The 55,367-nt window shown below is 37.2% G+C and overlaps 1 protein-coding gene across 4 annotated transcripts; it reads left to right on the top strand.

The window, feature by feature from the left end:
* The first annotated feature begins 7,715 nt into the window (after positions 1 to 7,715).
* On the top strand, positions 7,716 to 41,262 carry LOC102806185 (uncharacterized). Of its 4 annotated transcripts, XM_085494470.1 has the most exons (15): positions 7,716 to 7,903; positions 8,465 to 8,717; positions 11,476 to 11,577; positions 16,296 to 16,355; positions 20,217 to 20,308; positions 20,577 to 20,790; positions 21,496 to 21,558; positions 22,455 to 22,546; positions 22,817 to 22,986; positions 25,788 to 25,820; positions 30,547 to 30,722; positions 31,232 to 31,298; positions 33,469 to 34,164; positions 35,291 to 35,343; positions 37,593 to 41,262. In XM_085494470.1, exons 2-15 carry the CDS (start codon positions 8,637 to 8,639, stop codon positions 37,725 to 37,727), a joined length of 2,034 nt encoding a protein of 677 aa, XP_085350596.1. In that variant the 5' UTR covers positions 7,716 to 7,903; positions 8,465 to 8,636; the 3' UTR covers positions 37,728 to 41,262. The 4 variants fall into 4 exon arrangements, with proteins under 4 accessions (XP_085350596.1, XP_085350606.1, XP_085350601.1 ...); XM_085494480.1 differs by lacking the exon at positions 21,496 to 21,558; XM_085494475.1 differs by lacking the exon at positions 25,788 to 25,820.
* Positions 41,263 to 55,367: the final 14,105 nt, after the last annotated feature.

Raw genomic sequence — 55,367 nt, 5'->3', positions numbered from 1 at the left:
CACCTGCACTATACCAATTACGGTAATATTACATTGCGTGTGACAGCCCTCTTTCCCAATTCACACAAATATAATGCTAGAATGACCTCGACTGATACTCTCAAAGATTATACAACTTTAAAAAATCTGCTACTTTATTTTAAAAATTCTAACATTATATAGAAAGCACTTAGTACGGCGAGCGACTTTAACCGTAGTTGATGTGTACGTTGAACTGACGTTTATTTTATGTTATTGATTTTATTGATTCAACACGTTACAAATATACATATTCTACCATTAATTTAATAACCTTCCATTTCAGTCAACTATGTTTATTTCCATTTCGATATCGTCGCGTTTTTTCTTCGGTGCGAGAAAAAACAAAACGATTGATGAGCACAACCAATGGTGGCAGTAGTGCACTACATACCATGTAACTTTAACCGTGGGTAAATAATATAATTAGAAAGTCGCGTGTGGTTAGATTTTTTAGTTTTTCGCGCACGCACACTGAGTCAATAGTTGTCAGTAAAATGAATCACAATCAGGTAAGGCTGTGAATGTGAAATAATACAACGCACTGCTTAATTGCATGCGAATAAGTCCTCTAAAGAATATGGTACCAATATTTTTTAAGATCTATTTTACAAGGTAAACAATGCCCCAATAAAAGATGAGTGTTATTCGGGCACTGACATCAGTGATTTCAGTACGAACTCAAAAGTTACAAATTTATCATCCAGACCCCAACTGCCATGATGCACGTTCTGATATCATTAGAACGACCGGAGGTAATTATATTGTAATAAATTCTCGATTCAATCAAATGTTGTCCTAGACTTTCGCTGATATAGATGAAAAGGGCAATACTAGTACAATGTAGTATTAAACATATTGACACGTGCCATGGCGGCTAACGAATCCTCGCTATTCGAGTTACCTCTCACAGAACTTGACATGACCAGCAGCGAAGTCAAAACTTAACGTCATTCAAATGTAATGATGATTAAAACTGAAAATGTTATTTATTAGCATTCATTACAATAAATTACAAGCTAGGGGGCAATACACGCCACCTAACATAGCAGTATAACTTCGAGCGGAGGAAGGGGGTGGCGGGTTCACAAAAGACGCCGACCTCTAAAAACACTCAGGCTACTGATATAGGTAAAAATGGCAGCCTAGGATAAGTGTGATACGGCCCTTCTGGTTGGCTAGTGTTTCACCCACTCTAAAACCCTTACCCAACGTCTGTACTCTCATTAGCATATTACCTGGAAATTAAAGCACTTTCCCCAGTCAAAATAAATAGACCACCATTGCTAGTTCTACCATACATAGGATAAAGGCACAGTCAGCTGGCGCACACGTGATAATAAAATAAATACGATATTTACTATATGGGGAGCCGCCATCTTGAAAGACGCATAAAACTAAATAAGAGACAAGTTGTGAAACGCGTTTTTCAGATTCCTACAAATCAGGACAAAAATACCAATCTTTCACAAAAATACGATCCGTTGGGGTTATATTAAGCCAACCGATAACAAAATTCGGCCGAATTCGTCGTTTTTGTGTGGAAAAATCCCTTGCATACAAACACCTAATTACGCGAAGAACATAGAACATTAAGTCGGGGTATTTGAAACTAAAAATTGGCATTCCAGCACAGCAGCCAATCAGCGACGGCCTAACGCTTAGATGACAATTTCGGTTTCGGTCTCTTATTTAGTTTTATGCGTCATTCAAAATGGCGGCCCCCATATATTAAATATCGTATTTATTTTATTATCACGTGTGCTATCATGATTTATATTTCAGTCAGTTTGACAGTGGTTGCCATGACATATACTGATAAAGGTTAATGACAAGATCAGATGGCGAGCTGGTCGAAATCAACCAAAAACATCTTATGACTCTGCAGTTTTTAAGATACAAGACAGTAGCTGTAATTCTAAACCAATGTTGTTTGCGATTTTAAACTAAGGTAGTATCTTGGTGGAATGTTAGTGCGAGATTATTACCCCATCAATATTAGTTAGCGTTGACAATGTATAGAAATGTTTTCTCTAGACAGCTTGACGAGTAATTAATTGATTATGATGTGTAAAACTTTCATGTGATTGGTTGTTTGTTGGAAGGCAAGGCCTTGGAGTCTCTTATACTGATTGTAATTGGTTAAGGGGTGACAAGAAATAAAGATGGATTTAATGCTGTCTCGGGTGAAAACCAGGGACTTGGCAGAGAATCGTTTTGGGAACATGAACGAAGCTTGTGTGTGTCTTTTGTCAGCCTAGCGTGGAAACGACCGAATCCCGGTTACCTAAGTGAAAGGTTTTTAACCATCAAAAATACCTATCACAGTGCGCCAGCTGACTGTGGATAAAGGGCGGTAGACGTCGCGCCACGCATGGGCGAGATATATGGGTCTCATATAAACAAAGATGATGACTTTGACTGTTGCGCAGACCAATGAGTACAAACTAAGACGTTACCAAGCTTTAATTAGATATTTTTTAGATGATTGGAACGTATCAAAGGAGTCACTGGCGGTAATTAGTGCAAGTCGCGCCCAGGCCAAATCTCTTGGCTTTGTTGAAACTTTAACATTTTGGACGTTTAGATTTTTTGAAAGTAAACTTTGGGCTGGGGAAGCCTTCATGTTTGGTAATTGGACACATATTGACCATTTTTGAAACTTTTTCAGTCTTTGAAATGTACGTTTGGTATTGTTTAAATTTTAGAAATGTATCACGGGGAGGAATACTTCTCCTCTGGGGTTCTCCACGCGTGTCAGGGGGAATCTCGTCTCGTCTCTCTATAGCGTCCCCTTGAGGTACGGGATCGGGAAAGTCACTTAAACTTTACAGTCAAATAGATGCACACAACGAAATACGTTTCAACTCTTGTCTTTAGTCGGTCAGTCGAGCACTCTATAAGACACAGCGCCCTGGGGAAAAGTCCCCAAGACTATTGCAAGGCTGACCCAAGACTCGCCCAAGACTGCGTCAAGAATCGCCCCAAGACTCTCCAGGACTCTCCGTCTCTCGTGGTGTTCTCGCCAAGACCAACTAAAACAACTTTATTCACTTTCAAAACCTTAACCAATTACAAAGCAGTAAAAAGACTCTAGGGCGTAACCTTCACACATTCAACCAATCACACTAAGTACTGAACACGTCATATCTTTTGATTAATCGTTCACTACATAAATAATTGCGAATACAAACTGTCAGAAATAGTAGTCCGAATAGCGACGGTTATCTCGTAATTACTTCCAAATGACTGAGTCGAGTTCCGTTCAGAACCTCGCCTAAACGATGACAGACATAACACATCCATTCACTCGTAATCAGCTAATTAAGTCGATTAACAAATACGCGTAAACAAATTCATCACACATCCCTTCACTCAAACTGAGCCATGCCTCCTGGCATAACACGTTCATAAATCAAAGATACCGTCATCTACTCATCACTCGTCATACGGGTTAAATACAATACTAATTAAAGGTATAAATCAAAAAAGTAAAACACACTGATTAAGTACAATGATTATAATGTCTCAAATACAATGGTTATAATAATAAAAACAAGGGAAAGGCTACCAATAGGCCCGCTTTTCTCAAAACGGTCCGCTGAGGTAACCCTTCGCTGCACTGTCTCTCGTTACTAAGGTTAAAATCTCTATGTCAAAAGGTCAAAAAAACTAAGGCGCTGCGGTGTAACCAAGGGATCAGCCAATCGCTGCAGTCGACAGCATAATCACGTAATTACCAGGGATGCGTCTCTCGGTTAAATCATTGCAAAGCGGTAATTAATAAACAATGAATAAAAAAGCTATTAATCAAACTCCTGTCATATACGCTTATAAACTTCACAAACTGAACTCACAAGTTGTTAATCTAATCCTCTGGCAAAAAGACGGGAAAGGCTAAAACGATAGACACTACTAAGTTACATATAATCCTGTCAATCATGAACAAAAGCTTGCGCTATCAAACAATACGTATATAAGCGTACCACACTCTCATCTCGAAATGACATTAAAAAACGTTACAAAGGTGCTCTCAACTCAAATCAACTCAAAAAGCGTCAGAATTATTCCGGAAACAACACGTAAACAAAAACAACTCTTAAAACGTCGATATCTCTGTACATCGACAAATCTCAAAACTCTTAAAACTCTTTGGAGCATTACTCTCCCCATCATAATCCGTACTCATAAACTCATTATAACACCATAAAACTTCACAAAATTCAAAACACTGTGTTGCAAATACTTGTCCACTGAAACGCGCTTAAATCGTTATAAAGGACCTCGAACGTCACTAAATATCATTTCAAAACAAAGATCTGGGCGCTTACATAACATACAATTGAATATCACTGTCACACGCAACGTAATATTACCGTAATTGGTATAGTACAGGTGTGATGGTTCAAATACCAAAATGGCAACAGTAACAGAAAGACTTCCCTGGCGGCGATGATAAAATACGAACACAGAGCCAACAGATGAGGTTTCAACTGGTACTGGTATTATTATACTCTGCAAACATCAAGTACAATAACGCGGTAAAACTCCACTACTCCAATAACTAGATACTTAAACTCCAATACAATTCAACGAGATCTCCGATCTGATCTCAGTGCTGAACAACTCCCCTATATATACCCACACTGTCTATAAATAGACCATTACATCAGCATACATAATGAGTCTGGAACTTACTACAAATTTCTAGAATGTTCCATTACCTTCTATTGCCTCCTACAGTGTTCTATTACCTATTCAACCAGTTTCTAAAAATTCCACCCAGACACAGTACGGTTCTAGAACATTCTCCGTCACACAGAAGTGGAAAACAAGTCGTATGCGACAATCACAAAAAAAAAAACGGTAAAAAGCAAGCAATACATTACATACTGAACAATGGTGTTGGGATTCTGAAAAAAAGAGTTCAACGTCTTGAGTTACAGTGTTCATTACAGTGTTCAGTGAGCGGTTCTCTACACATGACAATACACAAATAGCTAAAGTACTAATCCAAGTCTCTATAGCGTCTCTTCTCTTTTCGTTGCGTTAGTCCAGGTCGTTCTTTATCATCATGTCATTAATGTCGCTCAATTCTTGATTATTCAGTCCTAGTCGATACTCGTCCTTCCGAAGGGGCTCCGAAGTCTTCATCTCTTCAGTGTTGTTCATCGGTGCCATACTGGTAAAGTCGTTAGTCGTCAAGCGCAGTTTCCGAGTCGTCTTTGCCATCGAGCTGCTAGTTCTGTTCGCAAGAAAGACACCTCTTCACCATTTCACTTTTCTTCACAGGATGTCAATATGTGTTAAACACCTGCCAGGGTTCTCCACCACTCTCATTAGCATATTACCTGGAAATTAAAGCACTTTCCCCAGTCAAAATAAATAGACCACCGTTGCTAGTTCTACCATACATAGGATAAAGGGCGGTAATCGTCGCGCCACGCATAGGCGAGATATATGGGTCTCATATAAACAAAGATGACGACTTTGACTGTTGCGCAGACCAATGAGTACAAACTAAGACGTTACCAAGCTTTAATTAGATATTTTTTAGTTGATTGGAAGGTATCGAAGGAGTCACTGGCGGTAATTAGTGCAAGTCGCGCTCAGGCCAAATCTCTTGGCTTTGTTGAAACTTTAACATTTTGGACGTTTAGATTTTTTGAAAGTAAACTTTGGGCTGGGGAAGCCTTCATGTTTGGTAATTGGACACGTTGACCATTTTTGAAACTTTTTCAGTCTTTGAAATGTACGTTTGGTATTGTTGTTTAGAATGTCAAAATATGTTCTCTTTTATTTTAATTTTGAAAGTTTTACTCAGACGATGATGAAATAAAACAGTGTAGTGACGTACCTAGTAACCTGCTAAATAACGAGATAATTCCGACGTCAAATTCTATTTTGTGCAGCGACTGTGTACAAACGTGCGCCGTTGTTGACGATCACGGTGACCAGCCTCACCAGAGCGGACATATTTCGCATCTAACTCAACCCCATGCAACAAAAATTGATATTATGTGTTCATTATGGTACATTCCTTCTTGACGAACAAGTACGTAAGTGAAAATTTAGTCAAAGATTAGAAAACTGCAGAAGAAATTTGCCTTACTTACATGTATCTGCAATGCAAGCTGCCATGCGACTTCCCCTTCTGACGTCACAAGGAGAATTTCTGTATGCAAATAAGAAGCTAATGAGGAGCCTCGTTTTTAAATACACAAAAATAAGGTTGTAGATTGAGTTTAAAACACATTTTTTCACTTTTAAAAAATAATTCATGCTTAGAAACATAAAAATTAATAATATATATGTATCAATGGATAATTTTAGGCGTGAAAATAGCAGCCATTTCACAGGCACTTTAAGTCGATTAACAAATACGCGTAAACAAATTCATCACAAATGGACGTTTAATAATTTTGAAATCCGACATTTTGCTAGGAATTACTTGCACATTTGATATGTTAAGTGTCTTAAAGACGTTTACATTTTTTGAAATGCACATTTTGCAGTGATAAAACTGTTAAACTTTTAGATGCATGTTTAGCATTAATGAAAGTTTAGCATTTTTGAAATCCGACTTTGTGCTGGGAAAGACTTGCATGTTTGGACTTTATGTACGTTAGGAATTTTCGAAACGTTTACATTTGTAAAATGCACGTGACGTTTAGCATTTTTGAACTTCCTGCATTTTTGAAATGTATTCTTGGTTGGCATTTTTGAAACTCTACTATAAAAAATTGCATGTTTTGTATTTTACGCACGCTAGATTGTTTTGAAAATGTGAAAGGCACGTTTGCCCATTTCGAAATTCCTTTTAAAAGTCGAATATCAAAAAGTTTTTTTTTTTAGTTTAGTATATTTGGAACCCATTTTCAGTCATATAGAGTCTCAACAATGACAAACGTGTATTTCAAAAAATGTATATCGTGCCTAAAATGCCACACATATGACAAATCGTGTACTCTTAACAAATTTCAAACGTGCATTTCAAAATGAAAAATGTAAAATCGTCTTGTCTTTTCCACGAATGTTCAAAATTATTGAACAGAAATGTAAATAATATCATCGTCAAATGAAAGTAAATCGTCGTTAAAAATTAAGTCCTTCAGTACTTAATCATTTTGATAAACATTGAATTATTGTAGCGACAAAACTGTCTGTAATCCAGTAGTATTATTAAATCAAAACAGGCCAGTCTTAAATGGAAATGGAACGAACACATTTCCCAGAAGAGGTTGGGTTAAGAAATATGAGTTTGGGAAGTTACTTCAGTTGCTTTGCTATGAATTTATTCATTTGCAAATTTAGCCTAGGTGATCACAATTTTGAGAATGAATTTGGTCGTACAAAAAATATTCAACTTTGGATATTTAACTTGAGATATGTTATGAATAATATGCATCGATTTTTCAAATTTACTTTCATTTCTATTTTCAAAACAATCATGGCACTATCAGTTTCCTTGGGTCGGGATTAGTCGCACTAATGCATCTACGTATAGGAAATGTACCAAACGTGAATCCGGATTTTGATTGTGGCAATGCGACTAATAATTCATTCCCGGGACACCAAATAGACCCACTGATCGACACCAAAGACGGGGTTACCCGGTTGCATGCAGCATTCTTCTTGTTGCTATATGACGTCACCCGCTCTCTTGTATAGGCTCACATCGAGGCTATACGTGCTGTCATGGCGGAGATGATCGTAATATTATTTGCTTGTCCACTGTTTTGTTAAACTTTGTGAAATCCGTTTCGTGCTTCTTTCCGTTGATCAAGGCCGATCTGATTCCATTCAGTGGGGTTACTGTGTGGCGGTACTTGTAAAAGTTCTTCGTCGTCTGTCGACCGTTGACTGAACTTTATAAACGGTTCCGGTAAGTTGGCGAAGTTGTCATTATGGCGTGTGCGAATCAATGCGTCGCTGGTTGACTTTGTTTAGCTGGCTTCTTCCATGCTTTGTCCTCGGTGAAATTTTACGGCGTTTGATTTGTGGTCGAGATTTATTTCTCGCCATGCATGGCTAGACTCTTTTCAGACACCCCCAGCAACAAAACAAATCCTTGGCTGTTGTATCATTATTCGGCGGAAACATTCGTAAAATTGCTTTTTCACAGTTTCACCATTTCATTGGAAACTTCACGCTTTCTTTACGCCTGAGCAACAAGTTTTTTCATTGAAGTCACGGTCTCGGTAAATTAGCTATAATTATACTCTTTGTGTAATGTGTACGTTGCCACTTCACACCTATTTTAGGCAGTCTGTCTTCCTACCGAGCCATGCTGGGGAGAAAATTTGAATTTGATTTCGGGTGATCGTACTCCGGTGTGTCATATGTTTTGTCACGCCACGATCGCTTGTTCTTTCAATGTATTTTAGTGTTTGGTGTACGTGAACACATAACAAACACAAACTCGTGTGTTTTCTTACTTTCTAAGGATCGGTGTATATTTACAAGTGTTATACTCAACCGAACATGACCTGGATATCGTACTTAGTGCCAAAATTGCACACAGTGCAGTGAACGCCATCCGGCAAGTTGCCGGAACCAGATTTGCCGGTCGTGGCAAACTTGTTGATCTACATTTGCTGCTATAAAACACCACAGAGATGGACAGTGTAACAACTCCGCGCACGACTTCCCAACCGAGGCCGAGTACCAGAAATATGACAGGCCTGTATCTTGGTGCGGTAAGTAGTATATGCCTTGTGGTGGGTCGATCGCGATTCTCCAAACTTCTTTGTTATGATGGATTTTTGTTTATATTTGAACAACTGTTCACAAGACAAAACAAATCCGTTGTCCTAATTGTAAAACGTCACCGTTCTTCATTTTGGCTTTTTTCTTCTTCACAAAACTAGTAATGGCTATCATAAAATCGAAAGCTTATATATACCGGTAATACAGTGAGGCAAAATAGAGAATATCTCAAAATCGCAAGCCCACTCCCTCTCTGCTTCGTTTTTTGTGAGTGAGTGAATATAAGGAAAAAACCGCAAAAACGTACTCCTGATTGTTTAAATTAAACTAGTTTCTATGCAAGACATATTAATTTATTAAATGGAACATTTCTTGATTTTGAAGAAATTCACCATTTTGCGTAGATGTATTTGTAATACCTCCTTCAAGTTTGCAACACTAAGCAGCAGACAAAGAACATTGCAAGTTGTGCTCTAGGGTTAAATATATTACACTGCGAGGGAAACACCTGTTTGGGTCTTTGGGGGGTGGGCTGTGCAGTTTGTGTCTCCTGTATGCGGCAACAAATCCATTTGTAGGTCACATCTCTCTAGTGAATTCGCCCTGAAGCAAGATATTTGCATTTGAAACGATTGATTTGCCATGGAAGAGTATTGTTGTAACATTGTGTTTATATTGAGTTGTTCATTAGTTGTATAGTGTAGTAGTACAGCCGACCACATCTCAGGATCAGTTTTGCATGGTTCTGAATGGGAAATATTGAATCAATAAACGACACAACATAATTTTCAAATGGCTAATAAACTGTACCACATACACTGTAGGTAGGGGGGAGGGCATATATATATATATATATATATATATATATCACGACTCAAATTGACTTTTACTGTATTTAGTAACAGCGTACATGTATGTACATTGGCTATATTTCATTATTCAATTATACTATGAAATTTAATATTATCGAAGCAATATTTACAATATTTTGTATTTGGTCTATGTTTATTTTAGGTATGCCTAGCTGAAAAGATTGCAATTACATTTATAACATAGTGATATTTAATCCTTGGCTTCAGCTTCATTTGTAACCATAATACAATTCTTTAACTCTAAAATCTATAATTCGCAGCTGAGAAATAATAGAGAAATTAAAACCACACTTAAAACTAGAAGAAATATTTTTGTTTAGCAATCGGTTACACCACACACATGGACAGAAGGGGAAAAAAATGGGGGGGGGGGGGTTATGAGCTTGTTGTCATGGTTACACTGCTGTTTCGATTATGCCTTTAAGCCTGTCAGTGGCAGCCATTTTGATTCAGAAAATGACAAATATTTTTTTTTGAATTTTCAAAGAGTACTATAGAAAAATTAGCAAAAAATTGTATTAGAACATTTTGCTTCATTCAGCCTTTCCCAGCGTTGAAGCGGTTCACCATTTCTAGTTGACTATCTGTGTGGTAAGATAGTTTACATTAAGACAGCACCTCACATGGCTTCAATCAAGATTTCTATTCACTTTCTTATTTATAGCCTGGCATACCTTAGCGTCCCTTTTTTTTTTTCAAAAGTAGATCAGTGTTATTGTATACGACCTACTTTTAGAATTGTGTTTCTGTTATAATCCTGCTCCCTGTATGCACACATCATGGTATTTTATGTTGCACTGGTCAATGTTTACGTTTTGGTGGGCAAGTTTCAATATGCAAATGTTGTTTATCTAAAATCTTGAAAAATGAGACATATTTTTTTTTATTAATGGTATGGTTGATCAGATTCAGTTTTATTTCCCAATAAATCATAAATATGTGTTTTCATGTTGTGATACATAAAGAGTAAAATGCAAAGAGATTAGAAATTTATTCTGTAGAAATCTTCATCATAAACATGTCACGTTCTCACGTTTATGTCTCAAAATGAGCTTTTCACTTTTCTTTGATATATATTTTGTGGGACTAAATACAAAAATATGAACATATAATACGTTCGATTTTTCCCTCTGCCTCACCTCGATTCCTTTTACTCTAGGGATTTAATAAAATTTATTTTTGTTTGATGCCATCCATCAGTATATAGTGACACACAGTTATACACATGGAGATTGCAGAATAAATTGATGACTACCCCATGCAAAGCCTACAGTGTCTGTAACAAGACCTTGGTGACATTGCTCTGATCCTGTGACATGATACCAATACCCAGGCATGAGGTCAGCCGTGCATGTCACAGAACGGATGACCATATGAAATCAGGTTTTTAGGTGCTGTGTGCCAAACAAAAAGGGTGGCCATCTGTCTGCATGTTCGCCTGTCTCCGTGTTCTTGTCCCACCAGCAGTTGAGGTTATGCACACTTAGGATGAAGGTTAACCCAACCTATGCTGTTAACTTTAGAAGTCATTTTTTTCTCTTTGAATTAATTTTTTTTTTTTTACATAAAATTCTTCGACTTTTGTTTTTATTAGTTATATGAAGCTTTTTCCAAATTGTTGCCTGTACATGTCTAGTGCTTTTGCTCACTCATTTTCTGACAGTGATATTGCAAAGTTTTATTCCTATTTTCCAAATCAAAATTGTTGACTTCCAATTATTTGTTAGAGATGATTGATCAGTGTTTTTGTTAATTGTTGAACGTGTGGACAAATTACTTGAAAACTTCTTGTTATGTGATTGTACATTTTATTCTCAGACAGAGGGTCATCTTGTATTGGGGAAAAATAAAAATAACTGTATACTTCTGCACACAGGAGGGGACTGTACCTATAGCCAAACCACGTACACACATCCCACCTTTGGTCCGTAGACGAACCCCGCTGAGACCTCGATCTCCAACGGAGACCCTCAGATATGTGAGTAAGATCTCCTTTTTTGATAAGAAACAACATGGAATGTGTAATTATGGTATGGTAGCTGTGTGTTGACAGATAAGTGGGATTGTCTGCATATCTATGCTGCCTGCCAAGTGTGGAGTGGATGTCACTCTTGGCCCTGATCAATAGCTTTTCAATGAACATCGTAGAAACTTGATAAAGTCTCTTGACTGCCGTATTCAAATATTTGTGGTTACTATGTGTGTTTGTTATCTAGTTGGGTGTGTACTTGTACATTGATCATTATGATCAGCCCAGCAAATTATGTACATGATTACGGTAGGCAGTATTGATCAAGTTTAATCATTTACACCAGGCAGGCTTGTATTTTAAGTAAATAAAATTGTTTCAGACAATTAATGTTTAAAAACGAAAAGCGTTGTATTGTATGTAAAATTCTCGCAACAAATAATGAATCGCATAATGCACTCACTCCCACGCACACAGTTATTAACTCAATATATTGCAATAACTGCAGTTCTGAAATTGACATTTCCTTGTTAGTGAATAGTACAATTGCGTGTGCGGTCTTTTCACAACCAATAGTCAATCCGTTCTTCCTCACGTATATTCCCATTCAACGTTAATCTATGGCTGTGAAAAATCTTTAAAATATATCTTAAGCAATTCTGTTGATCCAAAATCAAATATTAAATGTGAAGAACTTCATGCAAAAAAGCACAAAATTTAACACTTTAATTTTAGCGTGGGTTGTGAGTAAGTCGTGACTATAAAAATGGTAATCGACAAGAGATTGCATGACTGAAGAACCTGTAAGAAGCAGTTAATTTGCTACACGTTAGTGACGGCAAAGGCCGCTTGACAGGCTGATAGCACCCACACTGTCTTGTTGTTATCCTTTTTTTTATTGCCGGAGTTACAAATGAATTTATTGCCAACAAATTGAGTCTGTGTAGTGTTTATAAAAATGTCAATTGTGCGAAAGCTGTAGACTGTGTAATGACGCTACTGTTAGCCGGCCTTGCATGTGTACATACAGCTCCTACTCAATTTTACTAGCGGGGAAGTGACTGCATTCTCTATAAATTAATTATAATTACAGACCAACATTTTTTGTTATTACCCCCCCCCCCCCTCCTCCAAGTTGTTAGTTTATTTTGACTTGCCGCAATTTGATTTTTTTAACTGGATGTAGAATGCAAACAGAAGTTGATGTGTATCCTTAGTAACCTCAGTTATTGGCCTTGGCATTGCCTAGAGACTGGTACCTTGTCTAACAAAGTGTAAAACCATGTTCTGACTTTAATTCATCGATACCCTACTCCAGCTGAGTGTGTCCGTTCATGTGGTGATCACTGTGCCCAAACTTTGCAATGAGTGGTAGTGGCCTTGTATGTGTGTATGCGCATACGTGTGGGTTTAAATTTGTTCTGTTATGCAATTGATTACTTGTAAGTAATGTGAGTTTCTTTTGTAGTGATCAGTCAAACTGTTTACGACTTTGCTAATGTGTGTGTTGCGATAGGTGGTGGGATGAGTTTCTGTGTGTCCTTGTGTTTGCAGTGTTGGTGTTTTGTACGGTATGCACTGTGTATTAAATGACAAGTGTTGTTAACATTGTTGTAGAGCTGGAATTTAAAATACAATTTCTGTAAATGTTTAAAATCAAAATATTTATCCAGGCCTTTCACCTGGGTATTTATACAGTTGAAAGTAGTTCCCGTATTATTTGCTCGATTCGTGATCTGTATTATTCACTAAGAAAACCTTTTTGAACAGTGAACGTAAAATTAATTTGAAAAAGTTCATATGTGTAATCATTTTACAATTGTACGGTCTTCAATAGGTATAACTCAATATTCTGTGGTTTTGTTTTCCAACTGAGTATGTTAATTTATTGTTGTTGCTATGACAACACTGTCTTTCATTTGTTTCTATTCCTTCCTATACGTGAAGCATGAGGTGGGGCTGGGGGAGTGAAACATTGACCCAAATGTTCTAAGAACAAAAATTGAGTCAACAACATAAGTTTGAATCATTAATATATAGTAAGTGCTGTATTAAATTATTAACTGTATTAAGTCTTCAGTGCCTGAACATGTATGCATATTTTATGTATTAAAAAGAAGGGGGGGAGACACAGTTTATTTTGAATATAGGCTGTTGGCTATGTTTAAGAACCATCAGGGGAAAACAACTTTTTATGAAACTCCTTAAGGGTGTGCTTTATTGAATGCTGTTGCCATGACATCCATCGTTATTAGGGTTATATAAACATTTAATGTTAATTATGTCACAAGGCATTTTGTTATTTTGAAAAAAACTAAATTGTCTTTGGTTTTTATACATGTACATAATAATATAATACATTTTGCATTCCGTCTCAATTGCACCATGTAATCGTAATTGAACAGTCATCTATGCCCAAGTATGCTGCCTACGAGGGGAGGGTCTACTGTTCCAATAACCATTGTTATTGTACCTCGTACATATGATGTCTGTAGCCCCTGAATTGAAATATCCATGTGAGGGAACACTTCAAAAAAAAAGCGATGGTCGTTAATCCCTAACCTTCTTGTTAAAGCCTACCATTGATTTTGTGATTCCATGGTTAAGGAGTTGATGATTGTAAAACTGTCTTTGTACACGTTTTTGAATGCTATTCTGTTTGAAAAAAGTCGTATAAAGTGATAAACTTCTAATTCAATTGTGGGTGCTGTATGGTTACCTGAGAAGAGTCACCTATTGCGCTAAAAATACACATTTTGACGGTAAATGAACGTGTCTTGCATGGCTTATTCTATTCTGTGGGAATGAATACATCTGTCTTTTGTAGTCTACAGAGACTTTGGCACTCCTTCGGAACTTGGCAATGAAAACATTGGCCATGGTCGTGACGGGATCAACCAAACCTTTATTATTAAACATTTGGCATGTAATTCTTTTGTTAATTTTGAACCAAATGGAGATAATTTCCAATTGGGTACAGCTCTTGATGGATTTTTTAAAAAATCTGAAAAAAAATTTAGGTTTTATTTTGTGAAAGGTGCAGTAGACTTTGGCAATTTAAAGGGTTAACAAAAAAAAAATCAAATCCAGTGTTGGTAGGTACATCAGAATGTTATTGATCTAATCAAGATGGTGTGAATGACGCACACTTAGGGTTGGAGTATTTTTTTTTTTTTTTTTTTCCAACTAATAGTGCAGACTACTCAAAAGAACATGTTAGTAAGTACAGCTAGTGTTTCCACAAGAATTTGTTTCAGTGACCTATTGAAAAGGTGGTTGACCTGGTTTGCCAAAGAGTTTTATTAGCAATCTATGCGGTTCAGAACTCTATTTTGTGTTACCTAGGTAACAGTTTTATGTTTTATTAATGGTTTTCAATTTCATTGCCTGTATGCAATCTCGCCCACGCAAATTCTATTTCTTTGTCACTAAATTTCCTTGCTTTGTATTTGTAAGGTTTTTTGTGTTTTTTGGGGGGGGGGAAAGATGTTTTCCTCACAGCATCAACAACTTTTTGATCATCAAATGCGAACCATACAAATTATTGAAATTGTAGGAAACAATGAATTTTGAACGCAAATATTCTTTCCTGCGACTGACAGTTGTACAGAGTAAATCCATCTACAATGTATGTATGCATCACCCCGAATAAAATTATTGTGAACAAAGACAAAATGACCTGTCACCTCTACTCTGCTTTTAACAACACTACACTACTCATTTCGTGAGACAATGTTTTGCAAATTACGCGAGTTGTTAAAATGGCAACATTTTTGTTTTAGCAATGTCCACTATGACGCAGGTCCTTAAGACACGAGGTGAATTTCATGAAATATTTTTTTTGTGATTGTCAGCAATTCCTCAAGTTCCAAATGAGACTGTGCGCCAATATCGTTGACGAAATCTGAACTCATCCATAGAGTTAGCTTTCAATATGTGTTGTCATGGCAACAGATGATCCATCAATGTCTTTTCTGTTTGTTATCTATGTAGATTGGGTAGCGCCCACTTTGAAATTGTTAGGCTGTGCATACAATCTGTCTTACGTCTGTTAAAGACATCAAGTAGTAGAAAGTTCCAATTTGTCTGAGAACTAGCTGTTTACCTTTCTCGAGTCTGTTTGTTTTTTAATGTGCAACAACAACCACCACGACTGCCTTCAACAAATATTGAGGGTTTAAGCGTGATAGATGTCTAGAAAAAAATATTTATCATTTAGGGATTTGTATGGAAGTAATAAAAGTCTCCAGTTGTTATGGCTATTAGCTATTAGCTATCACTTAATGCTGTATTCCCTCTATTTGAATCACACATCTACTGGGAGCTCTTGTTTTGTTCCTTCTGATTGCTATGTTATCATTGTCACTTAAACTGTCGGCATTATTTAAATTGGAGTTTTGGTTTTAGGTAATTTTAGGTGCTTCCAGTGTAACATACATGTAATCTGGGATATTTATTTGTTTGCCTTGATTGTGTGTCATGTTGATATGATGAACATGTATACGCTTGGCAGCAAGACTGAGTGAGTGAGTGAGTGAATGAATGAATGAATGAATGAATGTGCATGTATTTTTTGTGTGTGAATTTCTAGTATAATTTTGCCTCAACTCACAAGTCGTCTGCTTTTATTTGTGCTCTCCACCGACGTCAACCATCGCCATCATTGAATCTGCCGTTACCGCTGCTCTTGCCACGTTTGCCCTTAAAACCAATAATGGGGAAAACAGAAAGCAGATCTGCTGAAGTCGCGGGAAGAGCCCAGAGGATTCAACCCTTTGCCAATGAAGGTAAGTGCAGCTCTTAGTCGTATTGTTGTCAATGGTAACAAGTGATGGAGACTGCTTGGATTACATGTAGATAGTAATGTTAGTGGAATGCAGACCATTTGTGTTTATCTCATGTCCCCATCTGACTTCCCTAGTCTGACTTCTTGTGGATTATGTATACATGTATAAAACAATTGATATGTAACTTGGCACAAAGACAGGATGTTACTTGACCTGTATGGCTCAAGGATTATTTCTCAGACTGGCAGTTAATCCAAATTGCTACTTGCTTGAATCACCATGGGGCCTCCTGTGCTTATCACTTTGGTTCACTCCTGCAGGATGTTGGTTCTCTTGAAATGAACAATACATCTGTCTGTGCTGTTGGCGCTGACAACAATTTTGGTTATATTAACTTTTAATTAAGATCAAAAACAATTTTTTATCTGATCTTCATCAATGGAAGATATTATTAATAACTACCAAATCTTGGCCATCTTTGATATAGATGCGTAATTTTAGATCTTTGATCAAAAGACATCAATATTAAAAGCAGTATCATAGCAGATCTGTTCCAACATTTATTACGGATAATATTTTAATATCGGAAAATGTGACAAGGAAAGGGTCATTGAAAGTGCAATTTGCTGCCATGGTTACCTAACTGTTTTCTGAAAAAAATGACGTATTGATCATATTGATCGTTTACAAAAAGTTTAAAGTTCATGATGAAACTCATTTCTGCTGCCAACCAAATTGACTGCATGCTTTCTATATGGTGCTAAATTCAGACTGAAAATTAACTGAAATTGTAAGAATTGTGTATCTGATGTTTTTTCTTCATTCTAGTGTAAGAACTGAGATAAAAAAAAATTCCAACGAAAATATTGTTGATTTGGGAAAAAGGTCCATCTTTCCTGTTTTTTATTTTATTATTTTTTTATTATTTATAACAATCATTTCATTTCAAGCAATGTTTCTGGTGTTCTCCCCATGCTCTGTTTTATAAACACATGGCTATTTTTCCATGTTTGGCAAATGAAATGCCATTATTTGAACTGTCAACAAAATAGTAGTATATTACCCAACCCTGTTGTAATCAAATTACACTCAAGTATTGATATACAACTAGCATTCAACTGAGAAGACATTCTCTGTTCTTTTGGTGAAAAGTAAAAGTTTACGTAACATTGGAATTTTGTTGATTCCATAAATGTCCTGGCAATATCTTAAACTTATCCAAATAAATAATATTTTGTTTGGACCAAACTTTGCTCTCAATTTCAGAGTATATTTTGGTCTTTGATCCCAGTCATCTGGTAATAGTCGTAGTCATAGAGAATGTTCTTTTTAATTTATATCTGCACTTGACCCTGTCACCTCTGAGCACATTGCCAGAAATCGTTTTGTCTTCTCTAAAGATGTCATAAGCATGAATCATAGCTCACAATTTTATGTATTTTTTTGTTTGCCTCTTTTCTTTGATAGTTGACATTCAGTTGACATTTGATTAAATTAAATTTAATTAATTAATTGCCTGTCGCTGTTGATATCTAGTTGAAAACTCAGTTGTATGTATAAACTATATGATGCCATTAGCGGATGATGTCATAGTCCGTGTCTCTGCAACTGTGTTTGACAGAATGTGATTTGTGAATTGAGGGACACCGCTGAGTTTGAAACAGACTTCCCATTGTGTGAGTTGCGCAGAGTAAATACACACATGTGGTTGTCATAGAATAATTTTTGCCTGGAATAGAATAGAACAGCATTTTTTTTTCAAAACATCAGTGACTTTGCATGTTTTCCTGCTTTTGAAAATTGGACAACAACAGAGCAGGGAAAGCAGTGCTAAAATATAATACTAGGTATCTACTTGTATTGAATGTCAGGCCACAGTACTAGATTACAGTGTTTCTTAGACTTGCATTCATGCTAAATTGAAAATTTATGTAAAAATCCTTTTAATGCTATTTAAATTGACGTTTGATGATTATTAAAGCGAGGGAGTCGTCACTTGAGCATGCGTCAGATGGCCATAGCGTGTCATTATTTACAAACAAGCGTCTACCCATGAGCCTTTGCATTTTTAGCGTGTGTTATCGTCGCTTGGGACCCGATTTCCACGCGTGCAATCCATAACAATCCATATTGACCTTTGACCCCACTACATCAAATTAGTGACCCCATATAAAGGTCACCCTCCTTATTGCAGTTTAGACTGCTCTATTCTATTAATGTCAGACCGCTGAAAACAATTCTTAAATTAATAACCATTAATTAATTTTGACTCTGGCTTCTCCTTGGAAAATTAGGCAGACAATTCTGTACTGTATGATATATCGGGTAATTTATGTATAGCCGTTTTTTAGCGAAATAAAATGTAATATTTTTTTTTTTTTATTTTGATCCAGACATGTAGTTCATAAAAAATACCGGGTATGCCCATTCTGTTCAAAATGTTCAAAAAAATTATAGAAAAATACTTTAAAATAAACAAAATGTAGCATCAAAAATTTGGCAGGAAACGTTATGGTGCTCAAAGTGTCGTGCATAGAAGTAATATGCATGCACCATATTGGAAAACCAAAAAAACAAACAAGAATGTTGCTTTACAATGTTTTTGTCACTTAGTAATTTCTCATTTCAAAATGTGGTTTTGTAAAACTAGGATTTGAAAGAAACAAAATTCAATATACGATGAACAATGAATTGATTGATGGCGGCCACACCATTATCAATAAATGACTTTTTTATAAGCTAAACACATATTGTTGTCGTTCTATGATTCTGTAATGTATTTCCCACAGTTGATTTCTGTAATTTATTCATAGCTGCATGAATACATTTCTGCACAATCTTTGGTGGCTTAATCAATCAATGGCTTTGCATGAATTTTTTTTTTTTTTTTTAAACTAGAAATAATGGGCAAAACATATTGAGCATGGCTATTTTTGTGAATTGAATTTTGTAAACGCTTTTTACTTTGTTGTTCCGTTCTTTTTGTCGTGAATTTAAACATTATACCCAATTTATTTCGATGAAGTGCACATGTTATAAAATAAAAAATAAAACTGCTATAAAGCAGAAATATATTTATATGCTATTTACATGCAGTTTAATTTTCTAATTTTTTTCGGCCTTTACCTAAACTGACTGCATAGAATTTCATGGAATGCTAGTCATGATTAATAATTATTCAATAAATGTCACCATTTTTTTTCAAATTTGCAGCTGCAAGTTTTATATATATATGTGATATTTCGCTGGTGGCCTAATTCTATTTCCAAAAATTTATTTCATTTTTCGATGAATGCATTGTTGAATTCAATTTTTTACCTTAAACTTGGAATAAATCCACATTTTAATTGTCACGCTAATTATTAATTTGTAAAAAATATATCAGGATAATGTCTAATACTTTATATTCATACACATTTTCAAAGAAGAATTTCCTTTATTGCTGTTAATGACAGTGCACCCTCATACAAGTACATCCAAGTGCCGAGAGACTGTATATGCAGATATGAACTATAGAGGGCAGTCATGCAAATTATTTCTGTAACCTTTTCACCACCTGACTTACTTACCCAAATTTCTGCATTTTTTCTTTATATTCTTCAATATTTCTGGAACTGAACCTTAATTTTGGAGCAGACAAAATTTGAGTCAATTTTCAGTTTTTACTCAAACAATTTGGCTATTTTTGTCCCAATATTTTGAAGGAAAGTGCAGACTATAAACAGGACTACTTTGTAATGAAAAGAGACCGGAGAAAAGGTTAATCGTATTACTACATCACCAGCGATTCTTCTCCTCTGTGAACTATATGTATATCACCTGTAAAATTATATTTACTACTGTTTAAATATTTTTTTTTAGCGTTCTAAACCGAAGACGGCAAAAGGGAGGGAAGAACCAGACCCTATGAGTCCTAGGAATACTATATCTCCCAACTACAGGCAGTTGACAAAGTTAGTACATTTTGCTTCTTTATTTACGTTCACCAGCAACTAAATGGTACCATTGCTGACCATTATTAACTTTTTGGGGTGCCAAGGTTGACTTGTCACTGATCACAAAATAAAACTTGAATAGTTTTTTTTAATAACAAAGAAATTAATATATGTAAAAATGTGCTCCTCTTCTTTGACGGGAAAACTTTGGTATGCCTGTTTTTTTCATGTTTTGTGCAATTATCTACTGGTATCAGTATTAACTCTTCTTATTTACTGCTTGCAGGAAAAATTCCCGTACTTTCACTGTGGTACGAAACAACGGTATAAGTCACGTGGAGTACCTGACTGAAAAGGAGCGAGTAAAAAGCAGCAAGTCTGAGAACGGTTTCCAGAATGGCATTCAAGATCATGAACATGTCATCGAGGAGATCCAGCGAGTTGCATCGAATTCTCATAACTGTATCGGGTTAGACGTGGTCTATAATAATGTCTGTAAGGTAAAGAATGCTTGAAAAAAAATCATTTTTCCTATGGCCTGACTACCAGATGTTCATTGCACGGCATTGATTAGATATTGTGACCCTCCTCCCCCTCCACATCACCAGTTTACTGCTATCGAATAAGTCCACTTCCCGAGGCGTGCGTTAATGCGTAAATTTAATTCTCCCACATCAGCTGTCATCACAATGCAAACTAAACTTTTTTTAAAAAAAATTTTAAAAACAACAAATAAAATGCTTATTCACAAATACAAAATATGTAACGTACTAATTCGCATTAATGATGCTACCATTACAAATTCTTGAAAGCTTACTGTATTTGTATTATCGGTTTACATTACAGTTTTCTTTACAGTTTATTTCTGGCTGTTAACTTACTTCAATATTTCACATGTACCCACATTTTGGGCCTGACACAAACAATTAGCAGACTGACTACATAACAACACACGTTGAGTAACGTCAGCAAGGTATCAATTTACATTGTACCTTCAAATTTACTAACATTAATTCATTCTCTCCACTTAGCAAAAATCACAAAAAAAATTACAAAAAAAACATCTACATTTACATTCAGGATTATCCAAAAGTTGTTGTAAGCACTACTACATTTCTACAATCGCTTTGTGTCCCACTGAACCACAGAAAGGTTCTATTTTCTTTGCAAATATATCATTCTGTTATATATTTTTTTAAATTCAGACATCTAAATACAGCAGGGCTGAGCACAGGTGCTCTGATGATGACAGTCAACTATACCCACACGTAAGCTTTGGTTTTCCTATACCCCCCACCACACACTTCATAAAAATCATGAAATATGTAAAAATGCACATATTTTCTTTAAATATTAGTATGCACCAATGCTGCTTCCAACCCCTCTTTCAGATAAAGATCATCAGTAATATTGTCTTCAAAAAATGTAGAATCACGTTTCTCAGCTACCTTCCGTAGAGACTCGCTTATGCCTGCTAACGCTCGGTATTTCCCTCGCAATAACGAACACTGCGACCTTTTCCCCCTCCCCCACTTTGACCTCTATAAATAAAAAAGATTTGGTTCATTCAATTCACTTGAGTAGGTTGGATTAATTTGATGGGGAACTGGATGTTTGTATTTTTTTTTTTCTTTCATCAGGTTAATTGAGGTTCTAGCTCATTATCAATTCTGCTTTTCTGACCATTAATGTACCTATACTGAATTATCATATGTTCACATTGCAGTGAGTGTTTCTCATCAATAACCATCAACAGAATAATATGCCATGGAGTCTGCTTTAAATCTTCGAGAATTAATAAAACCATCTTCAAATTACCTTGCTCTCCCACAAAAAAAAAAAAAAAAAACATTTGTGGCTAGCCCTTTGGGTAGCTAGCTAGGGTACTTTAGATGCACATTAAATACTAAATTCTTAACGTATCTGCAATAACCCCCTGCCAATCTGCTTTGCAATGGCTCGAAGGTCTTGTATGCCGACAAGGAGGTTACTCTCTTGGGACTAGAATGCACATTTTATTTTCTTTCTTTTTTTTTATGTTGAGAAATTTACTACTCTTTAGAAGGTTAAGTTTGTAAATTTTAATAATATTAATCATCACCAGATTAATCAGCATGAAACTATATTGTGTCAAGATTTGGATGATTTTTTTTTTTTTACATAGGGTAATACAGCTATGCTGCGAAGCTTACTTCCACAGCGACGAGTTCCCATGGGAACACGAAATCGTTCTATTATGGCACCGCTTATGGTGAAGTAAGTGTCGAGAATACTAACGAACCTGTGTTATATTACCACTAAATTTCACACCTCATCGGTTTTATCATTCACACTGATCGGTTTACTTTATTGGCCCAGACCCTGTTGGCTTAATAAAGTTAAAAACAGTGATTTACATTAACATTACCTCTATAAATTTAAATCAAAAATTTCTTTACCATTTCAAACCATGTTGGATTACTAAATATAAATATAATATAAGTTCTGCATATCTAACAATTTTTTTCTTCTTTTCTTTTTTATCAGGAGTCTACGAAATCCCCAGCAGCCTCACACTGTAGTACAGTACAGTGAAATTGACCGCCCCAAATCAACTAAAGGTCACTATAGGCCATCAGTGCCAGCACCGTATTTTTACGATAGCCGTAAAATGCTGAAGCCCGGCGAGAGTAAAGTCAAACTGGTTGAATTGCCAAGTAAGTTACTAAAATATAAATCAGATAATAATTTTGTTTTCAATATTATTTTTTATAGTGAAAATTATTGAATGATTTTATTATTAATAAAAAATAATTGACATAAAATTAGATTCGTAAATTAATCAAACCAGTGCTTAAAATTTCAGAAAATATAGAAAACTTTGCTGCTGTATGCATTTTTTTAATTTGCATATTAATATTGTTTCATTATGTGGAATCATTTGTGTGATTTAAATACAGCAATCAGGGTTCTATTTATAAATTATCTGAAAATCATTTTTGACTCCCGTGTGCGAAGCACAAAAAGGGAGTCTTTGCAGTTAGTGTGTCTGTCTGTGTGTCTGTGTTTGTGTGTGTGTCTGTTCCACTGATACCTCAAGAACCATACATTGATTTTTGATGAAACTTGGTGCATAGATGCTCTGGGCCAATGCGCAGATTTGATTAGGTTTTGGTAAAAATCCATGAATATTAATTACCTAATTTGCATGATAATAAGCTGATTTTTAGCTGTTCTATGACTGTTCCATTGATATCTAAAGAACCACTCGTTGGATTTTGATGAAACTTGGCACATAGATGCTCCAAGCTAATGCGTAGATTTGATTAGTTTTGGGTAAAAATCTGTGCAATATTAATTACCTAATTTGCATAATGATTAATCAATTTTCGGCTTTTCCACTGATATCTCAATTACTAATCATCACATTTCAATAAAACTTGGTAGATGTCATAGGACACTGCACAAACCTGATAGTTTTTAGGGTAATATCAGTACATATTAATTACCTAATTTGCATAATTAATTAATTTTCAGCTTTTGATATTTCAAGTAGTAATTGTCACATTTCAATGAAACTTGGTACATAGATGTCATAGGACACTGCACAGACCTGATAGTTTTTAGGGTAATATCAGTAGATATTAATTACCTAATTTGCATAATTAATTAATTTTCAGCTTTTGATATTTCAAGTAGTAATTGTCACATTTCAATGAAACTTGGTACATAGATGTCATAGGACACTGCACAGACCTGATAGTTTTTAAGGTAATACGAGTACATATTAATTACCTAATTTGCATAATTAATTAATTTTCAGCTTTTGATATTTCAAGTAGTAATCATCACATTTCAATGACACTTGGTACATAGATGTCTTAGGACATTGCACAGACATGATAGTTTTTAGGTAATATGAGTACATATTAATTACCTAATTTGCATAATTAATTAATTTTCAGCTTTTGATATTTCAAGTAGTAATTGTCACATTTCAATGAAACTTGGTACATAGATGTCTTAGGACATTGCACAGACATGATAGTTTTTAGGTAATATGAGTACATATTAATTACCTAATTTGCATAATTAATTAATTTTCAGCTTTTGATATTTTAAGTAGTAATTGTCACATTTCAATGAAACTTGGTACATAGATGTCATAGGACACTGCACAGACCTGATAGTTTTTAGGGTAATATCAGTAGATATTAATTACCTAATTTGCATAATTAATTAATTTTCAGCTTTTGATATTTCAAGTAGTAATCATCACATTTCAATGACACTTGGTACATAGATGTCATAGGACATTGCACAGACATGATAGTTTTTAGGGTAATATGAGTACATATTAATTACCTAATTTGCATAATTAATTAATTTTCAGCTTTTGATATATCAAGTAGTAATCATCATATTTCAATGAGACTTGCTACATAGATCTTCTAGGATTATGCAGAGACCTGATTAGTTTTAATTGGATATTAATTACCTAATTTTCATAATGTTCCACTGATATATAAAGAACTACAAATTGGATTTTAATGAAACTTTTAAAGAGAACTATGCAGAAACCCAATTAGTTTTTGGTAAATATTTATGCTTATTAATCACCTAATTAACATAATTAATTAACACTGATATCTCAATTACTGATCATCACATTTGAATAAAATTAGGTACATAAATGTTCTAGGACAATAGACAGGCCTGATTAATTTTGGGTTAAAATTTGTTCATATTAATTCTCTAATTAGCATAATAATTCATAATTTCTTTTGTTCTGTTCTGTTCATATTAGTTACCTGTTTTACATAATTAGTTTTCAGCTTTTCCATCAATATCTCATGTACAAGTAATTTTGAATTAATTTTTAATGTGTCTTCAATACTCTCAGCACATGGGAGTTCTTTCTAAGCTTTCTTTGATTGGTAGCTTAAGGGTGTGTAAAAAACAATTAATCGGTTTAATAATCTGATTTAACTTACTTTTTAGAAGGCACGAATTTTTGTTACAGTTGGCTGCAATCTGATTCAAACTCGGTCACATCTAATCCATTCTTTGGGCTAATCTGCACTGGCTCGGAAGGTTGTAAATGATTAGCTAGTTTGAATTTGCATAACAATACTGACAATGAACGTGCATTCAACGCCACAAGTTTTTTTGTTTTTTTAGCCAATCAGAATTCATCTTCCGAGCCAGTGCAGATCAGCCGCATTCTTTGGGAGCTCTCCTGTGATTGGCACTTGTCAGTCAATCTAATTGCTAATAAAAAATGCTTTAGTATTATGTGCATAGTGTTTGTAACACAAGTCCTGACTGGTAAACTGAATTAAACAAAAATGATGTAATTATTATTATTATGATTACATACATGCATATCAAATTAACAGAGAAAAAATAAACCAAATTCTATCACAATCATTATTAGAAACTATTAATATACTGCCTTAATGCTAATTCTTATTGAATGATGATGTCATACTCTTTTCTTTGTTTACTAATTTTCAAGATGGATGGGAGAATGTAATAACGCACAGGCATGGTAAGAACGTTAGAAAAAAGTGTGACTTGATAATTTTAATAAATCTCTCTTCACTACTTTTCCATTGCCTTAGTGTGTTCAATGTTATAGCTTTGGTGTTGTTTTTTTTCTGCTTTCATTGCCTTGATCATATCATACGTAATGCTTATTTTGGTGTTCATCAGGTGTACAGACGAAAAGGTTTGAATGTGACTCTTTCTTTTGAATCTCGTACCTGACACTCTGTGTGGTTTATAGAAATTATTCTTGAAATTGAATGTTTTTTGAGATGGCTGGAGATTACGACAAAACCATGTAGTTTTATCAGCCTATTTTTGTTAAGAGCAAGTAAAGGCAAGTTATTGTCTTGGCTGTAAGTCGGGACCAGTGGGCTCTTTAACAGGACTAATTTTGTAGAAATCCTGAGTCAAAATAAAATCCCCTAAATCATACAGAATATGGAAACCACAGGTTTTGGAAAATGTTCTCCAAGGCAAGGCTCCATTAGTTTTGCTATGTTTGTGGTATTGTGCATGTATGTTTGTTTGTTTGTTGTTGTGGTATAATGGTTTAAACTTATCACCATGCATGTATAAAATCTAGTTTAATAGCGCTGTGTATCCACTCAACTATTCATGTTCATGTACATCTTGTCACATCCAGATAGACCTGAGGAGAAAATGCAAATCAGTACTTGTATTGACTTCTGTTAAGGTAGCGAGAAGGTTTTGTGGCGTTTTTAAATAAAACATTCTGTCTGTTGTCTCGTTCAGAACAGTAAGTTAGGTTATATATATCAAAAGACTAAGTATAGAGGTGCAAGTTCGCACAAACTGGACAGACATTGTTTACATAATTATCACGTGACATCAAAAATGGCGAACCTTGTAAAAATGACTAAGTACGCGATTGCGAGAGCACACTGCGGAATTTCCTGGTGAAATTTAAGTTATGCATTGTCCGTAATCAAGTCCATTGAAATGCGTCTCCGATAATCAAAAGACCTATTATTCCGATTTCTACGCAGGTTTGTTTTTTTTGTCCCCAAATTATTTCATACTTGGCACCTTTAACAGACTATTATTCTGTGACAAAGCATTTTCTTTAAAAACCCAGACATATTTCGCACCATCATTATCTTTTGAACGATAACTGCGAGTTTGAATGTCCTAGTCCGAACGCACTTAATTTGGCGGCGGTCCCAATGAGTCGTTCTCGATCAAAACTTCAACTCGAGAAAAACGCGAAAAACAGTTTTGGTTAATAAAACACTGTAGATTTGCTGCATTATTATAAATATACACTAAAAATGGCCAAACATATTAACCACTGATATCATAGAACTCATAAAGAGTGTCAGATAATGAATAATTTCAAGCTCGAGCGTGAAAAATGAAGAAAACTGCTGGCATTTGAGTCCGTACTCCAGGAACGTTCGGGTTTTCCATTGTTATGCAAACGAACAACGAGGGATAATCCTCTGACAAACATTACTGTCCCACTGTACACGCTGACAGTTTACAAACAAGCTAATCCTTCAAGTGTCTCAGATAAGACATCTAATAAAACAGTTTTCATGGTGAAACAAAATGGCCGATGTTTGAAAAAAAATTGCTGTGTCAGAGTGCGACACTGAGTGGCAGATTTTTCTTTGCCTCGTCTGTCAACGCTTTCTTTCTTTTCTTCGCCATTGTGTTAGAAAAAAAATGTATTAGTAAAATAGAATATTGACTTGGAAAATAAAACGATTTAAAAGAAAGTTGTGCAAAGTTACAGTACTCCTTTCGCACAACCTCCCGCCCGCTTCCGCTTTCCAATCACCTTTTTCTCTCGCTTTTGCGACCGCTTGTTGAATTCAACCGGACAATTTCCGCTTTTTTTTCGACCGCGCAAACCCCGAAATATCACCGCCCACCTGCTCGCTCGCGCGCATTTAAAATTTGGACTAACAGAATAATTTCCGAGATTCACATTGTCTTATAATTGTCTTTCTGGTTTTTATAGATGTTGAACAGCTGACAAAAGTTCAAATACTTTTTGTTTTAACTATATATAATTATATGCATGCAACCTGACCCTTTGACCTCGATTTGGCGTGGACTGAATATTTTATTTTAAACAATATTCTGACGTGAAATACTGTATTTTCAACACAAGTACGACATGGTTGTCTGGGGTTTCTTTCCTGATTGTTGAGTCTTCGCAATGTGTTTTGTATAATTATTGTTGTTTTCCCCCCGATGCTGAAGGACCGTAAAGCTAAATGGCAGTTACATGCATGGGCTGAGTGAAAGAAAATATTTCTAAGCCTAAAATAAAACCTAATATTACACCTCTTTGTGTATTTGTTAATTTTACATATGTTTGTCATGACAGTATGTTTGTAAATATCTAGAAAAATCTCGTCTTTCGTTGATAATTTCAATTATTTGTTTGGAATGTCGATCCCCATTGGTTTCTCCATACTGAGTTTAGGAAGCGTCGATCAACACCGTGACAATCAGCCGAGAGAAGACAAACATTGACTGTAATTCATGGAGATCATGTCCGTAATTTGTGGGCTGAAACCCCAAATAATTAATCAAGTATTATTATTTTAATATATATTTTATTTTACATCGCAAAACTAAACCATGCCCAAAACAGAGCTAGAGTTGTTCGCGGTGAAACAACCGCATTGAAGACGATGCAACTTCAACTAGCCTTTTCTTACCTTGAAATAAAAAAAATAAAAATTCGAAGAGCATCGGGGAAAATATTAATAATCATCCTTATCAATCGCTTGCTTTATTTTATTCGAATCCATGAAATTCACGATTTTTTTTACATTTGTTGGCAACTTCTGCGCTAAAAAAGATTGAAAATGTGGGTGTGGTTATTTTGCAAAGTCCTGTTGATAATACGGACAAATATGGTTCTGTGACCCAGTTCGTGCTCCGATCAGGTGACTCTCAGCCAATCAATGATGTTGTAACAAAGCATATTTGACGCTAATTGAAGGGTCGTCGTACAATCCAATCACCGGCGTCGATTCACATAGTTGTTTGTGCTGTGACAGGCTTCAAAATTATTCGCTGAAAAACATATATTTTGACAAACTGATGGAATTTGACCTTAGTTCAAAAAAAAAAATACTAGGCTAAGATACATTAGAGCTCACTCGAATCAGTTTTCTCTGCAAGTTGTGAAATAAAGTAAACCAGAGTAGCGTCGATGATTTTCAGCCCTGAAGGACATTGAATTGTTCATCGACTGGCCACCAAATAGTTATGGCTATAACTAAATTTGACACGTTTTTCTTTTAAGCCCAATAAATTATTCATACATGTCAAGCTCTGTTCGATTTTTTCAGGGCATGTGGCCGTTTTTAGTGGAAAATATTGTTTGTGGGAACACTTTTGCGGTACGTATACGGTATAGACCGAACTCATTCAATGATCGTGACTTAATTTTAAAAATTGAATGTCAAATTTTACCAGACGTGGACCGATGTGGATTCGATATCGTTATTTTTGGAATTAATCACTAACATTTCCTCGTTTCTCTGCTCTGTCAAAAGGAGTTACCTAGGCTTTTTTCACGTAACTGTCTCATTAAAATAAAAATAAAAATATTACATCTAGAACAAGCACCCAAAACACGTAACAAGAGGTCCCAGTTCAGTTGCTTTCACGATACAAGTGTAATACAGCTATTAGATTTGAAGTGTCGTTCAGAATGTAATAATAGTTAATACGTGTTGTATGTTCACACTTCACTATCAAAACCACCATTTCGACCACCCATGTGCCAGTTTTCAGTGTTTGGGCGAGCGGTCAATGTTTTCAATAAGCGAGCGAGCGAAAAAAAAAAAAACGCGATTAAAATGCGGTCGGTTTCCGGTCGGACAAGACTGCGTGGTCGGAAATTAAGCGATAAGCGGTCGATGTAAAAGCGGAAGATTGGGCGAAATGAGTACTGTATGACCATGTTTCTCCGACGAAGTCTCGACTGACAATAATGCTGACAATGGACGTTAGATAAACAAGCATTGTTTGCAACTGGAAGCTTATCACCCGTTATATCAGAATCGTCAACAGAGTATACAGATAAGATTTTATCATTTAATTCCTTCCAAAGATAAACACTATGCAAATATCCACGAAACGGCAGTTGTAGTCTTTTCTGCTAGTGTTTTAAAACACTAATTTGAGCAACGTTATTTCGCAATTTCGATCTTTTGTAAACCTGGGGTGATGTATCAAGGTCTAAAGTAACCGTTTTATCAATTTTTGAAAAAAGAAAAAAGTGAAAATTTCCCTTCTCGCTACCTTAATGCAATAATAATTTTTTTAACTTTGCTGTTCATTTGTTTGTGATTTTTTTTCTTTCAGCTACATATATTTCAAATGAGCACGTAATTGAATCAGCACAGTCGTCTTTGTTTCTGAATACTGCAATGACTGTGATGCTTTAATAATTTTTTGTTACTGAAATGTACATAAATTCCTTTCAATGCCATTATGAACTTTCGCACCATCTAAAAAAACTGCCAATCATGATTTTTTTTACTAAAGTCCATGAGGCAGTATCATATTATTTCTTAGTTTCAAAATCAATGCTGCTATTACCCAGTAAAAAGAATATTTTTGTAAAAAATTAAAGTATTTGCACCAACATTATGATGTTCAAAGGTGATTGATTTCAATTAGTTTCTAACCTACGTTGGTACATGCATCATGATGCAATTCTTTTCCGGTTCTTCCAGACTCTCTAAACGGTAACGCTAAGGTACTGGCTGCACCTGGCGTTGGGTTCATCTCAAGACAAACGTCATCAAAACAATTGCGAAAACATCACGGTGCCAACCCAGAAGAAGATCAATTACCAGAGACAACGACGATTACTAATGTGGACAATTTACAGGGCAGAGCTGAATCTACGGTAACATTTTTTTCTTTCATGTGCATTCATTTAAATTATATTATCTTTGAGACCAATATTTTCCGTCTTCTTGCCTTGCCTGTAACATAACGGAACGCGAGTTATATAAGTTTTCTCTACTGCATCCACAGTTCTGTTGACACGTGTAACCATGGCAAAAGTACATCCCGAGGCTTTCATGGTCTCAATGCGATCTCGGCAGCCATTTGGGACCTTTTTGTGATAAACATACACAAAATAAATTGTCAACTCCTCCGCATTTTCTTATCAAGACTCACTGCATGCTAATTCAACTCAATCGATGCATATTATGTTATCTGAATCCAGCTGAGTAACCCACTGATGTCATACCAATCAAAGACGATGATCACTCAAACGATTTTTGCTCGAAGATTAAACACCGCTGTGGGATGTTAGATATTTTATGATTCAGTAAATCTTGATTTCCTGTCACCATTAATAAAATTCTGTAAAAAAAAATGATGAATATACCGATAATTTCTTCATAGGAGACGTCACGACTCGACCCCCCGGTGCCGTCAGCGACGCCGTCTATTGCCGAATCAGTAATACCAGGTAATTAGCATGTAATAATATTATATTAGGATTGTGAATCTAGTGCTCAGTTTATATGAATATTCATTACATTTATATCTCTTCCCGTGATCCGAGACACGAGACAAGTCTGGGATTTTAAATAAGCGCTGCTCCTTCCACATTTAGGAATAAATAAAATTCCGGCTCCATGGAAACAATGTAATGGGCATCCCATCACTCATACCATAAGAAGAAATTTGTGAATTCTCCATTTCGAAAAATGTATTGATTGTATTTCATAGATGTGTAGATCACACACAGCTATGTCAATATTTGCCTTGTAGGTTACACTCTGAGAAGCTTGTTACCGTGCTACGACTGGTTATACCAGTCTGTTTAAAAAGTTGTATGTAATTCATTGCTGTGTACATTTTAGATGTGTTTGTCTGTTGTGTGTGTACTAATTAACTAATTATACAGCCTCACTGTTTAACAATTAATAACCTTAATTAGCTTGATTCTTTTCGTGCGCCCCCCCCACCCAACTGCACATCGTGTTATGTCTTCATTGTTGGTTGCTTGGCTACACTGTATGTAGTTGTTCGTGTACACGTATTATAAATGGAAATACCAGCACTCATACTGTATGTTGTAGAATATTCTCACTGGAAATGTTAGCCATTTGATAACTTGTGAACACTTTTTCTTGACTCGTGAAGTACCGGAAAATGCATCTTCACAGTATTTATGTACCGTGGTTTGACTATTGTACCTCACATGCCAATTTCAAAGGTTCTTGCACCTCACTGCAACAGTGTATCACCAGTGACTGCTATATACCGTAATCAACTGCAATTTGATCACCCTTCCTCCCTTTTTTTTTTCTTCCTTCTTTAAAGTGTTACATGTGTCTCGTTTGTTGTCTGGGTAAGTTGCCGAATTCTGCACGAGTGCTGTTAAAATATTCTTGGCAGTAGTAAAATTATGTTTATTGTGCTGCATTAATTTAAGATGTGTTGGTTAATATGTAGTGTGTTTTTCGTGTGTTTTTTTTTTAAAGTGTTCACTGCTTTATTCTATGAAAGTGGGTGGGGGACCTACGCCCTGTTTGAATAATGACCAATCTCCATCTTTGTGTCATTGAATCACTGAATGTAGTCATTGCCTTATAACATATTTCCTAAATTTTTATTCATTTTAACGTCCCTAAATGATCTCAGTTTGAAAAAAACATCATTCGTCATACATTCGTCAGTGTCCTTGATGAATGTAAATATCTCTGTGTGAAGGCGCTTATTCAAGATAAAAATGACACATTACTCCAGTATTCCTATCCATGCTTGCTTACAGAGATATATCAAAGCTGCATCTCACTCTGTCTTATATCACACATACTGTCAAATAGTTGATTTCTATATCATATTTTTTTTATCGAATCCCCCATCCACCCACCTCTTAGATGTAGTTTTTTTTTTGGCAGAATAATCTAATTCCTCAGTTTGAGAGAGTGATTATATGCTTAACCTTTACACCACCACTTCCTTATTTTTCATCAAAAAATCAATAATAGTCCCATTATACATGTAGTTATATTTTCCTTCAGAATATTGGGACAAAAATAGCCAAATTTGTTTTGAGTAAACACTCAAAATTGACTCAAATTTTGTCTGTTGGCTCCAAAATGAGGGTTCACTTTCAGAAATCTTAAAGAATATAAGAAAAAAGTCTGGTGGTAAAAAGGTTGATATATAATCTCCATTATTGTAATATTTAAGTGTAATAAATCATGGAGGTGCTGCTTGGAGCAAGTACTCTGTTGAAGTGCTGTGTAATTTTTAGGGATGGTACTAGTGAATTGTGGGTAGAATATTAACTCTATTAGGAATGCACATTAACTAAAAATTGCATTTATTCTATGTTAGATCATTAAAATACAACTTATTGGTCGTAAACACGCCTGTGTCATTTCCGCGAGTGTATGCTGTACTGTAATTCTAGAGCAAATACTGTACTTGGGAAAGGTTACCCAGACATTCGGCTGATTGAATTTGACAGGACTACCTGGCTGGGGGGCTTAAGTTTTCGTTATTCCCATTTCTCATAATTGACTGGTTCATTCCCTTTATTGTGTAATCTAAAGAGTAAAGGTGTGTTGCTACATGACAAATTGTCTTGCTTTTAAATTTTTTTGTTTTTTTTATTCATGTAGGAGACTCCTCTGTTAACCTTACCAAAGTCCCAGAGGATTCCATTACTGTGGAGGGGGAGGAACCAGACACAGCACGTTGCGCTAGCAGTAGCATCAGTGTGTCGTTGCCGCATGTTGATAATACCGCAGTTGATTCTCGGTGTCCCTCTCCACAGCAAGAGGATGGGGATACAGCAGTGGTGGATACAAATAGTGTAGATGATAAAACGGACTCGCAAAAACTCACAGAAAACAATAATCAAGACTTAGAAATAAACATGGAGCAAAATATCAAATCTAGCAATATTGGGGATGATGAGCGATTGCCTGAAGAAATTTTACCCCCGGACAATGGCATTGCAGAAACGCAAACACTCGACACTGAGCCAAACGAGGGTCAGAGATCAAATGACCAAGAAGTGAAAACAAGTTTGGAACAAATTCAGGAAGTCCAAAATGATTCAAAACCGGTTAATCGTCAAATACCAAAGGTTAGAAGTCGGTCTGCAGAGCTACAAAGAACTGTTGATGTGATAGACGACACAAATAACAATGTTAAGAACAGTCAGGGTCAAAGTCGACCCGCTCTGAACAATAATGAAAAAGAGGTGGTGCCTGTTAACATCCCATCAGCACCCGTGATTACAATTGCAGTGGACGATGAGGATGGACAAGGACAGCCGCTTATGATAGATGATTTTGAACAGATTACAGCAGGTATGTATGGGCAATGATTTGTTTGTTTGTTAACCCTTTCCTCAACTATATTCTTATAAATTCTGACCGTGACAACTAGTAACATGTCACCAAGCGTCTAGCGTTAACATAGAAATGACACAACATTTAAACAAATCCATATATAGATGTAATATATTTCTTAATATCAACACTGAACCGCAACTTTTTTGAAAAAAAACTTAATAAAAATTCAAAAGGCCATGCTTATTTTTGTAAACAATAAATTGTTCCAATATATCGCAGTGAATTCTTATCTCGTACAGGAAGTACTGTTCTATTAATAGGATTCATTGATTAACTCAATTTTAGAATAAATTCGAACTTCCTTTGTTGTGTAATAAGAGGTTTATGTTTTGTCTACGTCATCGGATGATGAATGTACTATAGGCAGTTGATTTGCATAAAATATTGGTTCTATTAGAAGCATATGCAGACTGTAAAGCCGCTTAATTCTTCACTGCTAAGAATTGTCATCATTTTCTGATTTTATGTCATTCATGAAATTTGGTGAAAATCACTAATGTCACATGACCTGCAGTGAAATTTTCACAGCTACAAAATGTCTTGATTTGCACTGACTTGTGAAAAACATAAAAAAATTGAAAGCAGATGACAATATGTTAAAAAGAACATAAATGTATCAGTGCTAGTTTGTTGTCTTAAAAATTTCTTAAAAACATTTTAATCTACATGTGGTCTTTAAACAATAGCGAAACAGGTTTATGTGACAAAGCTCTGAGCCAGAAAAAAAATATCCATGAGACAAAAATTATAATAAAAATAAACTCCATGCATCTAGTTTAAAACATGTTATTTATTGGGTTTTATATTTTGGTACTGATCTCTGTAAAATGGAGATGAAGCTTCAAGAAAACAGAATTGTTCCTAAAATACGCTGTTCTAGTTATTTTTTCTAACATTTTAATATGCTTTAACAACCTGCTCTAATTCTGGTGCCAATACGACTCAATGAAACTTCTTTGATGCTGACTGACCAACCACAGCTCTTTATGACTTCTTGATGTGTTTGTTGTTTTGTTTGTTTTCTCCCCGCTAACCTGTTTCCTCATCTCTATCCATTTTTCTAACGACATGCTCTCAACAGATCCCATTGAGGAGACAGCTATTCCTCATGGTAAAGACACAGCCGAGTATATCGTAAGTTCATCTCCCAGCAAATAGCTTTTTTTCCCCCCCGGGATAAGCTTTCCATTGTTTTTTAGCAGGAATGAGAATAGATCAGAAGTGATATAAATCCTCTGTATGGTTTTATTTTAAAACCTGATCTCTTGTAATCACTGTGCACCACGTACGTGTCTCAGATGATTACGACAGTCTTGTATAAATCCATATAGCTGGAAGTGTATTCGCCCCCTCGCTGTTACATAATTTATATTTACCTTGTTCTTGTTCTATTCTCATTTCTGCTTGACTGACTGTTTGCCCTCTAATCACTCCTGTCTTGTGAGAGAGACTATTTAAGTCTTCCCCTGAAGCAACCTGACTTAAGCTGTAGATTAAAGTCATTTAAATACTAAGTATATGGGCACTTTATAATGTATCTCAGATTTGTGTACACAATACTATATATGTAGAATTTTAGAATTAGAATTAGTTTAATGTTAGTAATTTTCTATAGAGCTTGGGCCATCGCACTGTGATGTCAAATGTTCACATATATGCCAGGCTGCATGAGACTGTCTTGAAAGAAATGTCACTCAGTGAACAGCACTCCCTCACAAGTTGTTGTCCACAAGCTGTTTCATTGTCAACAGGGACATATACATGTATATTTAAATACGACAGCAGCAGCGAACAACGCCATTATTTTATCTTCAGTGCGAATGACCGCTTTCTACCAACCAGTCACTGTGCACGTGTGCGAAACATGTGCGATGTCCTATATTAGTACACATGTAATGTTCCTTTCACTTTTTCTTTTCATCTGGTTGAAGCAAATATATCAAATGTACGTTAGAGGAAGCAAGGGAGGGGGAGATTTATTAGTTTAGTAGTGATATCTGTCTACAATTTTGTCATTTAAGTTATCACCAATAATTGAAGTCATATCCGCTAGTGTAAACTTTCATGTTGTCTCAGTATTTGATGTTCTAGGCAGTTAATGTTACGTTCCCACTCTGTATCATGTACACCTCCCACTGAGTATTGTGTTCAGTTTGTACAGCCACACCTAGCCTGCACTGTAGGCTTTGGTGTCTATTCACCGTATCGAACATAATCTGTATTGTTGTAATTACTCAAAGCTACTTTATTTAGGATTTGATTTGATTTCATAACTCTGTTGGATAAGCTTTCTTGTGAACTGTACAAAACACAAAGCCATTAGGTTGCTCGTAGGGTGTCAGTGGAAGGTTTTCTGTAGATTATACAAAATGGGAATGGTATAATGTTGCACACTGAGACAGATTGTAAACAATGTAACACATATACACGTATAATGATTTCATATGTATGTTGTGAACAAACAGTCTAAACATCATTTTTATAGAAACCTAATTTTTTTTTTACCATCAACTTTTGCCCATTTGGATTTATTTTACTAGTTAATTTATTTTGTAATTTTGGACGAAATGGATTTTCTACTCGCTACAGGTATCGATCAAAATTGTTGAAAATACAGCAATAAATGTATACAGGTTAATTTTGTAAAAGGCGATAAATAAAAGCTGACTATTTTCAACAAAAAATGTTAGGTCAAGGTACTTAATGTAGAAGCCTACTCATAAATGCAAACACCTAGAATTTATTGATTTTCCAATAATTTGTACTCCCGGGAAAAATAAGGATATTGACTTGAAAAAAAGTTGAGGGTCACCTGCCTATTTTTGAAGAAAATTATGGTTGTATTTTAGCGACCATTTTATTCCTATAGCAGAAATATTATGCCATATTTCAAATTGTAGGCTGGTGACATAGGCTGGAAATTGTATATAATTATTTATTTGAATTTTGTGAATGATAGGGTACTGCTGTACTAAATTGTATGAAAAATCTTGGTTTACAAAAGTGTAAAAAAATGTCCGTTTTTCTTTCACATTGTGTTCTATGGAATTGTTCTAAATATAAATTTCTCAAAATACATCACTGTAACACACAAAAAAAATTCTATTTCATGGTGTCATTAAATAAATGCTTCATGATTGTACATAATAAACCAATGAACATTGTCATGTCATTTATGACCAACTTAATCATAAATTATGAGTAGACTTCTACCATAAGACCTGTAGGCAATGGGAAATGTCCATTTCATTCAAAATTATGTAAAAAAAAATACCTAAGAAAAATTTCTCCCTGGCTTTCAAAATATAAAAACTTACAGATTTGTCTGGATAATTCATGTGTAAGCAAAATAATCACAAATGATTCCCTTTTTCAATATGTAGGTCGCTGCCTCTAATAAACAAAGTGAACTGCAACAACTTTTACAAGAACATTCACAGCTGGTGTCTCAAATTGACGACATGGAAAAGTTGAAAGGTCAAACTGACGTAAATGAAGAGAGTGAAACCGGGGAGTAACAAAGAAGATTCATTTCTGGATATCACAGTATTATGATGAACACTTCTGAACCTATTTCAATCACTTATAGCTATGCAATGTTGAGAAAAAATACAGATTTGTTAAGTAATGTATGTCTTTGTTGCATGTCTTCAGCAGCGTTAATTAATAAGCCCGATATTTTTTTATATTATGATAGACCAAAAAAATCTGCTGAGCAAATTTTTTATTTTTGAAACAAAAGGGCAAAGGTTTTCTACTTAAAATAGAACAAAACTGTAGTTTGTATTGCTTCTGAATTACTTTCTACTAAACATCAGAGCCAATTTTTAAAAATAAAAAATTATACCTGATCCAAAAGTTTTTATTGTCTGGAAAAACTTTGCCATCTGGATTAATTTTGATATTGCGTTCTTTGGATATTGCAAAACTTTCACAAATAACTGAGCATATTTTCTATCACCCTTCCAACACCTACCACCAACATATTAGAAATTTTATTATAAGTGTCGATTCCAGGGAGCAAGTAATTTTTTCGGGCCTGGAATCTTCCGTTGAAAAAACAAACAAAACAGTTTGAAATGAGAGGGAATAAAACATGTGGCATTTATTACACCTACAATTTATAATATTTTGTTACAATGCTCACTGATGCTTATGTTGTATCAAACCCCATGACATTATTCATTAATTCTTGTCAGTGGAATCAATGCCGGCAGGATGCTCGGCAGTAATCAATGCTTATTCTTAAAAATCATTTAAACTGAAAACAGACCTGGAGTCTGTGATTCAGTATGCTAATGGATGTTGCCATGGGAACTAAGAGGATGTTTCACTCATCAAATGAAACGTTGATTGATTTTCTCATTTTCTTTTCCAATTTCATCGTTTAACGCCTTATTGATTCTTAAAAAACAAGAGGAATTAGTGCTTGTTTTTTAAGAGTTTGTTTTTTGAAAAACATGGAAGTAACACTGTTTTAAAATTTATTTATATTGGGAGCGATACAGTAAATTCGATGTCCATGAGCAATAAAACCTGCATGTTTTTTATTTTTGCATATATTCACAAAGGTCAATGATGCAAATAACAAAAATAATAATTTCACTTTATTATCTTACAACATATGTCTAGCTCATAACTGAAATAATTTTTTTTGTCTGGCGAGTTACATGATATTAGAGACCTAGTTCCTCTAAACCTAATAATGTACGTTTCAAAGGTAGGGCTGACTGAACTCTACTGCTAAGTAAACCATTGCTAGGGTTTTTCAGTAGTGTAATATGCTAATATATGCTAATATTCATCAGTGCTCATTGACTGAATTAATTTCTGGCTCATGTCATGATCTCTTTCTGTGTGTCCACACAAACAATGTTTCACTGCTACCGGTATCTCACGAACCTGATTCTAATTAATTTTAACACTTGTATATGCATAGTCAGTCTATCAATCAATTCCAAGCATATTATTTACCTACTTTTTAAAATGTCCAAATTGTTATTCGTATTTCACATGATTTGTAATTGAAGGTGACATTGTATAAAGGACAAAATCTAATTTTATTTTATTTTCCTTGCATACATAAACTTGATTACTAGTAAAACTAGCTTTTTTGTGTATTGCGAGAATAGTCGCAAGATCAACATGAATTTCTTTCTCATTTCAGTTTGCTGTTGTCTAATTAGTTTTTAATACAAATTTGTGTAACCGTATTAGAAGTGCATCTTCTATAGAAGTATGTATAAAACGATCAATTGTATTAATTGTACACTGATTCATACAAATATTACCTCACAGACACACTGACATTTACGTATTCACTATGAATTAGGTTATGTCTATTTAAGATAGCTCACTTTGCATGCTAATTTGTTAAGGGAAACACTTGATAAAAGCTTTAGTTTTATAATTTTTATTTTGAAGATTTGTTTTTAAAGAACCAAAAAATGTATTCCCAGAATTTCACTTGGAATTGAGTCAAACATTTATATTCATTATTTATTTATGTAGTTGTATTTATCTCCCATATTCTGATTTTTATCAGCTTTTATAAAGAAATTTTGTAATTTTGGGTCAAGTACAAATACAGTTTTGAGTACTATGTAAATTGTTGGTCTTTCATCAGCAACTATTACCAGAGTAACATTTCTCTGATTCTTCAAATTTGCAAAATTCAGTCACCTTTGAATTGAAAGTGGAATGGACTAAAGTGTATTTAAAAAGTTCCTTGTCCTTGATTTTATTAGTTGATCCATCAGCACCCCACCAATTGAACTTCTCCATCCCCCAAAACAACAGGACAGATGTCATGTTTTCAACTTGACCAGTTCTTTCATTATTCAAGTCGCTCCAGAGAGACACCATTTTTAAGTATGGTTTTTTTTATCAACGAATCTAGTTACATAATGGGCCTGCCTTTGCAGGGTAAATCAGAACAAAAGCCATGCAGTGACTGCTACTGTGATTAAAAATTATTTCAACAATGTACAATACCATGTCGTTGCCTGTAAATACGTGATTGTCACGCCTGTAGGTCTTGAATCTATCTGAAATTCACTCAGTCGCTCAGGTCCACATACGGAGAACATCTGCTTAGCAACCCAGTAAATTTCAATAAAATAAGTCAATGAATCGGTATAATGGATTAAAACTTTTTTTTTAAATCAATACAAGACAGATGTTTTCTGTTCACTGCGAGATCCCACGTTAAGCATGAAATCAAATTAAATAATAGGACAAGCAAGGGTTACAACATCGTATTTTGGGGTATTTCCACGCTTAATATTTGCTGATGATCAATTTTGATAAAGTAAGTGTATCTCAACACCATATTCTCCTCTGCAAGATCAGCATTTTGAAATCAAGCTTTTTAAGAACAAAAATTAAAGTTTGAAATTAAATCATTAAATTTTCCCGACAAACGTTCAAACTTTTTTTTTTTGCTGCTCCATATCAAGTATTATCTGTTGTACATAACATTTTATTAAAATCATAACCACTAGGCCAATGTATTATTGACCCACCCTACCCTGGAGGCCATGAATAACATCAGCTAAAAGTAAATACCTTTTTATATCTAGCTAAATCAAATTTAATTTATAATTGTCAGTACGTACTGCTTGCAGACCACAACTGTATACATCCTACAATTTTGTTGCACGAGAACAATGGTTTGATTAATTATACACTATATTCATATTATTTACCTCTAATATTCATTATCAAATTTTGCATCTTGTCCCTTAACTTGCCTTAAATGTATCCGTCCACTTATGCTTATATTTATAGAATATTTGTATTTATGTTCACCAAAAAAAAATACGATACATGGCTGTTGACATGTAACATGATTTTTTTCAGTATGTTTGGAAACCCCAGAAAGTGAGAATTTTTATTAAAAGAAATAGATTCTATCAACCGCTTCTGTGTGATTACTTTTGTTTTCGTTCATTTTAATATTCGTGTATGGAAATTCATTTCAATGTTTTTTTTTTATAAGTATCTGGTCATTATGCAAATTATTTGATTAAAATACACAATCTGATCATCACATGTGATGTTTATGGTTTAGTTCTTATTTCTAAGTAACTCATTAATATTCATTATATAAGTAATTGTCACCTGCAAATGCCACAACCTGAAAAGAATGCAACGAGCCATGTGTAATATGTGCATGGTATGTACATCTGTAACCATTCTCCTGCTCTCATGGTCTGTTCAATTACACTCTTGGTACGAAGGAATATGGCAAATCACACACTTGGTACAAAGAAATAATACAAATGACACACTTAGTACAAAGGAATTATATAAATGACACTTAGTACAAAGGAATTATATAAATGACACTTAGTACAAAAAAATAATATAAATGACACACTTAATACAAAGAAATAATATAAATGACACACTTAGTACAAAGAAATAATACAAATGACACACTTAGTACAAAGAAATATACAAATGACACACTTAGTACAAAGAAATAATATACATGACACACTTAGTACAAAGAAATAATACAAATGATACACTTAGTACAAAGAAATATTACAAATGACACACTTAGTACAAAGAAATAATACAAATGACACACTTAGTACAAAAATAATATAAATGACACACTTAGTACAAAGAAATAATACAAATGACACACTTAGTACAAAGAAATAATATAAATGACACACTTAGTACAAAGAAATAATACAAATGACACACTTAGTACAAAGAAATAATACAAATGACACACAGTACAAAGAAATAATATAAATGACACACTTAGTACAAAGAAATAATATAAATGAAACACTTAGTACAAAGAAATAATACAAATGACACACTTAGTACAAAGAAATATTACAAATGACACACTTAGTACAAAGAAATAATATAAATGACACTTAGTACAAAGAAATAGTATAAATGACACTTGGTACAAAGAAATAATATAAATGACACTTAGTACAAAGAAATAATATAAATGACACTTAGTACAAAGAAATAATATAAATGACACTTAGTACAAAGAAATAATACAAATGACACACTTAGTACAAAGAAATAATATAAATGACACACTTAGTACAAAGAAATAATACAAATGACACACTTAGTACAAAGAAATAATATAAATGACACTTAGTACAAAGAAATAATACAAATGACACTTAGTACAAAGAAATAATACAAATGACACACTTAGTACAAAGAAATAATACAAATGACACACTTAGTACAAAGAAATAATATAAATGACACACAGTACAAAGAAATAATATAAATGACAGCGCACTGGGAATGGTAGAGCTGCTGGACAGCACACTTGGAATGAGAGAGTTGCTAGACGGCGCAATGGGAATGATAGAGCTGCTAGACAATGCACTTGGAATGGCAGAGTTGCTAAACAGTGCACTGGGAATAATAGAGTTGCTAGACTGCGCATTTTGGAATGATAGAACTGCTAGACAGTTCACTGGGAATGATAGAGCTTCTAGACAGCGCACTGGGACTGGTAGAGCTGGTGGACAGCGCACTGAGAATTATAGAGCTGTTAGACAGTGCACTGGGTATGATAGAACTGCTAGACAACGGAGTGGGAATCATAGAGTTGCTGGACAACACACTGGGAATGTTAGAGCTACTAAACAGTGCACTGGGAATGGTAGAGCTGCTGGACAGTGCACTGGGTATGGCGGAGCTGCTAGACAGCGCACTGGGAGTGATAGAGCAGAGGATCATTAAACTGGAAATAATAGAGCTGCTAGACAGCACTCTGGGAATCATGGAGCTTCTAGACAGCGCACTGGGACTGGAAGAGCTGCTGGACAGTGCACTGAGAATTATAGAGCTGTTAGACAGTGCACTGGGAATGATAGAGCTGCTAGATAGTGCACTGGGAATGATAAAGCTTCTAGACAGCACACTGGGAATGATAGAGCTGCTAGACAGTGCACTGGGAATGATAAAGCTGCTAGAGATAGCACACTGGGAATGATAGATCGACTAGACAGTGCACTGAGAATGGTAGAGCTACTAGACAGCACACTGAGAATGATAGAGCTGCTAGACAGTGCACCGGAAATGGTAGAGCTGCTAGACAGCACACTGGAAATGATAGAGTTGCTAGACAGTGCACTCAGAGTAATTGAGTTACTAGACAGTGCACTTGGGGTAATAGAGTTGCTCGGCAGCACATTGGGAATAGAAGAGCTGCTACACAGTGCAATGGGAATGAAGGAGTTGCTAGACAGTACACTGGGAATGATAGAGCTGCTAGACAGCACACTTGGAATGGTAGAGCTGCTAGACAGCACACTTGGAATGGTAGAGCTGCTAGACAGCGCACTGGGAATAATAGAACTGTTAGACAGCGCACTGGGAATGGTAGAACTACTAGACAGCGCACTGGGAATGATTTAGCAGAGGAACATTCAACTGGAAATGATAGAGCTGCTAGACAGTGCTCTGGGAATCATAGAGCTTCTAGACAGTGCACTGGGACTGGTAGAGCTGCTGGACAGCGCACTGGGAATGGTAGAGCTGCTAGACAGTGCACTGGGAATAGTACAGCTGATGGGCAGTGCACTGGGAATGGCAGACCTGCTAGACAGCGCACTGGGAGTGATAGAGCAGAGGAGCATTAAACTCGAAATAATAGAGCTGCTGGACAGCGCACTGAGAATTATAGAGCTGTTAGACAGTGCACTGGGAATGATAGCGTTGCTAGACAGCACACTTGGAATGATAGAGCTGCTAGACAGCACACTGGGAATGATAGAGCTGCTAGACAGCGCACTGGAAATAATGGAGTTGCTAAACAGCACAATGGGAATGGTAGAGCTGCTAGAAAACACACTGGAAATGGTAGACCTGCTAGACAGCACACTGGGACTGATAGAGTTGCTGGACAGCACACTGGGAATAATAGAACTGCTAGACAGCGCACTGGGAATGACAGAGATGCTGGACAGCACACGGGAATGGTAGAGCTGCTGGACAGCACACTGGTGAATAATAGAACTGCTAGATAGCGCACTGGGAATGATAGAGCTGCTAGATAGTGCACTGGGAATAATAGAACTGCTAGACAGTGCACTGTGAGTAATAGAGTTGCTAGACAGCACACTGGGAGTAATAGAGTTGCTAGACAGCACACTTGGAATAATAGAACTGCTAGACAGCGCACTGGGAATGATAGAGTTGCTAGACAGTGCACTGGGAGTAATAGAGTTGCTAGACAGCACACTGGGAGTAATAGAGTTGCTAGACAGCACACTTGGAATAATAGAACTGCTAGACAGCGCACTGGGAATGATAGAGTTGCTAGACAGTGCACTGGGAGTAATAGAGTTGCTAGACAGCACACTGGGAGTAATAGAGTTGCTAGACAGCACACTTGGAATGGCAGAGCTATTAGACAGTGCACTTGGAATGAGAAAACTGTTAGATAGCGCACTGGGAATGGTAAAGCCGCGAGACAGTGCACTGGGAATGATAGAGCTGCTAGACATGGCACTGGGAATGATAGAGCAGCTAGAAAGGGCACTTAGAATGGCAGAGCTGTTAGACAGCGCACTTGGAAAGGTAGAGCTGCTAGAAAGCACACCGGGGATGGTAGAGCTGCTAGACAGTGCACTTGGAATGACAGAGCTGTTAGACAGGGCACTTGGAATGGTAGATCTGCTAGACAGCGCACTTGGAATGGTAGATCTGCTAGACAGCGCACTTGGAATGATAGAGCTGCTAGACAGTGCACTGGGAGTAATATATTGCTGCTAGACAGAACACTTGGAATGGTAGATCTGCTAGACAGCGCACTTGGAATGATAGAGCTGCGAGACAGTACACTGGGTGTAATATATTGCTGCTAGACAGAACACTTGGAATGACAGAGCTGCTAGACAGCGCACTGGGAATAATAGAACTGCTAGACAGCGCACTGGGAATGATAGAGCTGCTCGACAGTGCACTTGGAGTAATATAGCTGCTAGACAGAACACTTGCAATGACAGAGCTGCTAGACAACGCACTGGGAATAATAGAACTGCTAGACAGTGCACTGGGAGTAATAGAGTTGCTAGACAGTGCACTGGGAGTAATAGAGTTGCTAGACAGCACACTTGGAATGGTAGAGCTATTAGACAGTGCACTTGGAATGAGAAAACTGTTAGATAGCGCACTGGGAATGGTAAAGCTGCTAGACAGTGCACTGGGAATGATAGAGCTGCTAGACATGGCACTGGGAATGATAGAGCAGCTAGAAAGGGCACTTGGAATGGCAGAGCTGTTAGACAGCGCACTTGGAAAGGTAGAGCTGCTAGAAAGCACACAGGGGATGGTAGAGCTACTAGACAGTGCACTTGGAATGACAGATCTGTTAGACAGGGCACTTGGAATGGTAAATCTGCTAGACAGTGCACTTGGAATGATAGAGCTGCTAGACAGCGCACTTGGAATAATAGAACTGCTAGACAGCGCACTGGGAATGATAGAGTTGCTTGACAGAACATTTGGAAAGAAAGAGCTGCTAGACAGTGCACTAGGAATGACAGAGTTGCTTGACAGCGCATTGGAAATGGTAGACCTGCTGGATAGCGCACGTATAATTATAGAGCTGTCAGACAGTGCACTGGGAGTAATGGAGTTTATAGTCAGCACGCTGGGAATGGTAGAGCTGCTAGACAGCGCACTTGGAATGGTAGAGCTTCAAGACAGCACACTGGGAATGATAGAGCAACTAGACAGTGCCCTGGGAATGATAGTTGCTGGACATTACACTGGGAAAGGTAGAGCTGCTAAACTGCACACTTGGAATGGTAGAGCTGCTAGACAGCACACTGGGAATAATAGAGTTGCTCGACAGCGCACTGGGAATGGTAGAGCTGTTAGACAGTGCATTTGGAATGGTAGAGTTGCTAGATAATGCACTGGAAAAAATAGAGTAGACGGACATTACACTGGGAATGGTAGAGCTGCAAGACAGTGCACTGGGAATGATAGAGCTGTTCGAAAGTGCACTGTGAATGATAGAGCAGAGGGACATTACACTGGGAATGGCAGAGCTGCTAGACAGTGCATTGGGAATAATATAGTTGCTCGACAGCGCACTGGGAATGGTAGACCTGAAAGACAGCACACTGGGACTGATAGAGTTGCTAGACAGTGCACTGGGAATGATTCAGCTGCTAGACAGCACACTGGGAATGATAGAGTTGCTAGACATTGCACTGGGATTAATATAGTTGCTAGACAGAACACTTGGAATGAGTTGCTAGACAGCACACTGGAAATAAAAGAACTGCTAGACAGCGCATTGGGAATAATAGGGTTGCTAGACAGTGCACTGGGAGTAATAGAGTTGCTAGACAGTGCACTGTGAGTAATAGAGTTGCTAGACAGCACACTTGGAATGGAAGAGCTATTAAACAGTGCACTGGGAACGATAGAGTTGCTAGACAGTGCATTTGGAGTAATAGAGTTGCTAGACAGTGCACTGGGAGTAACAGAGTTGTAGACAGCACACTTGGAATGGTAGAGCTACTAGATAGTGCACTGGGAATGATAGAGTTCCTAGACAGTGCACTGGGAGTAATATAGTTGCTTGACAGAACACTTGGAAAGAAAGAGCTGCTAGACAGTGCACTGGAAATGACAGAGTTGCTTGACAGCACATTGGAAATGGTAGACATGCTGATTAGTGCACGTGGAATTATAGAGCTGTCAGACAGTGCACTGGGAGTAATGGAGTTTATAGACAGCAAGCTGGGAATGGTAGAGCTGCTAGACAGCACACTTGGAATGGTAGAGCTACTAGACAGTGCACTGGGAATGATAGAGATGCTAGACAGCGCATTGGAAATGGTAGACATGCTGGTTAGTGCACGTGGAATTATAGAACTGTCAGACAGTGCACTGGGAGTAATGGAGTTTATAGACAGCACGCTGGGAATGGTAGAGCTGCTAGACAGCGCACTTGGAATGACAGAGTTGCTAGACAGCACACTGGGAATAACAGAGCTTGTAGACAGTGCACTTGGAATGATAGAGTTGCTAGACAGCACACTGGGAGTAATAGAGCAGAGGAACATTACACTGGGAATGGTAGAGCTGCTAGACAGTGCACTAGGAATAATAGAGCAGAGGAACATTACACTGGGAATAATAGAGCTGCTAGACAGCGCACTTGGAATGGTAGAGTTGCTGGACATCACACTTGGAATGATAGAGCTGCTAGACAGAACACTGGAAATAATAGAGCAGAGGAGCATTAAACTCGAAATAATAGAGCTGCTAGACAGTGCACTGGGAATAATAGAGCAGAGGAACATTACACTGAGAATAATAGAGCTGCTAGACAGCGCACTTGGAATGGTACAGCTGCTGGGCAGTGCACTGGGAATGGCAGAGCTGCTAGACAGCGCACTGGGAGTGATAGAGCAGAGGAGCATTAAACTCGAAATAATAGAGCTGCTAGACAGCGCTCTGGGAATCATAGAGCTTCTAGACAGCGCACTGGGACTGGAAGAGCTGCTGGACAGCGCACTGAGAATTATAGAGCTGCTAGACAGCGCACTTGGAATGGTAGAGTTGTTGGACATTACACTGGGAATGGTAGAGCTGCTGGACAGAACACTAGAAATAATAGAGCAGAGGGACATTACACTGGGAGTGGTAGATCTGCTAGACAGTTAGTGCACTTGGAATGAGAAAGCTGTTAGACAGCGCACTGGGAATAGTAAAGTTGCTAGACAGTGCACTTGGAATGATAGAGCTGCTAGGCAGTGCACTGGGATTGATAGAGTTGCTATACAGGGCACTTGGAGTAATAGAACTGCCAGACAGCGCACTGGGAATGATAAAGTTGCTAGACAGTGCACTGGGAGTAATAGAGTTGCTAGACAGTGCACTGGGAGTAATAGAGTTGTAGACAGCACACTTGGAATGGTAGAGCTACTAGACAGTGCACTGGGAATGATAGAGTCGCTAGACAGTGCACTGGGAGTAATAGAGTTGCTTGACAGAATACTTGGAAGGAAAGAGCTGCTAGACAATGCACTGGAAATGACAGAGTTGCTTGACAGCGCATTGGAAATGGTAGACCTGCTGGATAGCGCACGTGGAATTATAGAGCTGCCAGACAGTGCACTGGGAGTAATGGAGTTTATGGACAGCACGCTGGGAGTGGTAGAGCTGTTAGACAGCGCACTTGGAATGACAAAGTTGCTAGACAGCACACTGGGAATAACTGAGCTGTTAGACAGTGCACTTGGAATGATAGAGTTGCTAGACAGCACACTTGGAATGGTAGAGTTGCTGGACAGCACACTGGGAATGATAGAGCTGCTAGACAGCACACTGGGAATGGTAGAGCTGCTGGACAGCACACTGGAAATAATAGAGCAGAGGGACATTACACTGGGAATGGCAGAGCTATTAGACAGCGCACTTGGAAAGGTAGAGCTGCTAGAAAGCACACAGGGGATGGTAGAGCTACTAGACAGTGCACTTGGAATGACAGAGCTGTTAGACAGGGCACTTGGAATGGTAGATCTGCTAGACAGTGCACTTGGAATGGTAGACCTGAAAGACAGCACACTGGGACTGATAGAGTTGCTAGACAGTGCACTGGGAATGATTCAGCTGCTAGACAGCACACTGGGAATGATAGAGTTGCTAGACAGTGCACTGGGAATGATTCAGCTGCTAGACAGCACACTGGGAATGATAGAGTTGCTAGACATTGCACTGGGAGTAATATAGTTGCTAGACAGAACACTTGGAATGAGTTGCTAGACAGCACACTGGAAATAAAAGAACTGCTAGACAGCGCACTGGGAATAATAGGGTTGCTAGACAGTGCACTGGGAGTAATAGAGTTGCTAGACAGTGCACTGGGAGTAATTGAGTTGCTAGACAGCACACTTGGAATGGAAGAGCTATTAAACAGTGCACTGGGAATGATAGAGTTGCTAGACAGTGCATTGGGAGTAATAGAGTTGCTGGACAGTGCACTGGGAGTAACAGAGTTGTAGACAGCACACTTGGAATGGTAGAGCTACTAGATAGTGCACTGGGAATGATAGAATTGCTAGACAGTGCACTGGGAGTAATATAGTTGCTTGACAGAACACTTGGAAAGAAAGAGCTGCTAGACAGTGCACTGGAAATGACAGAGTTGCTTGACAGCACATTGGAAATGGTAGACATGCTGGTTAGTGCACGTGGAATTATAGAGCTGTCAGACAGTGCACTGGGAGTAATGGAGTTTATAGACAGCAAGCTGGGAATGGTAGAGCTGCTAGACAGCGCACTTGGAATGATAGAGTTGCTAGACAGTGCTCTGGGAGTAATAGAGTTGCTAGACAGTGCACTGGGAGAAATAGAGTTGTAGACAGCACACTTGGAATGGTAGAGCTACTAGACAGTGCACTGGGAATGGTAGAGCTGCTAGACAGCGCACTTGGAATGATAGAGTTGCTAGACAGTGCACTGGGAGTAATAGAGTTGCTAGACAGTGCACTGGGAGTAATGGAGTTTATAGACAGCACGCTGGGAATGGTAGAGCTGCTAGACAGCGCACTTGGAATGACAGAGTTGCTAGACAGCACACTGGGAATAACAGAGCTTGTAGACAGTGCACTTGGAATGATAGAGTTGCTAGACAGTGCACTGGGAGTAATAGAGCAGAGGAACATTACACTGGGAATGGTAGAGCTGCTAGACAGTGCACTGGGAATAATAGAGCAGAGGAACATTACACTGGGAGTGGTAGATCTGCTAGACAGTGCACTTGGAATGCTAGAGTTGCTGGACATCACACTTGGAATGATAGAGCTGCTAGACAGAACACTGGAAATAATAGAGCAGAGGAGCATTAAACTCGAAATAATAGAGCTGCTAGACAGTGCACTGGGAATAATAGAGCAGAGGGACATTACACTGGGAAAGGTAGAGCTGCTAGACTGCACACTTGGAATGGTAGAGCTACAAGACAGCACACTGGGAATAATGGAGTTGCTCGACAGTGCACTGGGAATGGTAGAGCTGTTAGACAGTGCACTGGGAATAATAGAGTTGCTCTACAGCGCACTGGGAATGGTATAGCTGTTAAAAAGTGCACTGTGAATAATGGAGCAGAGGGACATTACACTGGGAATGGCAGAGCTGCTAGACAGTGCATTGGGAATAATAGAGTTGCTCGACAGCGCACTGGGAATGGTAGAGCTGTTAGACAGTGCACTGGGAATAATAGAGCAGAGGGACATTACACTGGGAAAGGTAGAGCTGCTAGACTGCACACTTGGAATGGTAGAGCTGTTAGACAGCACACTGGGAATGGTAGAGCCGTTAGACAGCACACTGGGAATGGTAGAGCTGTTAGACAGTGCATTGGGAATGGTATAACTGTTAGAAAGTGCACTGTGAATAATAGAGCAGAGGGAAATTACACTGGGAACGGTAGAGCTGCTAGACAGCGCACTTGAAATGTTATAGCTGCTAGACAGTATACTGGGAAAGATAGAGCTGTTACACAGTGCACTGGGAATAATAGAGCAGAGGGACATTACACTGGGAATGGTAGAGCTGCTAGACAGCACACTGGGAATGGTAGAGTTGCTAGATAATGCACTGGAAAAAATAGAGCAGACGGACATTACACTGGGAATGGTAGAGCTGTAAGACATTACACTGGGAATGATAGAGCTGCTAGACAGCTCATTTGGAATGGTAGTGCTGCTAGACAGCACACTGGGAATGTTATAGCTACTAAACTGTGCACTGGGAATAATAGAGCAGATGGGCATTACACTGGGAATGGTAGAGTTGCTAGACAGTGTACTGGGAGTAATAGAGTTGTAGACAGCACACTTGGAATGGTAGAGCTACTAGACAGTGCACTTGGAATGACAGAGTTGCTGGACAGTACACTGGGAATAAAAGAGCAGTAGGACATTACACTGGGAATGGTAGAGTTGCTAGACAATGCACTGGGAGTAATAGAGTTGTAGACAGCACACTTGGAATGGTAGAGCTACTAGACAGTGCACTGGGAATGATAGAGTTGCTAGACAGTGCACTGGGAGTAATAGAGTTTCTTGACAGAATACTTGGAAAGAAAGAGCTGCTAGACAGTGCACTTGGAATGACAGAGTTGCTGGACAGTACACTGGGAATAAAAGAGCAGTAGGACATTACACTGGGAATGGTAGAGTTGCTAGACAATGCACTGGGAGTAATAGAGTTGTAGACAGCACACTTGGAATGGTAGAGCTACTAGACAGTGCACTGGGAATGATAGAGTTGCTAGACAGTGCACTGGGAGTAATAGAGTTTCTTGACAGAACACTTGGAATGGTAGAGCTACTAGACAGTGCACTGGGAATGATAGAGTTGCTAGACAGTGCACTGGGAGTAATAGAGTTTCTTGACAGAACACTGGGAATGGTAGATCTGCTAGACAGTGAGTGCACTTGGAATGAGAAAGCTGTTAGATAGCGCACTTGGAATGATAGAGCTGCTAGACAGTGCACTGGGGTTGATAGAGTTGCTAGACAGGGCACTTGGAGTAATAGAACCGGGACATTACACTGGGATTGGTAGAGCTGCGAGACAGCGCACTTGGAATGATAGAGCTGCTAGGCAGTGCACTGGGGTTGATAGAGTTGCTAGACAGGGCACTTGGAGTAATAGAACCGGGACATTACACTGGGATTGGTAGAGCTGCGAGACAGCACACTGGGAATGATAGAGTTGCTAGACAGTGCACTTGGAATGATAGAGCTGCTAGACAGTGCACTGGGGTTGATAGAGTTGCTAGACAGGGCACTTGGAGTAATAGAACCGGGACATTACACTGGGATTGGTAGAGCTGCGAGACAGCGCACTTGGAATGATAGAGCTGCTAGGCAGTGCACTGGGGTTGATAGAGTTGCTAGACAGGGCACTTGGAGTAATAGAACCGGGACATTACACTGGGATTGGTAGAGCTGCGAGACAGCACACTGGGAATGATAGAGTTGCTAGACAGTGCACTTGGAATGATAGAGCTGCTAGGCAGTGCACTGGGGTTGATAGAGTTGCTAGACAGGGCACTTGGAGTAATAGAACCGGGACATTACACTGGGATTGGTAGAGCTGCGAGACAGCACACTGGGAATGATAGAGCTGCTAGACAGCGCACTTGGAATGGTAGAGCTGTTAGATAGCACACTGGGAATGGTAGAGCTGTGATACAGCACACTGGGAATGGTAGAGCTGCTAGACAGCACACTGGGAATGGTAGAGCTGCTAGACAGCACACTGAGAATGATAGAGCTGTTATACAGCACACTGGGAATGGTAGAGCTGCTAGACAGCACACTGGGAATGATAGAGCTGCTAGACAGCATACTGGGAATGGTAGAGCTGCTAGACAGTACAGTGACAATAATTGAGTAGAGGGACATTTCACTGGAAATGGTAGAGCTGCTAGACAGTGCACTGGGAATAATAGAGCAGAGTGACATTACACTGGGAATGATAGATCTGCCTGACAGTTCACTGGGAATGATAGAGCTGCTAGACAGCACACTTGGAATGGTAGAGCTTCTAGACAACGCACTGGGGTAGTAGAGCTGCTATACTAGGAATGATAGAGTTGTTAAACAGGGCACTTGGAATGTTAGAGCTGCTGGACAGCGCACTGGGAATAATAGAGCAGAGGAACATTACTGGGACAGATAGAGCTGCTAGATAGCGCACAGAATTTAGTTGCATCTACCATTTTTAATCATGTACAAATAAAAAATGCCTCACTTTCCATTTTTAAGTCCCAATTTGCTATTCGAATAGATTATTTTGTATCTACCAGTTTCCTGGACTGATTGTTTTAACCCAGGTACGCCGCACCATAGAGCGTTTTTAGCTCTACGTTATGCGTTGTCATGACGTCATGGCTGTACTGTGTTCTCTGTTAATTGCGTCAATCAAGAAAACATAATCACAAAAGTCAAGTAGTTTAAATATTTTGTTCTTGACATTTCCATTATAAGGGTTAGCACTTGCCCTCCTTACTGAATGACATGTATATCATATAGGTATATATTTATACTTGTAAAGGGCTTATTTTTCACTGGGCTTTAGATCCTTTCGTTTATTTTCACCAAGAGTAAAATGAGCGATAATGAATTCAAGTTTGAAACGCAGAATAACACTTTTAAATAAACGATTTTTAATAATGTAGTTAGAAAAAAAGTTGGGAAAATCCGCCAGGAAAATTATTAAAAAAAATATATTCATTTTAAACACGCATTATTACGATTATTGAACATTGTTCTGGAAACTTAAATCTTGTTCAAAACTAAGTGAACGAAAACTATAAGTTACACAGGTGTTCCACCATCTCCCTCTTGATGGGTTTTCTAATGGTCAACCATTGGAGCTGTTTCATTTATTTATGTTTTAGCGGCGCGATACATAGCTAAGTAACTGTAATACGCACCTGCATATTTATTGGAATCGTCCGCGTATGAAACATACACGGGTGTTAGTTGACTGTCTCGTATCTGTAATACACACCTGCATATTTATTGGAATCGCCCGCGTATGAAACATACACGGGTGTTAGTTGACTGTCTCGTATCTGTAATACGGGTGTCATTATTTTAAACATTTCCGTCGTACCCAAGATGTCGGTGTAAGACAAGCATGCGTATTATTGAAAGCCGGATGTCATCAAAGTTCTTGGCAGTAGCGTTCACACACAATAGTTGAGCACGACGCTCATAGCACGGACTTGGCACTCACTTGTTCAATGAAGCTCACCATATGTGTAGTAAGCACAGCGGATTACAAAATACCAAAGCACATTGTCACAAATATTGCTGTCGCAAAACCAAATTTGCCATGGGCTTCAACTAATCAGATTTTTCCACTGCCATGCAGGATCCTACATACAAAAATACCCAGTCTTGTACAAGTTCTACAAGTACTGCTGACAAGAAACAACCAAAGACGGCGTTCTAACTCAAAAAGGGTGACTGAAACCATACTGATTGATTGATTGATTGATTGGTTGATTTCCGGACATTGTATTTCCACAGTCCCTCTATAGACTATAGAGGGACTGTGGTATTTCGGACTACTAGTATGTCATGTTTGGAGCTCATGAATATTCATAAGTTCTCCTCATTATGTGGGCCTTGAATAAAGCTTATGTCTGTCACATTCTCAATATGTAAATTTAATTGAAAAATGAAAAGCTCCCAACAAAGTTTTCAGCATCCACGCATGGCATGTGTCATCTTTGAGGGTTTTAAGATGGAGAGTAGTGGTGTTATTGTCAGGACTCACTGAATGCACTTCAAAGCCGAGAACGTTTGAGTGGCAAATTAAATCAGATAAAGTACCTTGTAACTCGAAGTGATTTAGTCTATATTTTGGACATTTATAAGTCATAGTTCTAATCCATGATTTGCCATGTTGTGTACAGGTGGCCATAGTCACCAGCGACAATTTATCACTTAGCAGTCGCCTAGAAATTCCGACGTGGTCGCAACAGAAAAGCTTTTAACACTCGCGCTACGCAGTGAAATGGCAGATATCAACGCCTGATTATTTGATTTATTGGTTGTATACGGGTATTTTAAAACATTGTCCAATCATATCAGAAGTTTGTAGTCATGTGACATGTCATCGAACCAACACACTGAAGAAATGAGACAGTAATCCATAATCTTTTTCATTGTTTTTAATGACAGCGACGACCTATTTTTTTAATATCCCAATAAATATAGTGAACGACGTTGAAATAATTCACTTAGTAAAATCACAGATCCTCTTATTTAGGGTGTATGATAAAATCGGCTTTTCCGGTCGTCAAGTATTCGGACAAAACTTCGACATGAGGTTGAACTGGTGCACACGTGTTAAACTAGTAATATGATGGTAGTTCTCATGGAAACAGTATACTATTCGATCCACAGTTTTCAATTTCTAATAAAACAATTAACAATTACAACTCTTGTGGATTATTGTTATGCTATATTGACATATAACCACGTCACACATCGGGTCAATAAATCGACCACTATTGGCCACTATTCGGTGTACGACACTTGAGACAAACGCTTCAATCCACAACGTTTACGTACACACCTGTTTTTCCTTTGCTTCTCAGG

Source organism: Saccoglossus kowalevskii, chromosome 2 (genome assembly GCF_978046115.1).
Source record: "Saccoglossus kowalevskii chromosome 2, keSacKowa6.1, whole genome shotgun sequence".
In the NCBI taxonomy this organism is placed as follows: domain Eukaryota; kingdom Metazoa; phylum Hemichordata; class Enteropneusta; family Harrimaniidae; genus Saccoglossus; species Saccoglossus kowalevskii.
Note: the sequence above shows the minus strand (reverse complement) of the source record. Positions and strands in the feature narration are given on the sequence as shown.

Coding starts and splice junctions, on each gene's coding strand:
- LOC102806185 (XM_085494470.1), top strand. CDS start 8,637: ATGGACAGTGTAACAACTCCGCGCACGACTTCCCAACCGAGGCCGAGT. Junction 20,791..21,495: donor TCTATAATAATGTCTGTAAG/GTAAAGAATGCT, acceptor TTTTAAATTCAG/ACATCTAAATACAGCAGGGC. Junction 22,987..25,787: donor CAAACTGGTTGAATTGCCAA/GTAAGTTACTAA, acceptor CTAATTTTCAAG/ATGGATGGGAGAATGTAATA.